The sequence below is a fragment of the Pyrus communis genome, chromosome 13 (genome assembly GCF_963583255.1).
Source record: "Pyrus communis chromosome 13, drPyrComm1.1, whole genome shotgun sequence".
Classification (NCBI taxonomy): Eukaryota; Viridiplantae; Streptophyta; class Magnoliopsida; order Rosales; family Rosaceae; genus Pyrus; species Pyrus communis.
In genome coordinates, this window is record NC_084815.1 from 4848772 (window position 1) to 4920188 (window position 71417).

The window sequence follows — 71417 nt, forward strand, 5'->3', positions numbered from 1 at the left end:
GTGTTCAGTTGTGAGTACGTCTCCTTATTTGCCTGCAAAGGAAAAAAGAACTAAACATTGTAGATTTAATTTCCTTTCAGGATTGGGGGTAATATTTTTCATGTTGGGGATAACTCTCCACCTTGGGATTTTCCGCTGGAAACACAGGCCAGTTCTGTCATACAAAACATTCCTGCGCCCCCCACAACCCCAGCCACCCCAGCCACTCTGTCAAGTGCCATTGAGAAGAATCCTCCCATGAAATTAGGAGGACACAAGAAGAAAAGGATGAGTCCTGGAGGAATAGCTTTTTTGGTTGGTGGAGGCACTCTAGTGGCATCATGTGTGGCACTTTACATTGCAGTTCGCATTAATCAATCCCGTACACAGAGGCTTATAATCTTGGGGGGAAGTAACAGCTCAAGGAATTCGCTCCCGATAAGAACCACTGCCAGAGGTGAGTTCTCACTCACTTGCACAGTGATAATGGATATAATGTTAAGTAAACAATCGAAGTAGACACACACACATGCACACCCAAACATCATAATTATGAAAAAATTGAACTGGCTGATCGGTGTAAAGTTACTGAAATTAGGGATTGATGTTAACAAATTCTCCTCAATAGAATGAAACAAAGTCATCAAACAGCCCTGAAATGTGGTACTTGTTTCCTCCTTTGGTTACAGATGGTTCTTCTATTGCAGAAGAAAGCCCACCAATGTTTCCCTTCAGGTCACCAATGCTACTTCCAAGGCGACTGGCTCCGGTTTACCATAGCAAACTGCAGAAAAATACTAGAAGAAAAAGCTCCTCTGATAAATACAAATACCCAGTGAGAGCAAAACTTCACACTGTGGCAGAGCTTCAATTAGCTACAAACAGCTTTAGTGAAGAAAACTTTCTGGGCGAAGGATCTCTTGGTTCAGTTTACAAAGCTGTGTTTCCTGATGGCCAGGTATAAACCTGAAATAACCTTGGAATAGTTATTTCCACCTTATAGAAATAATAAACTCCTATGAAACTCGATAGAATTATTTGACTGTTATACCCTGATTACAGACGTTGGCTGTGAAGAACATCAACATTGTAGGATTGTCTTTCAATGAAGAGGAACAATTCTTGGATGTCATAGGGACTGCTTCACGTTTAAGGCACCCAAACATAGTACCACTTGTTGGCTATTGCATAGAGCATGGACAGCATCTTGTTGTCTACGAGTATGTTAAAAATTTATCCCTTGATGATGCTCTTCACAGTGATGCTTACAAGCCTCTGTCTTGGGGACTCCGTCTCCAGATTGCTCTTGGTGTTGCTCAAGCTTTGGAGTAAGTATTCTGTATTTTTCTCCCTAAAAGTTCATAATTCGTAATGAAGCGTGGATTAATATACCAGAAATTTCAATGATATTGACTTCCAAGTTCCTAGGTAAACAATTGATGCCTTCTGTGTGGGAGAATATAGTTATCCTCGTTACTAATTTGATTGGTTTTTTTTTCAGCTATCTGCACTCTACGTTCTCACCTCCAGTTGCTCATAGCAACTTGAAGAGTGCCAATATCTTACTTGATGAAGAACTTGCTCCTCGAATCTGTGACTGCGGACTTGCAATTTTGAGGCCACTTACAAGCAATAGACTCAAGCTAAAGGTATATCTATGCTTTCATAAACCAGTACTATATTCCACTAGAGAGCATCATTGAAAGTTTTATACTTCCTATAGAACAATTAGCAATAACTGGAACCAATAAACAGCTTGAGCTTAAACTGCTTAAACTAAATTCTCATTGATATTGGATGTAAACAGGCTTCGGAAAATGCTATCGGTGACACTGGCTACATTGCACCTGAGCATGGCCAACCGGGAATTGATAACACAAAGTGTGACATCTATGCCTTTGGAGTGTTGCTTTTGGAGCTATTAACAGGAAGGAAAGCTTTTGACGGGTACGTATGGTTCATGCCCTTTTTTCTCATTTCTCAAAGTTATTAATGTCATTTTTCGTGATCATGAACATATTCAGCTCGTTTATCATGTGTAGTTCAAGACCAAGGGAGGAGCAATCGCTGGTGAAATGGGCTTCATTCCGGCTTCATGATGTTGAGAGTCTGGCTGAGATGATCGATCCAGGCATTAAAAGGACATTTTCCTCCAAGAATCTCTCCCAGTTTGCTGACATTGTCTCCCTCTGTATCCAGGTACAAAGCACATACCTCAAATTATGCATTGAGATAATGTCTGTCATCTTAGGGAAGTCAGAAAAGAACGAAGGATTCAGATTTTAAGAAGTGATTTTGTTTAACTTGTATGTGACAACGTTAATTGGTGGGTTTTGTGGTCACTGAAACATGAACAGCCTGTGAAAGAATTCCGACCGCCGATGTCTGAAGTTGTGGGATCACTAATAAGACTAATAGAGAAACTCAATGCCATGGGGAAAGGCAATGGAGCAGATGACCCGTTCGAGAGATCATTCCGTTCGATCAACAGCCAGTTCTTGGGCTCACCTACAGTGAGCTATTTGTCCATTTGACAAAGCCACCGGTACTCACAAACCAAATCTACAGCGTCAATCGGATCGGATGTTTGCTAAGACGTTCCACTCTACAATCAGCTTCTTTTAGTTCTGTATATTCTTTTGAACTGCCCTTCCTTTCATGCATTGACATATTTGGCAGTCTTTCTTTGCCTTAAGAAAGCAAAGGCCGTAATTCTACGAGCGCATATAAAACAGGAATCAAGGATTCAAGTTACCGAAAAAAAGATAATAAGGAATGCTTTGATATCATAAGAACCAAACATCTCATTGTGTAAACGGGTCTTCGATTAAACATGGATGAGAGGGTACAAGTATCTTCCTATGCATCGTATGCCACACTGCGGTCTAGTCGAACGGGCATTGATGATGTCTCCAACTACATTAACACGTTCTAACGTCAATTTTCATCCCCTTATGCAGTAAGGCCACTAGTCAAAAGAGTATTGATCTCCCCAATTATGTTAACAGGTCTTCCATCAAACATCGATGAAAGGGTGCTTTCACACAGTTTCTTCAGTTCACGGGTTTTTGTAAGAGCAGCTTCCTGCAATTGAACCACGAGTTAGTGCTTTGTGCCAAAAATTCAAACCGAAAATAACAAAAAAAGCGAGGAAGTAAATGGAGAAGAGGTGGCAGTTTTCCACACAACATGAGCTCAACTTGATAGAGGTGTTGGTTATTAGTTAACGCAAAACTTACAAGAATACAACCGGCTAACACAACAAGCAGATTAAACACGATAACTAAGCCTGTTTAATCGGTATTGTAACTCGACAACACAACAAGACATGAGTCTATTGCCACACTTTAATAAAGAGACCTCAATCTGAACAGTACATTGCTAGCTTAGGAGTTACCGAATACAACCCACCACAAGTTCTCACTGTTTCATTTCATTTTGTTTTGCAAAGAACAATTAATGCAATGGTACAACTCTTACGGGCTTAGAACACAAGTCACACTCTACAGCCAGTATTAATAGTGATACTTGATACAAATTGCGTTTCAAAGAGTCAAAACCTCAAAACAAAAAACAAAAAAACCAAAACTTCAAAATACTTCTAGCTTATGCCAAACATTTATCTACCTAAAGCTTTAAGCCTTCTGTTTTATTTAACTTCTCGAGTATGCACATTTTTCTGAACTTAGAAGAAAATACTCAACTTAAGAGCTAAAACACTCTTCACATGCATGGGGCATGTGCGCGATCGCACATACAGGGAGAAGCATGGCTTTTAATAGGGCCACAGGCGCAAAAGTTAGACAACATAAAATGACGGATTGTAGTGTAATCTGAAAACTCAAGAACGTCACCTGCTTAGGCCAGGAAGAAGATAATGAATTCTGCAGTTCCATGCGTTTGCCAGCTATGCCATTCAGACTCTCCTTCAACTTAACTTCATGGTGCTTCTTTTCTTCCAATGAGCTCGCCAATCTGTCTAGAAACCTGAAATTAAGGTTGACATGAATTAGTATTCTAATTCAGTTCACAGAACAGAAACAAAATAAAAAATCCAGGGTTCCAGAATAAAGGTATGGCTACTTAAGTATAAATTAACATGCTAAATGATACAGCTATAACAGATGAGAAATTTGACCTGTACCTATTCATTAAGACCAAACAAAAATAAAATTATCAGAAATAAGATTAGCCCAATCTAGAGTTGCAACAAGAAGAAGACTTAAGCCTTAAGATGAAAATTATACTCAAAATATTTGGTATTACCTTTTGGAGTTGAGAATCATAATCAAGTCCCGTGTCTTCCTGTTTGTCAGCAATGAAATAGCCAAGGACACATCAGACAGCATTGTTTCGATAGCATCATGAGCATATTGCTGCAGCACAAAGGGAGCAGCAGCCTGAACTTGATGTTGCAAGGACAAAGTATCCTCATTCTTTAACTCAACTAACCGCTGATTTAAAAAAGCTTTGACCTGATAGTAGAATATCAATATAAAACATCAATTCATGAAAGGGAAGCTCCATGATGAGACCACAGATATCAAACGGGAACTAACAGGATCTTTCTCACTATGTTTCCTAAAAGTCCCGACAGAGGAGGGGGAAAAAACAAAATGGAGCAAATAAATCCAAATGCAAGAATATGAAGAAGTGTCCTATACCTCATTCAGATCATCAAGAATCTTGTTCCTGTACTCTGTCTCCAAAAGTTGGCTCCTACCTTCCTTGATTTCAGTTGTTTGAGTTGAATTATCAAGAGCAGATGTTTGATTGTCCATGATTACATTTGACAAATTGATACCATCAATCACGTCAACCTGAGGAGTTTCAACACTAATATCCCAAGATATCTCTGATACAGAGACCTCTGGGGTTGGATCAGACTTCACACCTTCATTTGCAGAACTCTGCACCTCACTCGCATTAACCATTTCGTATGGACCCAAACCATTACCAGTATCATCTGTTTCCTCCACCGTACCAATATCCCAATCAATCTGAGAACTTTCCACAGAAAAATCCCAATCTATACTATCTTCATTTATTTCGACTGCTGCATTGTTTATCTCATTGTTGCTTGATTGAACATTCCCGGAATCAACCACCTCTGAGCCCACAGGGACATTCAATGATGGGGGATGTTCACGTACATCTTTCAAGTTTGTCAACACATCCAAATATTTCTGTGATCGCATTCACAAATAACAGAATTGATTTATCATATTAGTCATAATGATCTCAACTTTCCATCACCGTCTAAAATCAATAAAGTAAGTTAGTATTCGTATAAGGAAACAGATTATTTCCTTACATCCTTTTCTGTGTGAGCATCTCTGACAAAGTTAGAATAATACTCCAGAGCCCTTGACATAGAATCACCATTTAACACTCCCAAAATCTTGCTAAATGTGCTTGGAAGTGATTTTGCAGTTTCTAAAAGCTCCAACCTCACGTTTTTTCCCTAAAGAAAGAACCAATAGGCAGATACTATTATGCATCAGATTTAACAAGGAAAACCTATCAAACCAAGTTAGAAAACCATGCGCAGGGAGGTCCAGAATATGACCTGCAGTCCAAGCTCTTGGCAAGCCTCTACATACTTAGCAGCCGATAGAGCTGCACTTCTCTTAATATCAGCTTCCTTGTGGTCTAGTTCTGCTAATTGTTGCTGAATCTTTTGCACCTGCTTTTTCTGATACGGACTTCACAACAACGACCAACAAAAAAGAAATCAATACAGATCACATTCGCGCAATGAAATACCCTTAGTATTTACCCGATAAATAAATAAATATCCTAATACTATTCTTATCTTGAACCAAGCAACCAATGGCAATACCACAAACTTACATCTCATAGTTCACATTTTGCACCATTATCTGAGCAGCCTCGCCGAGATATACATAATCCTTCTCAAATGAACGTACAATCGATTCCCAAGCGCCCTGCCCAAACAAAACATAAAAACAAAAAGATTTAACATTGCAAGTAAAGTTGGTAAATTTACAGAGGATAAAAATTTAAAGAGAGTGTCAAGTTCTCACAGCAGCACCCGATAGCCGGCCGAAAATATTCCGACTTTCTGGAGCTGACTTCACAAGAATATCATATATTTGTTTGGCCTCTAAGTAACCAATTCCTGGAAATTGCATTCCCAGTTAACAAATTGAACCGAAATTACAATTTTTTACAGAACCCAATTCAAATTTCAATCATTTAATCACAATTCACACAGATTAAATTTGAAAAACCAACCATCAGATTCCAAGCTATGGAAATAGGGATTGATATCTTTGGGAAGAGAAGCGAATTCCTTTGAAATTCGAGCTCTCACTGCCGCCAATCGTTTCCTCCAATCTCCAGGTATTCTCTTCCGATCAACCAGCCATTCTTCAATTCAATCCCAACGTAATTAATTACCAAACCCAAATTAAAGTTTGAAAAAATTCTCTAAAAATAAATGGAACATTTTTTTAATTGTGATGGTTTTGTGTACCTCCGAGACGAGAAAAGGTGATGTCGATTGGGAGCTTTCCAATGTCGTCGGGCGTCGGCATTTTCCGGGAAAAGCAGTTTGTCTTTTCAGAATCTCAGGTTTGTTTGTGATTTGAGAAACGAAGGGAGTGATGGACAGAGTCTGAAAACGGTGCACGAGGTTTTACGGATTAACGGGTCGGATCAAGGTGAACGAATCGGTATCTATTAACATGGTCGGGGCCCAAAAGCAATACATCAAGGATTGCAATATACAATTGAGGTCTCATATCCACATATTTCTTTCTACTTTTTTCACATATTTTTTGTTTTCGGCTGTCAGATCGGATAAATTGAAGAAAATCAAATGATAGAGATTAACAAAGGGTGTGTGAGACGTAAAAAGAGATTTGTGGATAGCACACCCCTATAAAATTTAGTCACCGGGTTTATATCATAAATGTCCCTGAAATTGACTCTCATCATCAAAATGATCCTTAAAATTGAAAAGCAATCAATGTAGTCCCTGAAAATAGGTGTCACAAATCAATGTAGTCATTCCGTCACAATTTTGTTAAAAATTACATTAAGTGCTGATGTGACACATAAATAGACCCCACAAGATTTACTGGTTTTTATCATAAATGGTCTTTAAAATTGACTTACACCATCAAGATAGTCCCTGAAATTGACCCATTTCATTAAGATGGTCCCTAAAATTGAAAATCGACTAATGTAGCCTTTGAAAATAAATGTCGCAAATCAATATGATAATTTCACCATAATTCTGTAAAAAAAAAAAAAAAAAAAAATTGTTAGTGAAACTTTGTCTCCAGTCCTTAGTTGGTATAATTTTTTGATTGAAACCTAATTGAATTTCAATTTCTGATCAAGGTCCCTGAGCTTTGTACACATCAACATTTTACTATTCGTATATTTCCATATCAGCTTTTTATTTTATTTATTAAAAATTTTAATTTATAAATTATACTTGATATAACTCATTATCACAACAAAATAATCGGAGAGCATTGTAACTGAAATTCCCAAATTTCAATCCCAATTCAAGCTATTCTGTTTCAGTTTATAGTTTGTACCCAAGACAGACTTTATGAACCTCAGGCAATAAGATTGTGCCCCCCACGCATATGGCCTTTTTAGCCCGTTGACAGCAAAAATCTTCTAGTATTTATGTTTACCTAATAAGCTAGTTTGTACCCAAGATTAAAAAATTGATTTTGCAGTCACCATATATGCTAACAAAAAATGTACTCAATGCAATAAGATTGTACCCCATGCCTGGCCTTTTGAGCCTTGTAAAGGGATAAAAGCAAAAAAACTCATTCAAACATTTTTACAAACACTTGTTGTGCATACCAGAAATTTGCATAAACAAAAGTACAAGCTAAAACGAAATGCTTGCATATTCAAATACAAGTCGGTAATTGAAGATACAAAAAACACTTGTCAAAAAAGAAAGTAAAAAAAAACAAAACCCTCTAACAGGTCGTAGGATCTCCAAGTTCCTCTGCAAATGCAATGCAGTTCTTCTCCGCTTGAAATACCTCCGACTGGGTAGAACTATGGTACAAAGATCACCCATTTAAAAATCTTAGCAAAGTCTCTCCGAAGTAAGAAAAAAGGGGCTCGGTACCTTCAAATCTTCTGCAAAAATTTGCGTTTGTTTGAATGCTATTGGAGAGCATACGAGTACTGCTCAAATTTTGGCGAAATTTGAATGCATACGTAAAAACAAAAAAGGGAATAGCTTGAAATACTCTCCGACTGGGAGTTTCAGTTACATTGATTATTTTGATAGTGATAATGAATGATATGAGGGGTAATATATAAATTAAAATTTTTAATAAACAAAATAAAAAGCTGACATGGAAATATATGAAAATGTTGATGTGTACAAACTTCAGGGACCTTGATCAGAAACTGAAATTCAACAAGATTTCAATCATAGAGTATTGGTAACCACGGATTGAATCCTAATTTCTCATTTTTGTTATGTGCTGATATAGGTTTAATAATTAATTTAAAAAGTTATCTAAATACATTTTGCACAATAGAATTTTTTTGTTCTTATAGTAGGACCTACTCCGAAGAGAGATCCCTTCTATAAATTCTCAAAGGCACAAAGCTTAACCAAGGCCCAAGAGAGGGTTTAGAAATAGTTTTCAATCAACAATAGATGCACGTTAGTTATAACCTCATTATATCAACGCAGACCTCGCCGTTCTTTGAGTCACTAGACCACTAAGAAAACACCGAACAAGCTCTTCAAGATTAAGATTGTGAGGACGTTGATCGCTTAAATGTTAACAATAATGTCCTAGACGTCGTTGTCAATCAGTCAAGCCATCATCAAAGGTGATCTCGATTCAGGTTCAATTCGGTGAAGAGTGTTAAAGTGTGTAAAGATGGATGTATTGAGATTTTTTTTTAGAGAATAAACAGCGAAGGAGATAGATGAATGTGGACTGAGATCAGAGATGATTGTAGGACTGGGTTTTTTGGCTAACAATTTTTTATTAACTATTAAATTATTAAACCTATTTGTATTTTTTTTTTAATTTAATTAGACTTGTGTGATACATTTATGTATCATATTAGCACATAACAGATTTTTTGACAGAATTGTGATGGAAGGACTATATTGATTTGGAAACTTACTTGCAAGACTACATTGATCAATTTTCAATTTCATGGACCATTTTGATGTCACATGTCAATTTCAAAGACAATTTTGATATCGCAAATCAATTTCAATGACCATTTGTGAGGAAAAGAATGACTTATGGGATCCATTTATGTGCCACATCAGCACTTAACGGAAATTTTAACAGAATTGTGACGAAAGAACCATATTGATTTCAACATCTATTTTTAGTGACTACATTGATTAATTTTCAATTTCAATGATCATATTGATGGTGAAGGTCAATTTCAGGAACCATTTGTGATAAAAAGCCTTTAGTCACCTGTTAACTAACCGGTGCATCTGAAGTTTTTAACACAAGATTTGAACTTAAGATTCTCGTTTATAAGTAAATAGAATATCACTAAATCATAATACTAAATGGTAACGGATTTGAAACAAATAGATTTGCATAGCGGATTGGTGTACCAATCTTGGGTTATAAATTCTCGTGCATGGGAAGGTGAAGAAAGTTAAAGTTCTATCATAAAATTAATTGACAATATAAAGAGCAGCCCAATTATTTTATACACATGCAAGATTTCATCTTTTCCTAATATGAGATTCATTCTCTCAACATCTCATTCGCATGTGGCAAATTTTCAAGCCTAATATATAAACAACACAAATCGTGGAACGTGGATCACGAGCTTTACACAAGGAACGACCTGACGTGATACCATAAAAAAAGTAACAATATAAAGAATAATCTAGTTACTATTGAAACCAAAATCACGTACATCCGTGGACAGAGGCGATACTCAAACGGAATTACCCATGAACTCTGACGATCAGAGAATGAGGTTGATTGGGGTGTGATTGAATTCAGATTGGACTGGTGTGATGCATATCTTCGAGGAGAAAATTGATTTGACATTGTTTTGGGGGTAAACAGTAAACTTGATCCAATCCAGCCCTGAACACCTCTTATTTCTTATTTTTTTTCAGTACTCCTTTAATTCTTCAGTCGACTAACATAATTCATAGTAACAAACGATTTAAAAATAATATATATATATATATATATAAAAAGAAGGTAAAAATGTTATTTTTACTTATTATTTGTATTACTTCCCTAATAAAGATAAACTCACATGTCATATGTCGGTGGACTATATCTCTATTTGAGAAATGATATAAATAAATGGTAAGTACAACACTATTTTTAAATTCCAAATTCCCAACAATAAATTTTTTTTGCCACTTTTCTTTTGTTAGGAGAGTACAATAATATCAATTGAACCCTAATTTATAACTGTTATTCTCTCCTTGTTTGAAAATTATTGATTTAGCTTGAGTTGTTTTATTAGCACAATACATATTATTTAACGATTTATATAATAACAGTTTAGGCCTAATAAGATTTAAAAATCAAACAAAAAATTTGAATACCCCAAATCACTTTTAAGGTGTATCCCAAAAATTATTTTTCTTCAAGCTCTCAAAGCCACTCCCACCCTCCATTATAAACAAAACTCTTAACCAATAAAAGTAAAACTCCATTGATAAACTTTATTTTATACATGCATTGAATGTCACTTTCTAATTTGAAATCAATAGAATTGCATGCATAATCATATAATATGTAAGGTGTGTTCAACAATATGTGAATTATATTTAATATGTGAGGTACGTTCAACCGCATATGTACTGTGAATAAAACAACCCTAAATGTCATTAGATTGAGAAAAAGATTTTTTTTTTTTTTTCCTAAAAGGAAGTAGTAAATTCTGAAATATAGAGTAAAGCAACTCAAAAACCGTATACATGAAGGTTAGAAATAAACGTACTTTCCCTCATTGAGAGTAGCTCCTTTCAGATTTGCTACTTCTATAAGAGATGTCCTCCATCTTTGCACCTTCTAGGTCATTCTCATATTTGCAGCTATGGTCAGCAAACGCAACATCATAGCTATTTCTTTGATGTCGGACATCCGATGGATCCACCTTGTAGAAAATTGGCCTTGTCATTTGTCCCTTTGACTTTCTACATTCAAGGATATGTACGAGCTCGTCTAAGCACCATCTTGAAGAAACATAGTTTTTAGAGAATACAATAACAGAAATTCACGACTTATCAATTACTTCGAGAAAAGTTAGTAATATTTCTTCTCTTGTTGGAAGTTCACGATGATCAATGAAAGTATTGATTTCGTGACGGTGCAAGACATGGTATAGATGATCTGTAAAATTGGTACGTGTATCCTCTCCTCTAAAGCTCAAAAAGACATCGTATGTCCATGAAGGAGTACTGCTGAAGGAAGAAGAAGGGACAATTTGATTGGCCATAGGAGAATTAAAGCCAGACCATAAACTAAAGAAAAGAGCCTCTCAAATAATTGGAAATGCAGTATGGTACAGTGTATGGACAATGGGCTCTCTCTTGTTATATATATCAGTCATCATGCTTTTCTCCCTACCAACGGAGCAGCTTCTTACTTACTACCTTTCAATGTGACTGTTATAAAGTGAAAGGATTAAAGTTGACACGAAACTTCTCATCTCTTTCATTGCAATATCATTTCATCAAACAATTTGTTTTTTTGTTACCAACGCGTTCTTTTTTTGTACGTCAGATATTCATGGATCTGGTGATCTTGATGGGTCAATTCATCGTCTCATCACACTATTATTAGTTGGGAACACTCAGCTACAATTATTTACCTTTTTCTTTTAGTTATATAATAAAGTGATTCTCTTGGACAAATTGATTTTCCCTCTTTCATACAATGCGTACGGATGAAATGCAATTCCTTTTACATAAAACATATTAATTAGCACCACAAATATGAAGGAAATCAAATTAACCACTGACATGCCATCAAATGTACGTGTTTGGATTTTTATTCTTACACTATAAATTGACACAAAAAAACTCATGAAAAATTATGAAAGAATATAAAACACATAATAAAAATAAAAATGCATAAAACACAAAACACATGAAATATATATATATATATATGAACACATCCAATCTAAGTGTGGTAGTGTTGTTAGTGTTTGTGTGTCAACGTATGGTTCTCCACTTGCAGAAGCAGGCCACTATAATAATAGATCAGTATGGGAGAGAGGGTTCTCGCCGCATTTTTTTTTTGTGAGTATTTCAATATCTTCAAATCATATTCATTTATTTTGCGATCAAAATTATTATACATTTTTTTATTTAAACGACAAAGGCAGATGAAGAGGGAGTCGAAAGAGGACCCGGTTTCATCCTGAGCTCGGTTGGGTTCTTTTATTGTGAGCCGTTCGGTTAAAATCTAACAACTTAAAATTCGTCCGCACAATTGGTCCACACCTTAGGAATGGTGGTTGCGCAATAAGAGGTGCGCCTCGCAGCTTTTAATGCCTACACCTTTGCGGGAAGCAAATGTAACTTGACGAATATCTGGCTCTATCTCGAGGTCCCATGTCGTCGAAAGACCAAATGGTCAAAGAGATATACATAAAAGAGAGATCATGAGGATCTTCAGACCAAGAACAAAAACCATTACAAAGAAGTGTCGAGTGGGCTAGACGGTGCACTGCTTCATTCGCTTGATGGCATATATGGGTGATGACAGCTCTAGTGATCTGGTCTAGCATGCCTTTGCATCCTCAACGATAGGGTCAACTGGCGAGAGGTTGAGGGATTGGCCTTACAAAGCTAAGACAATCCGGAGAGAATCACTCTCCTGAATAAGATTTTGATAACCCATGTTGATCACTGGAATGAGGCATTCTCTAACCCCTGGAGAAAGATAAACAACAAATTCACCATCCTGCTAAGTTCATAAACATATAAACATGATGGAGCTCCAGCATTAGCCCCACACTTTAAAATTTACAATACACACAATGGTCAGCAAATCTCTGAACACTAAAACAACACAAAATATATTTCATATAACTTCACTAGTTTTGAATCATTTCAAGGAGAGACAAAAGCCCAAACCTCAACAAACCTAGCCCAAAAACAAGCAAACCAAAATTTTAAAATTCCAGCCATGGCCTCAATAGACTTGTTAGTTAACCAAGCCAAAACTATAAGGGGGCGTTTGTTGCGCCGGACTATCTCGGACTGGATTAGCTTCAAGGACTAAGCTGGACTGGCTTAGACTAGACTAAACTGGACTAACTTAGTGAAGCGTTTGGTGCAGTATTGGACTAAGAAGCTGGATAATAACAAATTATAATATTATATTATTTAATATATAAATTATTAATATTTTATTATGATCTTATCTTTTTCTTCATTTTTTCCTACCATTTCCTCGTTAAATTGGATGAAGTTAGCATCGCCAAAAAATTCATCACCATCCTTGGACCGAGATCTTAGCTTTGAATGCTTGAATCTGTCATGGATTTGAAGAAGCCCAAAAAGGCTGAGACTTCCAGGCCATTTTCTAGCCACATTCAACCACATTTTGGCCTCGATTCAGGTAAAATCGTAATCTTGTCACTCCCAGCTTCAATTTGGTATATTTTGTATGAAAGTTGGTTGTGAAATGGATCTGAAAGAGAGTCGGAAAGTTAATGATTGATCTAAGTGACCGGAGATGACAAGGAGTCTGTCGAGAGTGGTCGTTGAGCATGACGAGGACGAGAAAGAGAGGATAGTCTTAGCTAGTCCCATGGTTATTGGGAGGTCTCGCTAAGACCTCTTAGTGAAGGGTTTTGTCCATGCTAGTCCCCTTTAGTCTCATTAATGTTAGTCCCAGCATGGAACAAACACAGTATTGGACTAATAGCTAGTCCAGTCCAGTCCAGTCCAACTTAGTGAGGGCAAACAAACGCCCCCTAAAGTGACAAACTAGGCCTAAACTTTAAAGTGACACTACCTATAAAAACTTCAAACTGATTTTAGATCTGTAAAAATTAATTTCTGCATTTCTGAACAATTAATTTCACAATTCATGCATTTTTGCAAGATTACTTTTAAATTTTCTTTGCACTTCCGTAAAGTCGGTTTCAAAATTTCTACAAAAGCAAATTAATTTCTGCATTTCTGAACAATTAATTTCACAATTCATGCATTTTTGCAAGATTACTTTTAAATTTTCTTTGCACTTCTGTAAAGTTGGTTTCAAAATTTCTACAAAAGCAAAAATTTCAGTATTAGAAGGATAATGATGTAGGAGGAGGAATATAGAGAAGAGAAAGAAAAATACAAAGAAGAAGGTGGAGAGAGAGAAAGAGAGACATGGGTAGAAAGGAGAAGGAAGAGAGATAAAAATGGAGCAAGAAGAAGAAAAAAAGGACATGAAACTATAAAACGTATGGATAAGAATATAGAGACTTAGAGTAAAATTGTAAACGGAAAAATAATTAAAAAATAATCATGATATCGCATGTGACGTGAATAAGTTTAATCTCTCTCACAAATAAATAAAAAAACTTAGTCTCTCTCAAAAATATATAATCTTATCTAAATTACATGTTAACAAAATATCTCCCCCTAAAGAAAGGATTTAAATGCATATGTGATGGAGTTTTCTCACTTTAGATCATTGTGAACCCCGACTCATGATTAAACAGTAGTCCTACAAGTCTACCGTCTCTGCATGGATACTTGATTAATAAAGACAATAACAGAGGAGGAGTAGTTGCTTTACATGTTCATCCAAATGATGTAGTTCTTTGATCACCTTGTAGAAATTTTGTACTTATAATCTCATTTCTCCTTGTAGGTTTATATATCTGAATAAAACCAAGTTTTTAGGTAATTAATGTTGAATTTCATATTACTTCTTTCATTCACATAGTTGAAAAATGCCTGGATTTAATTGAAAAGGTACACCTCATGCCTTTCTCACAGATACCCATGCGAGCAGTCTCCTCCTTCCCAGCAGGCGAATCAGTCTCAGCAGCAGAGGGAGTGGGCCTTAGCGCCACTTTAGCAGCAGAGTTCACCTTATCGCTCTTCATAATAACAAGCCTTTCCGAATGAGAACCACACTTAGCTCCCAACGGACGTCTTGGCACAAACTTCGGCACTGGGAGCATGATAAGACCTCTACACTGAGCAATACTATCAACAATTGAATTAGCCATTCTCGACATAGCAGGCGCCACATGCTCAGATCTAACAGCCTTATTTTTCTTCCCATTGGAAGAAGTCATGTCAATCACAAGCCTTTCGACAGCAGGTAGACCCTCACGACCAGCGGAGGAAGTCTTCAGTTTTTTCTTAACCAGCATCTCTTGAGCAGACTGGGAAGATCTCTTCTTTTTACCTTCATTCATAGTAGGCTCCACGATAGCGATCAGACGAGCCAAAGTATCCACCTTGATCCTCTTTACCTTTTCTCTCGAGAGCAACCCACATTTCTCCTGGTGAAGAGAACTAAGCAGCCAACTCTATTCACGATACTCAGCAGGGGAACTCAACCCATACTGGCTTTTTCCTCATTTTTTCTCTCAGACCAGCAGGCAAGAAGCCTGCATGCCCAGCATTCCAGCAGCCCATGAGGCCCTCGACCTCCTTATCTCTCCCAATTGCCGGCCTGGCCCCCATTAAGTCCAAGAAGCCAGAAGACATGAGCCATGCAACTCGCCTAGCATTGTGCCCTTATGCCTCAATCCGTGGCACCAGCCGCACAAGCTGCCTTTAGCTCTAGCCAAGCCAAGCAGCCCAAGCAGTGGTCTCTACTATAACAGCTCCTCGCCCTACGCCGAGCCAACTTCTGGCCTCTGCTAGCAGACGTGCTGCACCACCTTGACGGCTGCCTCGCGACAGCATTATCCAAGAAGAAGACAAGAAAAATTAAAATTTTCTTACCTCAGTGCAGCGCGGAGAAGACGAAGAAAGCATCGAAAGACGGTCATTTGCACGGGCAAGTGTAGAAGATTGCTAGGGGAGGGGGAACAAATATCCTCTAGCTTTCTCTCTTTTGCAGGGTAGAATAAATTGATCTCCAAAGTTGATTTAATAACCCACTTAAGGTAGACTTAAATAGGCTTTGAAAGAAATTTATTTCCCTTTCCTAGAAGGATCTAATTTCATATTAAAGAGGGAATCTACATCAAAACAGGAAGCAATCTTAAGTTTCCTAGAGCAAGAAGATCTCTACACCTGCTGCCCTTTCCTACGAGCAACCCAGCAGGTGTGGAGGCATTTGTAGAGCCAAAATAATCACAAGGCGACACATGAATTTTTGGTAAAAATGACAAAATCACCCTTGAGACACACCGGTTGTCTTACGCGCGAGCAGTTGACAATCAGCCAAGAGTGTCCAAAATAGGTAACAAATTCCAAATTATCTCATCCATCCTCATCTTAGGTAATTACTTCATAACCTACAAATTATTCCATATAAATGGAGATTAATTGGCTAATTAATGGATTAATTCCTAATTAATCCATTAATCACCAATTAAATCACCCATTTTCACACAAAAAACCTCTAAGGGCCAGCCACCTCCATTCTCTATATATATGATCCTATTTTCTCTAAAAAACTAGTTCTTCACTCTTGCTAAAATTCTCCAAAACTCTCAAACACTTCTCTCTCTAAATTCTAACTTTGGCATTGGAGGTTCTTCGGCCAAAGCCCCCCCCCCCCCCAAAAAAAAAATCGTCTTGGGCGCATGAGGCTCTTGCCCTTAACTTAAGGTGTTAATTGTTTTGTAGGTGCAATTTTGTCCAGAAAAAGAAGGCGGAAATTTGCATTCACACAAATATCATATCCAATTCACTGCAAACCCACATGAACATACAATTTGCCAGTTGATAGTCAAAAGAGATGCTATCTTTTTCAATCACATGTACTCAAAATTAAGAAATGTTTTGTGAGCTATCAAATTTGACCTCACTTCTTGCCATTTCACCAAAAAGGAATTTGGCCTCACTTCATTCGACCGGGAATTAATTAAAAACAGATATGCAATGAAATACCATTGTTTGTAACGAAAGAGGTGAGGGAGGAAAAGAATATAACTTTGGATAACAAGAACTGTGGAAATTGAAGATCTGTATTTGTAACAACTAAACAAGATCATTGACTGCAGATATTACACCGATTTATAGTTGCACATGACTAATCACAAATTTACAACAACCCACAATAAAAATGGAATTTGAAATTGGGTACAAGAAATACGATTGCAATCTACCTTAAACGACGTAGGCGGATGAAGAGGGAGTCGAAAGAGGACCCGGTTCCATCTTGAGCTCGGTTGGGCTCTTTTATTGTGAGCCGTTCAATTAAAATCTAACAGCTTAAAATTGGTCCGCACCTTAGGAGTGGTGGGTTGCGCAATAGGAGGTGCACGCCGCAGCTTTTAATGCCTATAAATTGGAAGCAATTGTAACCTGACGAATATCTGGCTCCATCTCGAGGTCGTTTACTAAATCCCATGTCGCAAGCCACACATGAGTTGCCTTCATGTCCTCGCTATTCCCCAAATGAGGGACATACTTTCATATTCCGTCGATGAAAATATACGTAGAACGACAATGATAAGTCGGTGGTTCAAAAACAAAGATAGAACCAATCCTGTTAACATCTCCTCACCTTGCAAATTTAGAGGAATTTCAAAACAAAATTCACTGCATCCAACAAATTCTTCTAAATGATTGTGGGATGGTTAGAGGTGTAGTTGAACCACTTTGGAACTTTATTCCCTGAAAGAACAACTTCAAAGTGATAGCACTGAAGAGATTCTTGCAATAGTAGAGATATATATTTGTGATCTAATCTCTCTCTCTCGAGTATATATCAACAAAATTAATTTTCATTTCAACATAAATTAAGAAGAAGATAGACGAACCTTATTCAACAAATTGTTTTCCAACTTTGCCACCTTGTATTCAATTGATAATTTGAGATACTTTAATGGACTTATAAATTCATGGATTTTTATAGAGTTTAATTGATTTGTAGAGATTTCGTCAATCCTGTTACTATTCACTTTACCTTTATTTTGTTCTTATCGTTAAAATTCAAAATTTTCAAACCATTTTCATTAGTTTTCCTTTTAAAATAAGATATTTCATTCTCCCAGGATTATGATTACGTTGGTTAATGGAGCCATGCCAGAATACTATGATTTGTGGTAGTACAATCCTGAGCACCCATGTAGTTTGAATCTCACTCTAAGGCCTTTTTGGTCATTCTAACCACCCTAAGCGTCACGTGTCATGATCTAGAAAATCATGGTTCCACTTACTTATAAGCACATGCAATACCTTTTTTTTCCTTCAATGTGAGATTCATACTCTAAAAAAATGTGATTAATCTACCATCAATGTGTGATGTGACTCTTTATATATTTATATAAAAATAAATCTCTTATTATACTGCGTTTGTCTCAACTTTTAGTGATCCGTTAGAGACTAGTCAACTAACGAATTGTGTAACACATTATCTTAATGGATAGAATTTGAGTTTTGATTTTCCAACCATTAGTTGAATATGTTTATACGATAGGATTCGTTTAGATAAAAAAAATTAACATGCGCATGGTAAATACAAGTCATTTGTCAAAGCTAGTTACAACTATGAGCCAAAACTTACTTGACAAGCCAAATGAAAATCAAGCTCAATACATACTCGAATTGTATCAATTCGACTTAGAACCCTAACATTCATCATTAATTTTGCTGAAACTGGACTTGTTATATAAGCCGGTCATTTATATGATTGTAACTTAAAGCTCGATACAACTTGAACTCAACTTTCTTTCAACATGTTCAAGCTTGACTCATTAAAAGCACAAATTAAATCAAGTCGAAGCTCGATAGTTTTTCTCATATATAAATGATATCGAAAAATGAGAATAAAACTTATGATCCTAAGAGCGAATACCCTTAATAAAGGACAATACAAGTGCTTTGCTTGCTAAATTTTAAACAAGCTCATTTTTTTTTTTTTGAACAAACGATAGTATCTACATTGAGGGGTTGAGGGAATGGACTAAGTCTCACAATGGGTTAGCAATAATGTGATTCAAATTTTTTTTTGGCAAGAATCGAACATAAGACATCTCACTTACTAGTGAAGAAAAATATCATCAGACCGTAATACTAAGTAACAACAAGCTCAATTTAATCATTATGATATTCGGCTTGGCCTGACTTGTTAAGACTGTTTACCAACTGATTTGGATCACATCCGAATTCAAATTATGGGGATCCTCACATCTTAGTCATTCATCGTGTAAGTGCGATAAAAAATCATTTGACTTTTTTTTATTTAAAACACAAATAGTACATAACGAAAACTAATCGTACAATATACAATAAACGGTTAAGATATGAGAATTCCTAAAATTCTCACAAAGTGGATTTGGACTCTTTTCCTTTACCAACTACTAAATACAAGAGCCAATTTTAAGGGAGGGGCAAAATTGTCAGTGCGGAAGTAATGATAATCTAGTGGAAGGAGGAGCACGCAATAGCTAAAAATTTCGTTTCCTCCCATGTTTTCTCAGATGGTCTTTGTTCCTGTGTTCGTAGTGAGAACTGAGTAGAAATTGCCGACTTCTGATTTTCCCCTCGAAGGTAATTTACATTTTCTGATGAGCTCCTGCTTTCTGGTTGGCTCTTTCATGGATTCAAATCCTCGATCATTTTTTTTTCCTTACAAATTTAGGGTTTCGGCTTGTTAGTTAATTTGTTATATTATTGATGATTGGATCTTCGGCTTCGATTTTTCTCGAATCAACGTGAATTTTGGTGATAATTATCACCAAATATTTGGTTTTTTGGGGGGAATTTGTGTTTAATTGCATCTATGTCGATGGTTTTTAAAAGAATTGAAATTTGGGATTTATTTACTTTCTTCCCCGAATGCTTAGTATGCTACTGTGGATAAATTTCTCCAAGAAATGAAATTTGGGTTTGCAGTAATGGTCACTTTGTAAGATTCAAACCCAGTGAAGCTTAAATTTTGATTACCCATAGCGGAAGAGGACAATGTAGTTTCTTTTTTGTCTTGCATTGTATAAGCAGAAAGATCGTTTAGCGAACGGGGCGTGAGTGCTGATATATGTGTTATTTGCCTGCAGTTTTTATTGTGCCAGGTTAGTAGACAGTCATGGACTCCTTGGACCCTGCAGAGCGTAGGTATTTGGAGGATGAGGATACTCCTCTAGTGAAGACACTTAAGGGTGCAACAAATGGATTTGTTACTGGAACAATCTTTGGAACCATAGTTGCTACTTGGTATGATGTGCCTCGTGTTGAGAGAAATGTTGCTCTTCCTGGGCTGATAAGGACCCTGAGGATGATGGGAAACTACGGGGTAACATTTGCTGCAATTGGGGGAGTGTACATTGGCGTTGAGCAGCTTGTACAGAATTATCGGATGAAAAGAGACTTTATCAATGGAGCTGTTGGTGGTTTTGTTGCTGGGTCTACTGTTCTAGGTTACAGAGGTGAGGATTTCTTGTGATCCTTCATTTCTTATTTGAACTTTGAATTCCTGCTATCATGATTGGTAATCTCTAGTAATGTGATCTTATAATATTTTGGTATTTCGACAAGACAAATTGGATTTTAGTTTCTGAAAAAGGGTTTAGTTTTTAGGGCGAAGATTTCTTGTCTATGTTCATTAAGAAAGCAAGTATTTGAGGTTTTCTTTCGTTGAATTATTTCATAAGTTTCATATTTAAACTTTTACAACTGTTTAGTTTGGACTTTTACCATTACGACTAAAAGATTGACGTGGTAAATAATATGGTATCTAGAATTTTTTATAAATTTGACACTTGTGCTGACTAGATAGGAGTGTGCTCGATTTTATGTTACTTATCCAAGATTTGTTGAATCCTGCTAAAACTTCCAGTTAGGAATATGATATTTGTTTCCAGGAAATCCATGTTGCTAGTGAACATTATCTGCTGCTGGCTATTAAGATGTGTCACCCTTTAAGATAGTTTTTTTATTTTTTTTAATAAATGAAATAGGGTAATTTTAGCAAGAGATAGAGTGACAGAGTTTTGGTGTATGATAGATGTATGGAATATTGATAGACCAGTACTAATTTGTAGATTCTTAAAGATGGTAGATGTATCATGTGAAATAATGTTCAGTAAGAGAGTAAGAGTTGTAACCATACAAAGATACGACAGAGTAATTTGTTATTTCATGTCATATGAAATAGAGGAACTCTCTATTTATTCTTTTGAGTTTGGCATGAAACAAGGTGTTTGTATTTCTTAGAAGAATAAATTTCTTGCAGAAACGCATCACATATTATCTTTGTGGATATATTGTGTGAATCCTGTAAACATTAAAAGCAGTATGGCAACATGTCACTGTATGTTTAATACTTGGACGCAGAATCTAAGAGAACTTAGAGAATATTGGTAATGAAATGTTTATGTAAGAGCTCATTTCCAACTAAGAGAAACTATCTTAGTAATTAGGTTGTCAAGGTTATATGGTCGTCTAAGGAAGGAAACATTTTTGAAATGACTTTTCACTTTCACATGAACCTACTTAGTTGGTATACAATTGTACATTTCTTCTCATCCTACAATATGTCATCCTTAAATCGATATCACTTTGTGAATTTTTTTTGTTCAACAAAATATCCATTTATGTGTAAAATCTGAGTTTAGGGTCATCAGCTTCTTTAATTTACACAAATGGTAATAGATTATAGCCCATTGAATGGCTAATGTTGTCTGTGCTTGTAAGCTTTGAACTTGGTGTTCCAATGATACTCTCTCGTATGCCAGAGCTAGTTTGAGACATTGTGTGTAAAGGTTTAAAATTTATGTTGATTATTATATGAATTTATGAGGCTGATCCTGTCCCTAAAGTCAATTTTGAATTTGAAGAGCATACATTAATTTTTCACTTTTTCGTTTCTAAACTTAAAAATAGAGTAATTACTTAGGAATTTGCAATCCATCAAGATGGATCCGAGATACAAAGCATCTTTGTGTCCGAAAACGGCACTATAAGCATTTCTTACTTACTTTCAGTTTCAGCTCATATAAATTGCATAATTGATATGTAGGTCTCCATACACATGATCAGATTTGTATCTGATTTTCTAATCCTTGTTTACTGCATCTGTGTGCGTGCTTCCCGAATATTTTCCACTCAATGCCTGCTGCTAGCATTATCGGATTGGTTTGTATTCATATTGATTATTTAGCATCTGCAGTTGACCTATTATTTCATGGGAGAAATACATTGGCCCTTTGGACTCTCCATTTCAAGTTGAAATCTTTGCTAGCAGGTACTTGTTCTCAATTACATGTATTATTTTGCTGTCCATTTTACAGGAAAGAGCATTTCAACTGCAATTTCTGCTGGAGCAGCCCTGGCGGTCACTTCTGCGCTCATTGATGCTGGGGGCCAGACCACGAGAATTGATAATGGCAAGGAGTACTATCCTTACACCACCAAGAAAAGATCTTCTGCTGATTCATAAACTTAACCGATGAAAAGGTGGAACACTTTTTTGTTGAATTGGCTGTATTTCTGGAGATGTAATCTTACTCTTAGTTCTCTTTCGCTGACGTCCAGGTTTATGTTTTGGACCTTGGATGGACGTCGTGAATAAATTTTCTATTTCGTGCTGTTGAAATATATTGTTTTGTACGAGAGTTTTTCAAAATTTAGACCGGTTTTGATTCCGGTTCTTGTGAGTTAGTAAACATGTCCTCTTTCTGAATTCATATTTCGTTGCTTTGATTGTGATTCGTCCTAACGCCTTCGGTTGATTATCTTATATTTGTCAAGGAAATAAACTCATCATTTACTAAATCCCTTTTAATTTGCTGAACAGGTGTGTCTATTTCTATGTTCAAAAGAAACACATTATGGAATGCGAGATGTGGGTTCTTATCCCTTACGAAAAAGTGTGCGAATGCAATGTCATTTGCATTCTCGAATGCTATTTAAACACACAAAATTGACCACATTGTGACATTCTAATACAGGTTTGCTCTATCATTGTATGTGGAGGTCACCTGTATTAGATAGTACTTCAACAATCTGATCTGTTTTATGCGACTGAACAACGTTACTTGTTTTATTTTCATTCATTCTTAAACTTCTAATCTATGAAGCAAATGATTTTTTGTTTGTTTTCTTAGTACAAGCGGTATTTTAATGTACTCTACAAGAAAAGAGGGGAATACTTTGAATTTAGAACGTAGTGGGTTGGAAAGGAAGACCTTAACTATCAGGACAGTCCACGCGACCAGTTTTCGTTTCTCATTTTTGCCTTCTTCCTGGGAATGAAAGTGAAATTATATATATAAACCAAATAATTAAAGGGAAAGAAGAATTTCCATTCACTTTCTGATCCTCACCGATCTTACGGTGTACATGTTTAGCCTCAGAAACTCAGCCACCACCATACACACAGGATTGAAAAAGCATGCAGGAAATACAAAAAGTTGAGCGATTAAATAAAATAATTTACAGACGACACAGATTAGGATTGACGGGGAAGTGTGGAACCAGAATTGGCACCGCCGGAGATTCAGAATTCAGTGGCTGCGTCAGGCTGCTCGCCGTGTCACCTGCTGCTGCTGCTGCTGATCCTTCGACGCAGACACGAGAACGACGATGAAGGCAGCAACAGATGAAAGACAAAAGCCCCATTAAATCCTCCTGATGGACCTGACCTCTCTCTCTCTCTCTCTCTACAAATTTTTTACATTCAATTTGAGAGTTGCAAATAGCAATAGGATCATCATTTTAACAAGGTGACTCTTGACTTTGTTGGCCTTTTCCATTTTCACTGGTCAATACTGGACTGTGAGTCACAAGTACATATTACCCTCCCTTTCTGTTTCCATTTACAAATTCACCACTTTGATCATATCCTTAGAAAATGAAAACACCCAAAATTGGGCCATCTTAATATTATGGACCACAATTTAGTCAATCAGCGGCCTGGATTAATTTGAAGGAATTTTTTTTTTTTTTAAAATACAATTTTTTTTTTATCACACGCTTAACAAACTTACAAAGTTTAATCATCTTCTTCGTTCCTCTTTTATTTTTAATTAATTATGCGTGTATGTGATGCTATGCTTTGATTTGTATTTAAAGTTAGATTATTGGAATTGAATACGGAGTTTTACTTTTAAAAAACAAACTTACTAATTACACGATTACAAGGCATAAAACATAAAAAATATATTTGTTAATAGCCTTTGCCCTTGCAGTTATCCTTCATTTTCTCAAACGAGTAGACTTACACAAAGACAATTATAATTTAGAGTGAATAGTAAGAATAATTTCACTGACCTTTCTTTTGCCTTGCTCTTGCTTAAAACTGGTGGAGATGCTTTGATGACGAAGCAAAAGAGATATCAGCACAAGGAGGAAAAGGAAACAGCAGCATTCCACAACAAAAAAAAGAAAAAAAACAGTGACAAATGTCATCCACTTTCAAAAATTTTGTGCAGTCGAGCAAATTTTTTTATATTTTTTTATCTAGTGTTAAACTCAAAGAACAGGTATAAAATTTATCCCAAAAAGTGCGAAAAGACGACGAGGAAAAGGTTGGGAATATATCTAAACATCCAATGCCAGTTGCAATGTTTTGTAATTCCGTACTTAGCAAGTTTGTTCTTTAAAAATAAAAATAAAAATAAAATACAATAAAATTCGGTACTTAGCATGGTTTAACTTTAAATATAAACCAAACCATAACATCACAAGCAAGCAGTTGTTATAAAAAAAAAAATAAAAAATAAAAAAAAAAAGACAAAAACGATTACCACGTGGCAGAATCCCATTGCCACACCCAAATTTCTTGGGCCATTATTGGCTGTTGATTGGGTAGACAAGTGATGGAGGACAGAAGAAACTCAAGGTTTGAGGATTCCAGAATCTCCGACGATGGCAGGGATTGGCTCTTGCTGTACAACTCTATCCTCCACAACTTTGGCTGTATTTCTGGGGATGTAATCTTACTCTTAGTTCTCTTTCGCTGATGTCCAGATTTATGTTTTAGTTCTCTTTGGATGGACGTCTTGAATATATTTTCTATTTCGTGCTGTTGGATTGTTGTTAGTAAGTTGCAAAAATATATTGTTTTATACGATAGTTTTTCAAAATTTAGACACGTTTTGATTCCGGTTATTGTGAGTTAGTAAAAATCGCAACAAGAATAAAACATGTTCTCTTTCTGATTCGAAGCATTTAGTAAATATCTCGACGCAATTCCTTGGGTTGATTCTCTTATATTTGTCAAGGAAATAAACTCATGATTTTTATTAAATCCCTTTTAATTTGCTAAGCAGGTGTGTCTATTTCTATGTGCAAAATAAACAGATTATAGAATGTGAGATATGGATTCGTATTCCTTGTCTATAGAAAAAATGTGTGAATGCAACATCGTTTATATTCTCGAATGCTATTTAGACATACAAAATTGACGACATTGATATGACATTCTAACACAGGCTAAACAACATTAGTCGTTTCATTTCCATTCTTAAACTTCTAATCTATGAACCAAATGAATTTTGTCTTTTTTTTTTAGTAGAAATGGTATTTTACAGTAATCTACAATAAAAGAAGGGGAAAGGTTTGAATCTAGAACACTATGAGTTGAAAATGAAGATCCTAACTATCATGAACCAGTTTTCGTTTCTCATTTTTGCCTTCTTCCTGGGAATTAGAGCGAAATTAAACATATAAACCAAATATTTAAAGAGAAAGAAAGAATCTTCCATTCATCTTCTGATCCTCACCTATCTTACGGTGTACATATATAGCATCAGAAACTCAGCCACCACCGTACACACAAGATCCAAAAAGCATGCAGGAAAAACAAAAAGTTGACCTATTGAATAAAATAATTTACAAACGAGAGAAATTAGGGTTGACGGGGAAGTGGGGAACCACAGTTGGCACTATCGGAGATTCAGTGTTCAGAGGCTGCCTCGGGCTGCTCACTGTGCCACCATCTCCTCCTCCTGCAGCTGCTTCTGGTCCTTCGCCGCAGACACGAGGACGATGATGAAGGCAGCAACAGATGAATGACAAAAACCCCATCATATCCCCCTGATGGACCTGATCTCTCTTGACTCTCTCTGTAGAAATTTTATACATGCAATCTTGCAAATAGCCATAGGATCATCATTTTAACGTAATATATAGATAATATGTTGCGTTAATAAGAAGTTAACTTTTCTGAATTACCACATGGTGCACCGTTGGCTAGAATAAATTTCAAGCTCGTATTTTACACGACACATTCTAAATTTGATTATTAGTATTGATGAATCGTACGATGGTGGTCAGAAAGAGGTTGAAATGCATCTGAGTCTTTTCTGCTCTCGAAAAAGTAGATTGTCATAACAAAATCACCAACTAATTTAAAAAAAATAAAAATAAATAACAAGGCAACTTTTGTCTTGTTGATCTTTTCCATTTTCACTAATCAAATGCTAGACTGAGTCAATGAAAAGCTAATGAAAACACCGAAAGCAGGCCATCTCAATATTAATGACCACAAAATTTTTTATGCCGAATTCTTCCTTGAGCATAAAGTTGAAATTTCTTTCCTGCAATAAAGCACGTGGTAAGGGCGTTTTTTTCCTTCAAAAAGTAATGGAGTTCGATGACTAAGCAAAAGAGTCAACAGCACGAGGAGGAAAAAGAGACAGTAGCAAGCGGAGGAAAAAGAAAAAAACAGTGCATCACGTTCAGAAACAGTATGAAGTGACATTCACGTTAAAAAATAATGCAATTAACTGTAATTTTTTGTTAAGTACAATCATATTTACGCAGATTTTTACATTTAAAATATGCAGCTCCCGTTCGAAATGATCTTAAGGAGGAATTCCGTCATAAACACAGTTACATGAAACGGCTACAAGATATTTTGGGAATTACGTAACAATTTTGTGTTAAGAAAAATTTTGTTAGATAATATTAGGGAGACCAAAATTTTAAATTAAATTTGCAAAATAAATAATGTATCATCAATAAAAAATAATTACATTAATTAACACTTAAGTGATAATTTAATTATCAACAAACACGTCATTTGATTTACAAAATTCTATTTAAAAATTTGATCTTCCTAACATTACATTTTTTTTTATTTTTATTTATCTGGTGTTGAACTCAAAGAACAGGTTGTATAAAATTTATCCAAGAAAGCGAGAAAAGACGAAGAGCAAAAGGTTGGATATATATCTAATATCCAATACCAGTTGCCACGTGGCAGAAACCCATTGCCACACATAAATTTCTCAGGCCATTATTGGCTGTTGATTGAGTGCACAAGTAACGGGGGAGAGAAGAAACTCAAAAGATTGAGGATTCCAGAAACTCCTTCGATGGCAGGGATTGGCTCTTGCTCTACAACTCTCTCCTCCACAAGGTAACTTATTCCCTGTCTTTCTTTGTTTTCGTGTTGGAAAGACTGCATTTTTACTAGGAAAAGTTCCTACTCTGAATACTCTCCTGGATTCTCGATGGTGGGTTTCTTGTTTGGTTGCTGAGAAAATGTAGAAAACTAAGATTATTGAACAACTGCAACAGAACCTTTTGCTCTTTTGAAGCATTATGAGATACAGAAATACATTCAACTACTCATCTAGCCAGATGTGTTTTTAGCTTGTTTAAGAGCGAGGTGTCAAAACGTTTTCAGATAACCAAAAACGTTTACGATGGCGCTTAGTAGGAAAAGCTAAAAGTAATTATGAATTCTGGAGAATCACCTAGTTCCAAGTGCTTTTCAGAAAAGCGCATGTTGGAGAATAGAATCCCACATCGGAAACTTCACATAGGAAAATTACAACTTACATTGTATGGTTCCATTTCTAGCTAGTTGCACAGAGGCCAACAGCTGCCCAACCGTGCAGTGGTTCAGTTGGAACACTATCGCGAGGTGATTAGTAATTTAGTAGTGGGCCGCTGGCTCGACTCTGAAATCTTGACAACACCTGTTTCCAAATGCTTTTTGAGCAGCACTTTGAAATTGTACCAGAAACCTAGCACTTGTTTAGGTTCAAATCGCATATGCATTACAATATTTACTCCTTATTTTATTACATTTTGTTTCTTTTGGATCACTTTGAACTCAATTGGTATCATGGTAATATATGTTAGTGAATCTAGTGAAATTGTTACGCACACAAAGGAATATGAAAGTAAGGGGTAAGAAATTTTTTTTGACAGCAATTTCTGCACATCTTGGTTGAAACTTGACACTCGTACTCATGGTGGAGGAACCATCTTAGGGCAACCAACCCGCCATCGACGAAAATTCTCAATCAGAGCAGAAGTGGATTTTGTAAGTGCAGAAGAAGCAAAAGAACTTGTTGCAGTTGAGGGATATACAGTCATTGATGTCCGGGACAAATCTCAGTATGAACGAGCTCATATCAAATCTTGCCATCATGTGCCCCTCTTCATTGAAAACCAAGACAATGATTTTGGTAAGCATTTCTTTCTTGGACAACTCATTTCTCACTAATGTGGCATCATTTTTATATAATAATAACTAGAACCGTTCGTTCTTTTTGTTATCATCTAAAGATCATCTTCAAATTTTTTATCTTTTGTATTAAATTTTAGCATTTTATGATTTTCGGAACCGAAATGGAATTTGATTTTGTTAATGATGAATTATGGGCAGGAACAATCATAAAGAGGACTCTCCACAACAATTTTTCTGGTCTCTTCTATGGGTTGCCTTTTACTAAACCTAACCCTGAATTTGTAGAGTCAGTAAAAACCAAGTTCTCACCCGAAAGTAAATTGTTACTGGTGTGTCAGGAAGGACTGAGGTAAGTTTTTCCATATGTTAGCTGCTATGTTTTTCACCTAGCAACGCACTTTCAGATAACCAAAAGCGTTGCAAGTAGCGTTGAATAAACCGTTTGACAAGATCCTTTTGTTTCCTTTTAATTTGAAGGTCTGCTGCTGCTGCCAGTAAGTTGGAGCAAGTAGGCTTTGAGAACATAGCGTGTATAACATCAGGTCTTCAAAGCGTAAAACCCGGTTAGGATTCGAGCTAGCTCCAATGTCTTTTCGTTCTCTGGATTATGATCTGTTAAAAAGATTATTTGGATCTAATGCGACCGTTTGCTACACCAGGAGAATTTGATTCCGTTGGTTCGATGGAGTTGCAAGATGCCGGCAAAGCCGGATTAGTCACTGTTCAGGGAAAGATCTCAGCTGTACTTGGAACAGTACTGATCTGTAAGTCCTTTTGAACAACCGTAAAAGCACTTTCGTTCTGTTGATCCATGAGGTGATATTTTTATCTCTGTTCTGATCAAATGGCAGGTGCATATTTGTTCATCACCTTCTTTCCCGATCAAGCAGAGAAGATACTCGCAATTTTCGCGGCCAGCTAGCCCGAATGCCGTGCATACATTTATGAGAAAGTTTTGCAGATCTCTCCAACCCCATCAAGAGATTTGAGTAGGGAGAGATTTTTGAGGCATCTGCTGCTCTGCAACAAGCTGTATAAGGTTCAGATCATGATAAAATGTCATACATATTCATCATTCAACTGGTTTTTGCTACCTAGTCAGGTTCCAAACCAGTAAGATCATGACGATAATCTACACCACCACACGATGACGTTCCAACTACAAAATAAAATTCATATGACGAACTATATCGCTATAGAATTATAAAGCTAACAACCAAAACCTCGCGAAAAGGAGAGAAACTCGAAGGTTAGAGTCGAGATCCAATATTCTAGACCCACGAAAGAGGAAAAAGGAAAAAGGAAAATTCACAAGGGTGTGAACCTAGGTTAACAAAATATTACAGTAAGATTTTATTTTCTTTACCCAAAAAATATTACAATGAGATTAGCAAATGTATTCTGATCCCATCCTGTGCACCGTGTCAATGCATAAATTATGCAGGGTACCACTCCAGAGTACTTAGGGTTGGGTTGATCCGCAGCTGCCAACGGCACGATGAGCATGATAGGATTTAAGGATAAAACAGCAAGCTTCTTTCTGCACCGCTCTTGTTCTACGGCATTATGATGCACAAAATCATTCTCCTTGTAGGCAATAGAGCTGACGGATGTTTCCAGAAGCTGTCAAATGGGTTAAATAGATCAGCTTTTAAACAACATCCTACTTATCTACAATAAAGGCTCATGAAATTACATATAATGGTATGCATTTGGCACAATCTCAACTCAATAATATGCAGTGATGGTTCAAATAAAGCCACATTAAAGAGGGTATTAAAAAATAATATACTATTCAGAACGTTAAAACAGCAGTATATGTCGCTTGAAAATGCAGTTTCAAAATACAGGATATGCCAACTAACTTTGTTGTGCAAAGTGCTGATGATGATGTTCCAATGAAATACAATGTTATAGCATGCGTGTGTCAACGTGAGGAAACTATTGTAATAATGAACATTACCATATAACCAGTCTTTAAAATATACGTGGAGAGCAGTTGATAATTCCCGCTTTCTATTTTCTTCAAGAGGTGCTTCCTTCAATAATTGCTTTACCTCCCCAAGATTGTTCTGCAGGAGAAACAGTTAACATAATTAAAACATATATAACATTGACCACCTCAATCAAACATCAAGGAATTCTTAGTAAAACAGTAAGAAAATATCTAATGACTAAACCCAAATATAAAAATAAAAATCTACACTAGTGTTAAGCCGGAGTAAACATACGTTTCTATGCTGGGAAACCATGTAAGCATCTGGTAATGGAAATGGGTTGTCTTTTGTGGAGCCCTGCGATTCACCTCCATACCAGTTTGGAATCTGAATATAAAAGAGAAATATAGGATGTAACTAGATAATTCAGAAAGAAAATGAGTAATAGTACAACCATTGCCATCTCAACCACCCTAAGCCAACCAAATGAAGAAACATACTCATAAATACAATTGTAATGCCCCTAATGTGCGTGACTTTGTCCGAATACTTTGTTGGTAGAGCTTTTCAGAGGCTTTTCTCTATTTAATTTCCAATGAAAAACTATTATTTCAGAAAACTAAGGAAACCCCTTTAATACACTATCCAAATCTAAATTAAAAGCTTGTAAAAATTATAATACCAAGAAATTTGTGAACTGGTCAGCGTCTAAGTGTGCAGCGGACTCGGCCTGAGCCTCAGAGACACCTGCTGGGTGAGATAATGAATCATGTGGATCAACCACTCCAAGTGGCAGGGGCTCATCCCATCTGTTGATAGTAGCATCAACCCCAACTTCCTTCATGTGTTCCTCCAACTGACTGTAAAATGTATTGTATGGTGCCACCTGATAAAAGTCAAAAGGTGAAAACAAAGATCAGAGCTTGTTAAATCTTCATTAGAACTTGAAAAATAAAACACACAAAACTATGATCATAACAATATATAATACTTATTATGATCGAAGAAATTAATGCTACATTTCAGTAAAAAATTTCAATTTTGTTTACTCTTCAAGACGTATTGTATTCGATTTGACACCAAAGGTTCAACATAACAAAACCATGCATGCAAACCACTATTCAAAAATAAAAAAAATAGCAACCATATGCGTCAAGGCTGTTAGCAAAGATCAATTTAAAAGTATGTGCGCCTGTGTGTAGCAAGGGCATCTTGACGATAACTTGGTAAGTTTCACATGACATTTGTTTCTTTTTTTTTTTAACTCAACAAATTAAAGAGTAAAGGAAACCCTAGATGCTCGAATGTTAGATAGATCAAGAGCTATGATATCTGGGGGCATGCTATCAAATGTAGAACGGAAAGAAAGTTCCCTTCGCTTGATATGAATCACAATAGAACTAGAGAGTGGCCAATAACATGTCAATGAAACATATTGTTTAAGCTGGATGCATATACGAGATTACCAAAAAAAGTCATGGAGATTCACAAAAAAAACAAACAGGTTTAACCAATATACTAGCAAACCCACATTAAGATTGGTTGTAAATTGTAACAAAACGAATCCACATTAATATAAGTCGCTGAAGATAAAGCGTAGCAGAAATTGGGGGAACTCAATCAAATGTAGATTAAAGTGTGAAAATTAAACTGCACGAGAACTGGCTAGAAACACAATTGCGCAATCAACTATTAAGGGCAAGATTCACCTGCAGCTTATGGTTATCACCAACAATAAGTGGTCGCTGGTTGACTCCAAGGAAAAACATGCATTCGCGGCAGTTAGCAATGCAGATTCGATTTGCTGCTGTAATCACATGAACTCGCTCACAGTGTTCGATTCTAACAGCCTGTAAGAGACATTAGACATCTAAGCTATAAGATTCAAGTTAACCAGGTGACATAACTACCCGTTCATTGCATGCAAAACAGTAATTACTTGGCCACTTCACATGACAGTAATAAGTCACTAGACAGATAGGTATGGGGTCAAAACATGATTTTCCAGCTTCATAAAAGCTCAAGAAATGCTAAAATTAAGACTGGCCATTTAAATAGAAGTGCATAGTTGTTGGCCAGATGTATTTGCAGGGAGTCTTTTGTTTTCAGATAATATTATAATCACCAGACTGTCCAAGCAAATAGGGATATTTAGTATTTAGAATAAGGCTGTCCAGTCTAAAGCAAATTAATCATACATTGAACTAGAGAATGCCCCTGAATTTTCTAAAGACAGGTTTAGTGTAACATACAGACATTGGACTAATTCCAATGTTCACTAAAGGGAAAAACATCAGGCCTAACAATTAGACATAACAAAAGTTATAACATTTGATTAACTAAACCATTATGCAAGATCTGTAACTTAAAAAACAAGTTGTGCAAAAGCTTTCAACCAAAATTGAATGAACTTACTACAAGATAAAACTTTGCATAACCACCACTAAAGAAGCATACTAGGTAATTCACAGGAACACCAGTCAACTTATGATTTCACAAACAGAGATCAAGAGTAATTATCTGTAGTTGTTCGAGAGTATTCAACCCATTATACAAGCTACCAGACAAACAAAATTCAAAAGCCTTCTTTTTCATTGTGTTCTAAACTTGCATGATCATTTCATTGACTTTCAGAAGTCAACTGCAAACTTTGTACTCGTGATAGGAAAGGGTAAAAAAGAGTGCCAACAGAAAGTGGCTAGGCATGCATAAGCTTAGTGGGAATGAAATGCAATATGACTAATTGCAAAGTCGAACTGAAGATATCAGTTATTAGCATTACTGCAATACATCAAGTAACCAAACTCTACCATTTTATCTGACACCAAATTTTCAGAGACGAAGGATAAACAAATCCACAGACCTTTACAGACCACAAGTCAATCATTCGGATATGTTTAAATTTACTAGAGATAGAAAACTATTTCCAATTCTACTATCAACATCAGCACCACAGGTGTAACCTTTTCAGTATCCAACAATATATAAGGGAATAAGTACAGATATCACTGCAACGGTCAATATCCAAAGCATAAATACAAATGCCTTTCCTATTACCTTTCCAACAGCTCCAAGAACAATTGTAGCATCTGAGCATCCATAAACTGTGGCATATCTCAGAGGTGCTAATATGTAGATAACTGAATCGTGGCAATTTAAAACCTGAAATTGCAAACAAGTAACCACCAAGCCAATATACATCTTAGAAGGAACACTCCAATTTTAGTTCACCGCTTTTAAGCACAAAGCATGTAAAGGAACATGTTGAGAAAAGATGACAATAAAGCTGACATTCTCGACAAATTTCGTTAACCAAGTGCATTATTAAGTTCAATGATCATTATAAATAAGATTAGGATCAAACTGAATAAGCAGCTACCTCCCTTCCTTAAATGCATAATAGCAGGACTCAGCAGACTCCAAACTTAAAACAAATACATAAATAAATAAAAGTGAAAAAATGCATCTATGGAACAGTTAGCCAATTTGGAACCCAAATATAGCATAGCAAAACCTTCAACCCATCACTCACATAACACAAACAGCTGCATACTCACAGCACCAAGAGCGAATCCCCAATGTGGCATGCAATCACTAAACAACTCACATCTTGATAATCACGTCATGTCTATAACATGTACCTAATAAGTTATTAGAAGCTCAATAGAAATAATGACTTGATTCTTGTGTCTTATTATGAATTGAGTTCTCTTCATTTCATTCTTTCTGGTTCCAGCTCCTGAACTTCTAGAAGTGTTAAAATATGAAACATCCCGTAAATGTAGGACAGACATCAGAGGAAAAGAGAATGGATTTTACATTTTTATAAACTAGTTACAAGAAAACATAAAAATATGACTTATGATTCATGAACCAACCTTTACAGAAGAACCCTTAAGATCAGATGTTCGCTTTACAAGTGAAGACTTGGAGATCCCCTCAATAAAACTTGGGCCTCTGACACATGATGAGCCCTTGTTTGAACTTGTGCAGGCATCAGCCATGGGAACATCTTGGTCTGAGGAACTGGGTGGCCCGTTTTCTTTTGGAGAAATCCTTTCCGAAATATGTTCCAAAGATGAGACCATATTCTCTAGAACCCAATCGTGAACTTGTGCTGCAGGAACAGGAACAGCAGGCATATCAGGATCTGAATTTGCAAAAAAAGGAGCGTGTTGGCTGAATTGATTTCCTTCAGATCCTTTGTCACCAAAGTGAAGCAGAAACCCAAGGTGCTCAAATTTCTCCATGGTCAAAACCTATTAAGGGTTAAATCAGATCATTAAGTGGGCTTGGGAGATACCAACAAAAAAGATACAACTATAAATTCCATAACATAAAATAAAAATAAGAAATCAGCACCGGTTGTCTATGAAAAAAAATACAAGGAGACATTAGTTATCGTGGCCCAACTTATTGTCATCCATATCAACTGTTCCACCAGTACCTACTTTATCAACTGCAATGGCCACCAAAAGAAGAAAAGAAGAGGAATGTATATCCTTCCTTTTGCAACTTTAAGAAGCAGCAACATGCTAACCATGTGTTGGATTTATTGAACTGCATTTCCATTCCATTAAATCTGTCCCAATTTACGTTTTTTTTAGATTAATAATAATCAAACTTCAGTACATTTCATGCAATTGGAATGTAGAATGTATGGTTCATGGTTCAAACTTCAAACATCCCATGAAGAAATCAGTTCCCACAAATACAAATGTTCATAAGTGATGATAATTGGTGTTGCACTTATGACCCAACCAAAGCATGAATTAAGGATTTGGGTGGTGCTCACAATACGAACAGTGTTTTTGTATTGAATTGGAGAAAAGTACCAGCAACCATTATCTTTAATACAATTTACTTTTTTGGTAACCAAAAAGGTGACTAATTGACTCAACCAAAGAAGATTAAGTAGTAATTTCACATACCAGAGATTCTTCTCCTTCCCCCTCCACAGATTCTGCTAATAAAGAGACAAGGTTGGCCAAATGCTTTTTCAAATATGATAACTGATGTGCCTCTTCATCAGCCTGTGATGGCATAAACCGACGGCTATTGCTACGCACAAGCTGTCATGTGTTGGAATTCCAAGGTTGATATAAGTTTAATCCAATAAAATAAATGTCTCAAATCAAAGTTCAGAGCAATTAAATAAAAAATAAGAAAAGTTTCTGGACACAAATATTGCAAGTTGAATAGTATTGCCCAAATTCTGATACTGAAAATGTTGTACTATGTACTTAAAAATTCATCCAAGTATAACCAACCAAACAAAACCCTTGCTCTAAAAGTTTATAATCAACCTCATGATTACCATTTCGCAACACAATGAGTACATAAAGCTAATTAAACCGGGGTAGACTGCCATGCCAAATGAATCTAACCATACACATCCTGGAAGATAAAACTAGGTGGTCCGCTCACTACAAGCCAAGATTAGGTACTTGAGCATTTTACGTTTAGTGCAATTCAACCCAACAATGTAGTAGACAATGCGACGAATAGTTACAACCCCCACCCCAAGCACACAATTGATCAAAACTCCAACCAGAACACAATGAAAAGTAAGATTAGTCAAATACTAACCACAATAAGTTCAATAATGGATAGATCAAATGGAAATATATTCCATTTCAATCCACATTGTATTCCAATACCAACAATTTTTTCGTACCAATGAACGAACACACACAAAGTCACAATTTACCTGAATAATCCCATTTTCTACATGGCAGCAATCTCATGTCAAGAAAACCAGCTTCTTGAATAAAAATGCCAACCTTTTCAACTTAATTAACCGAAATCTAACCAAAACCAACCGACAACGGAAGTAATTAATCCCGGCAAACTCCATTTCTAATCCCCACGCATTGCACAATGCACCACCAATTAACTAAAGAAAGAAAACAAAGATCAATTAAGGGACAGCTCCTCACCTGCAATGGCGACAAGGCGGACAGATACCCATCGAAAGCCGACGTCGAAGGCCAGACATCGGCGACGGCAGCCGAGTCCTTGTGAGTCCGCGGCAGCAACTTCTTGTACGACTGAATGTAGAGGAACAGAACCAGATCATTCACATCCGCTCCGGCCTCGTCAATCCCATCCGGCTTGGCTTTCACGAGCGGGTCGGACTCCGAGTGCAGAACCGACGCTAGGGTATCGAGGACGAGTTTCGCTTGATCAATGGAGATCTGGAGAGCCTCGGAGATCGCGGCGGAGTCGACCCGGTGACTGGGCGACTTCTCGATCAGCTTCTGCTTCAGCGGAATCAGGGTTTGGGTCGGGTCGGTGAAGATTAGCTTGGGGATGGGCAGCAGCCCGTGCTCGAACGGCTCGCGGCGCGGGTGAATCAGGAGGGCCGGGTCCTTGGCCGAAGATGACGTCGTTGCGGGCTCACTTGGGTCGCTCATGGCTTCTTTTCTCAGGAGGCAGCAAAACGCAGAGTTTTTGCGTAGACGGAGATTTGTGAGTTGCAGATCTTCCAGAAATGAATAATGAGAGAGAGGTTGAGGAGAGAGTGAGGGAATGATCCGGTGCGGTTCGGTGCACGGAAGGTGAACTGCGTGGACGTGTGTTAATTGGGCGTTGGGTTGCAATCATCAGTACGTATTTTTCAAAAACAAAAAAAATCAGCTGCTAGCTTTGTCGTGGAAGTTCATTGTATCGGGGATTAAGAAAACTCATATAGTTATTTTAGCCTTCTTCTAATCAATGTTGTATAATTTATCAGTACTAAGAATCAAACTCAAAATATAGCATGTAAATATATCATAAAATTCATACTCAACTGCTGAGTGACCCCATAACTATCATCATTACGTTGAATTGTGGCTAATTCCAAGAGGTTAGTGGAGAAGAAGTGGATTAAAGAGGGGGTCGTGGCCCGTGAATATGTATCGGACATGTGTATGACCATTTTAAATGATATCAATTATATTATCGACTGCTAATGATTTGCTTTAATCTTTTGACCATAAAGTTGCAAGAATTTCAAACGTCATAATGTATTAAAAATGTCCCTCTCTAATTTCATTAAATATAAAATTGCCCTCTTAATGAAACCGGAAAAAACATTAAAATTACAAGGGTGAAGTGCTGATTTAGTCTTTGAATTATCATCTCAATAAAAATTAAGTTTCTGAATTATGTTTTCGGTAAAATAAGTCCTTAAATTCATTAAAAATTACTAATTTCATCCCTACTAATATATTCAAAGTTATCTTATCTAGTTTTTCTTCAACTTAAGTCATTTAACACACTTTAGAGCGTAATACCGTCATTTTCTCTCATATAAGCTCTTAACATTACATATAGGTTGTGAATCTAACGTCTAATTTACCCTCCAAAGTTAACTCGATACACTATTTCTTTATGAAAAATTACCAATCTACCTTCCAATGTGTATCACATGCAAGTAACATGACTTAAATTGACAGAAAATTGAATATAGTAGCTTCGAATCTAATATTAGGGATGTAATTGGCAGATAATTGATTTTTCTGGAAAAAAAAATAGCACTAAGGTAATAATTCAGAGATTAAATTGGCAGTTCACCCAAATTACAATTGTTACAGAAATAAGAGCAAAAAGTAAAAACAACGTTATAATGCCCTCTACGTTTTCAACATTCACAACACAAAGTTTGCAATTACACATAGAGGAAAATAAACGCGGACTCGAACATGAAGGAAGTAGTTTTGCGAGAGAGAAATATAGAAGAATTCATATGACAATCTCATTGAGGGTGGATAGTTATTCAAGGATCATGTTTTTTGGGATAAGACGAAGTAGTATGCTGCTTGAATTTTTTTATGTGGGAGAATTCGGCTCCATAACCGCCATATGGTGTCGGAGTTGTTCTGATTCATGTGTGGAACGTTAGGAGTCATCCCAATGTATTCTCTAAAATTTACTTACTTTATACGGCATGCCCTATGTCATGTTACGAGCTAATAGTGGAGGATGACAAATGTGGGCTGCCAAAGTTTTGGTAGTGACTTTGTTTTTAGCTTGTTAGAGTGATCTTGGTGTTGGCTAGAAACCTTAGGATAACAGTTAATGAAGCCATTATTGTGTGTATCCTGAAATAATATGTTGTTGTACCATGTTGTGCGCCGTTTTATGTCAGTTTGGAGAAAGAAATTGAAGAATTTTGCAGAGAATTTCAGCATGCGCAACAAGTTGTAAAATTTCGATAAAGTTTTCCACGTAGCTTGGAATCATGTTCCGCAAAATTCTATAGAAATCTAACATTTGTATATTCGTGATAGCATATGGCATAAAGCTCAATTCATTATGAGAAGGTACAGTTTAATCTGTCAATTTGGTAGTGCTGTTGTGACATGCTGGTTAAGCTGGTTTGTTGTTTAGCTTTTTTGCATGCTAGATTTGAGACTAATATGTTGTGGAAATTTATGGAAAAATAATAACATCATTGTAAATGTACTTCTTAGCTTGCTAGGAGTATACGGAACGCCATTTGGAAAAGTCGAGGAGGCTTCAAAATCTTCGTTTTCCCATATATGTGCAGTTTTAAAGGGAATGCATTTTTTACTATCTCCATTTGAAAAAATTGAAGGATAACTATGACGAAAAGTCTGAAAACTTGACACAACAATCTTTAATGCCTTATGATTCTTTCCCAACTGGTCGTGCATTAATATTCATTCGGAAAGTCAACTTTATGATAGAAATCATTTGAGTGCACAAAATGGGTTTTAAGGCATGACCACCTTGCTCCTATAGCTTTGTGAGAACTTGCCCCAATCAGAGTGTTGATCAACTTGGATCGAGTTGCATAAATAACTAATTGTAGACTTTAGACAATAGGTTTACGAGTTGAATTTGTGATGTGGTGTTTGTCCGCACAGAGCCGAACCTGCATTTTTGTCCTGACTTGGAAGTATGGTTGTCACTCCATCTTGGAGTTCATACTTGTAAGCTTTTTTTAACATGGCCGTTCGTGCAAGCTTCTTTTGGAATAAGCCAAGTCCAGTTTTGTTACTTTATGTCTTGTGTGCTAGGGAGTCTTTCCAAACTAAGCATTTTAGTCCAAGATTGTGTCGCAAAGTGGAGCTTCATGTGTGGGATCTTATGGCAATGGTGTTGCTTATGGCAGAAGTCGTTGGCCAAAGGAATATGATTCTTCTTTTACGGAAATCACTAGTTGTTGGAACCAAATCCGTGCACATCTGCGGACAGAGACAGTATCGAAATCACTCATTAACTCCACCAAGGGGTGAATGGGGTTCATTAAGAGGTGTTATTGAATCTGGTTTGGGAATCCTACATATCTCCGGGGTTGGAGAATCAAATCATGAGTGTAGTTCTAAGAAAGAAGTGGTGTGATGTGTGCTACATCATGAACCATCCTTGACGAAGATCCCTGACTTAGGTGTGTTGGAGATGTTTCTCCATGTCTACCGTCTACACATAGATGAATGAAGTGTAGAGAATATGTTAGCCTATGTTACTCGTAGAGAGAATGTGTGTTGTGACTATTAGATGATCAGAGAGAAGTCTAGAAATTAATACTATATTTGGATGAGGGAAATAAACTTGGAATTTCGATAAAAGTTAGAATTTTATAAATTAACATGCACCAATTCCTTTGTTTGGCTTCATAAACATAGAAATTTAGAATTTCCACGTGTTAAAAAAAAACTTGAAATTTGGGACCTCTAATTCCCAATTTTAAATTCCATATAAATAGGTGTCATTTCCCAATTTTTATGATTAAGAGTTTAAATATAACAAATTCCGTATTCAATTCCATTATTCCTTTAGGTTAACCAAATAAGAAAATTCACAAATTCTAGAAAATAAATACCGTCATTTCAATTTTTGTCATTTTAAAATTCCTTAGAGATCTTAAATTTCTTCATCCAAATAGAGTGTAAAGAGATTCCCCTGGATAAATACCTAGCCTAGACATTTATAAAGGTCTTGAGAGAATAATTCATACTAAAAGCGATCCTTCACTTTCACTCGGAAAACTATTTATGATGAAATTTAGGATAAGCAAAGAGAGCAACGGGATCTTTATTTTATAAAAGGGATCCTTCACTTTCACTTGGAGGAGAAGCAAAGAGAGCAAATGAGGGCAAAAAGAAGAGCAAAGAGAGCAAACCCTAGTGAAACCATATTGTAACCTTCATTGATATAGTGAAACCATATTGACACCAGTGTGGATGTAGCCTCAACTTGGGGTGAACCACGTTATATCTTTGTGTTCTTGTGCGTTTGTGTGATTCACGATCGGATTTATGTTGGTCCAAGTTCAACCCGATTTTGTGCATCAACAATGTCCAATCCTTCTAGAATTATGATTATGTTGCCTAATCCCCAATGTATCTAAATTCGACATGAATTTGGATTTTCTTACTTGGAGACAACTAATACTTATAATGAGCTTAAGCCTAGCCTATCAAACTGAGGTTGTCTAACTACATGTTTCGACTAGTTAACCCGTTGGAATATCTTACTCCAATTTGACTAGGAAACTTGACTAGTTTGATCGTTTGAGCTCCATGGGCTATAGGCATTATGGTCATTCTCGCCACTCGGGTGCTAAGTGTTAGAGGTGCAAATTCATGGTTACACATAGCCGATTTCAACCAAACCACAACCTCACACCACCGCCAATAGAACCAGTGAGACTTGTGGAGTGTAATTGTTGTCTTGCATGTGGGTTTGGATGTCAGAAAGGTGATAGACTTAAGAACTTGAGTTCACCAATCTTTCTGACGAATTTTGGTTGAAACACGATGAAACGGCTAACTACTTCCAAGTGTAAAAAACATGGGTTGCATGTTGTTTATGAATTGAAATCGAGAGTTTTAACTTATGCGTACCTATGTGTTCATTTCCCTAGTTTTTGACAAGAGAAAACGATCAAATTTCAACGAGTTTGTTGAAGATCTTGAAGTCAAATGATTATATATAGGTTCCACTAAGTATTTCAGACCTTTTATGAAGTTTTGGGTAGAAAATCCGTCAAAATGAGCTAATTTGGACTTCTGAAATAATTTCTGGAAATTCTACATAATTCGCTTGAAGATTCCTATGGCGGAGCATGGCGGTGGACTTAAAGACATTAACATCAACAACGGCGGAATCTATTAGTTCTAATGAAATCATTGATAACAAAGATAAATCCTGTCAACTTCTCATGTTTGCATGCACGGCCCGTTTACTCACCTCACTCGTGAGTGAGCGTACACTAGGTGACACGTGGCATTGTCTACGATGGCGTACTCACCGACAACAGCTACAATGACAGTGGCACCAACGATTAGATGGCATGTGGTGGCTCGTGACCGTTTATACGGTGGAGCATGACGACTCGTGTGGTGGTGCGTAAAGACCTAAGACTTAACCTAAGGTTTTTCGACATCCTAAATCACATCGTGCACTCCGTTTTCACTAATTCGGAGGCATTGTTTCTAGAAATAGCATCACCGTTTCTAGAAAATTGTATCATTGATTTTAGAAATAGTGTGACCATTTCCAGAAGTACTGGCACTATTTCTAGAAATAGCATCACTATTTCTAGAAAAACTGTCACCGTTTCTAAAAAAACAAAATAAAAAGAAGCTACTAATATAATAAGAAAAGGGCTTGAGTTTTCATTAGTTTGTTTAGAAATTATTGTTTTTAAGAAACAATATTTCATATTAATAAATTTTTATTAAGTATTTTAATAAAAATTTGTTGATAATAAAAAATAAAATAAAAAGGAGAGAGGAAGGAGTGACATGAGAGAGGAAAGAGAGACGATAGTGATGGGTGAAAGGGGAGAGAGATAATGGAGATGAGTGAAGAGAGAGAGGGAATTCGGGTGAGGGAGGGTGGGAGAGGGGGGAATTTTATTTTATTTTATTATGAAAAAAGACTTATATTAAAGCGAGAAACCACAGGAACAACTGGCACCAACCAAATTGAAATTTATGACTGGGCCAACAAAGTTTGGTATAACACCATCCCAGATATGATTGGAATGAAGATTGAGCCCATGTTTAGCAAAAGCATCCACAACAAAGTTAGTTTCCCTAAAAATACGCTTCCAAGAGATGGATTGGAATTTTGTCGCCAGCCTTCGAATTTCTACTATCGCAACCATTAAGTTCCAGGGGACAGACCAACTATCAAGCACATAGTGGATTACTAATCTTGAGTGGCCTTCCAATTGGATCTTAAAAACATCTTTTCTTTTAGGGCAAATGAGAGTCCCTCCTTCAGCGCCATAGTTTCTGCCTCATATATCGTAGCTCCATCAACATTGAAGGAACCACCACCCAAAATATTCTCTTGATCATTTCTTAACACGAACCCTGCAGTTGCATTATGAAGACTGACTGGCCCATCAAAATTAAGCTTTATAAAAGTAGGGTTAGGAGGGTGCCATTTAATGTTTATAAGTTACCCTCTAGACTTCTAATCTAAGGGTTTTTTTTTTATTTGCTTGAAAGAAGGAGTTCCCAGAGAGAAAGCAAGAGCCCTGGTTCTCACATGGTAAAGAATAGTACCTATGAAATGTTTATTGTTTTTGTCATTCCATATTTGCCAACAAAGAATCAAAACCTAACTTAACTTGCAAAGTCGTAACAACATAACCAAGATTAGAAAGCCAATCAATAACCCTATTGAAATCAGCATTTAAATCACTTGGCACAATAAAATTACAAGTATGCCAAACTAACTTTGCAAAATCACAATTAAAGAAAAGATGTGTCTGAGTTTCATCTTCCTTGTTGCATAAAGAGCATTTAAGATCAATGTTTTAGATAAACTTACCGAGCCTTCCTTTAGTTTGAAGTCGATTATGTAGGAACATCCACGCAAACATTTTAACTTTAGGGGGAGGTTTTAACTTCCACATTTGTAAAATCAACTCACCCTTGACATCAGGATTCCAACAATTGTTTTGATTCCACATAGCTGATTTAACTGAAAACAACCCATTTTTAGAGCTTCCTCAAATAAGCTTATCCATGCTATCATCTTGAGGAATGACAATATTATAAATTATCTTACCAATCTCTGGGCTAAAAAGATGTTCAATCTTATTTATATCCCAACACTTGTTTATAATGCAATCACTAACTGGAAGATTCCAATTCATATTAGCTTGTTGATCTTTCAGGGATGAGAAGGAAAAAAGGGTAAGGAAAAACCTAATTGTGGGACCAAAACAAGATGTCTTGACCATTACCCACCATTCATCTCGAACCCTTGGCCAGAATATCACGACAATTGAGAATGCCTTTCCAAGCTAGATAGTAGTATTGTCTTATCTTATTATTCATTAATTCTTCTTGAGTTAGGTATTTCCTTTTAACTAGCTGCATCCACAAGTTGTAGTCTTACATTAGAACTTTCTAGCCCAACTTTGCAAGGCACACATATAGAATGATCAAGCTTTCTAATGCCTAGACCACCATCCCGTTTACTCATACAAACCCTGTCCCAAAAGAAATGAAAGATTTGTCTTCCTCTACCCCAAAGGAAATCCCTGCATTTGTTAGTTAATTTATGTATTACTCTTGACGGGCATTTGAAACAAGACATAACATGATTAGGCATTCCAGAAAGGTTAGATTTAATAAGAGTTACTCTCCCCGTCTTTGAAGTATTAGCTTTCCATCCAGAAAGCTTTTGTTTAACCATTTTTATAAGTACATTTTCATTTAAAGGGTCATTCCAAAAAACAATATTACGAATTCCAAGATATTTTCCAATAGTTGTTTTATGTTGTATATGGAGAACTTGAACCATATCATTTCGGAGTTGGGACAACGTATTATGGGAGAAATATAAAGAAGATTTATAAAAGTTTACCAGTTGTCATGCAACCCTAGTAAGCATATTAAGGATACTAAGAATAGTTTTGGCACCTTTGACAGTGGCTTTGGCAAACAATAAGCAGTCGTCAGAAAAGACTAGTTTAGAAATTTTAAAACCCCTTGGTGAAGAAAGGATACCCACATGAGATTTTGGGTTGGACGCAATTAAACTTAGATGCCTAATTAGGGGCTCTATGCATAATATAAAAATGTAAGGAGATAGAGGGTCACCTTGCCTAACACCCATTTTAGGATAAAAGTGTCTATGTGGAACACCATTGATAAGGATCGAAAAAGATGTTGAGGTAATACATTTCATAATTAGAGTAACCCATTTGTCATTTAAACCAAATTTTTGTAGCAGATTCCTAATATAGTCCCAATTGAGGAAGTCATAAGCTTTTTCTAAATCAAGCTTGATTCCCATCACCCCAATCAAGGCTGGAAAAAGATACCAAAAATCCCAAACCATACCGAAACCATTCCGAAACTGAACCGAAAAAATAGTGTCAGTGTGTGTGTTGGAATATGTAATGACTATTATTATATTATTAAAATAACTAAAGTGTGGTGTGGTGCTGACAAAAGTTGTATCAAGCACATGGAATGGGTCATGGGTGCTTGTTTTCTAAAGATAGAACTATGTCTCTCTTTCTTTCTCTTATTTTCTGTCTCATCAGTCATCTCTCTCGTATTATTTCTCTCTCTACAACCAGAAACCACCTAACCCTTCCTTCCACTCAATCCAAAACTGAGCCAACACATCCCTACTCACTCTCTCTCATTTCATTTTCCCTTTCTTATCTGCCTTCACTTAGTCTCAGACTCTCTCTATCTTTCTCAGATTCGAAGCTTAGCAGCCACCCATCATCTAACAATCTCACTTCGATAAACTATCTCCACTCCGGCCACCACCACACCTTATAGCTTCTTCCCTACCTCCGGTTATCTCTAGTGATTCTCTGTGTGTGTGGGATTTTGAATTGGGGCTTAGGGTTTCAAATTAGGGGATCGGGTTAGGAGAAGGACGTGAATCTCTCTTTTCACTATCTCTCTCTACCATAAATCTTCACTGATTCATTGTCACTATGTCTCTGATTTCAATTTGGATTTTTAATGCAGGTTCAGATGATTTCAATTTCAATCTAAATGATTTGGATTCTGATGTAGGTTTGGTTTAGGGAAATTCCGAAATTTTGGTTTGGGATTGGTTATGAGATTTTCGTCCCAAAATTTTTCGATTCAGGATTTGATATGCCATTTTCGGTTTTGTATCCTATACCAAACTAGCCATAACCCTAATCCTACCCTTTTTCCTTTTAAAACCTACAAACATTTCTTGGGCAATAAGTATATTATCTTGAAATGAACGTCCCTAAGCAAAAGCACCTTAATTTTTGGATATACATTTATCCAATAAGGGCTTAAGCCGTTGGAGTAGGGTTTTTCTCACAAATAGTCCCTAAAATTGACACTCACCATTAAGATGGTCCCTAAAATTAAAAATAAATCAATGTAGTCCTTGAAATAAGTGTCGCAAATCAATGTGGTCATTCCGTCACAATTCTATTAAAAATTATGTGAAGTGCAGATGTGGCACATAAATGGACCCATAAGATTTACGGGTTTTTATTACAAATGGTCACTAAAATTGACCCATACGATCAATATGGTCCCTGAAACTGAAAATCAATCAATGTAGTCCTTGAAAATAGGTGTTGTAAATCAATATGATAATTCCGCCACAATTTTGTAAAAAAAAAAATTGTTATGTGCTGATATAGGTTTAATAATTAATTTAAAAAGTTATCTAAATACCTTTTTGCACAATGAGATTTTTTTTCTTATAGTAGGACCTACTCTAAAGAATGCTCACTTCCATAAATTTTCAAAGGCATAAAGCTTAACCAAGGCCTAAGAAGGGGTGTGGAAATAGTTTTGAACCAATAATGGACACACCTCGGTTACAACCTAATTATTTCACGGTAGACCTCGTCGTTCTTTGCATCACTAGACCACCAGGGAAGCAGCGAACAAGTTCTCCATCATTAAGGTAGTGAGGATGTTGATCGCCTAAATGTTAACGGTGATGTCCCAGAAGTTGTTGCCAATGGCCAAGCCGTCACCAAAGGAGATTTTAATCTAGGTTCAATTTGGTGAAGAGTGTAGAAGTGTGTAAAGATGGATGTATTTAGCTTTTTTTTTAGAGAATAGAGAGTGAAGGAGGTATAGAAATGTGGACTGGCATCGGAGGTGATTGCATAACTGGGTTTTTGTTTGACAATTTTTTTATTAACTATTAAATTATTAAGCATATTTGTAATTTTTTTTTAATTTAATTAGACTTGTGTGATCCATTTATGTGTCACATCAGTACATAACAGAATTTTGATAAAATTGTGACAGAATGACTACATTGATTTAAGACATACTTAAGGGACTACATTGATCAATTTTCAATTTCATGGACCATTTTGACGTCGCGGATCAATTTCAAGGACCATTTTGATGTCATGTGTTAATTTCAAGGAGCGTTTGTGAGGAAAAAAAAGACTTATGAGACCCATTTACGTGCTATATCAGCATTTAACAGATTTTTTTAATAGAATTGTGGCCACATTGATTTGTGACACCTATTTTCAGGGACTACATTGATTTATTTTCATTTTCAGGGACCATCTTGATGGTGATGGTCAATTTCAGGGATCATTTGTGATAAAAACCCTTACCAGATCTTGATGGTGTGGTCTTTCCGTCACAATTCTATTAAAAATTTCGTTAAATGTTGATGTGGCACATAAATGGTCCCATAACATTTACGGATTTTTATCAAGTGATCCCTGAAATTGATTTAAAAATGCTTGCACATGAACGAACATTATCATTGTCTAGAATGTCTTGATCACACTTCCAGCTAATTTTGACTCATTTACCAAAATTTGGGTGTTGAAGCCACATTTCTTCAAACTTGAATTGAAATGGTTTTTTTTTTTTTTTTTTCCATTTCAACTCATCATTGGTGATTAAAAGAATAGGGCTATGATTAAATCCAAAGATTGGGTAATTATGCAATTTTGCATCATGAAATTCCTTAATCCAAGTTGGGTTAGCAAGAGCTCGATTTAATCTTTCAAAGATAATCGAATCATCCCTATGACCATTAGTCTAGGTAAAAGGAACTCCAGTTACAGGTAATGACATGCCTCGATCCCGATATTCCTCGAATACTAGAATAAGCACGTCTTGGCCGACACTTGAGGGTGACGAAAGCCATTTATTAAGTGCAAATGCTGAAAATAAAGGATAGATAAGACTTATAAATATAAAAGAATAATGAATATGCAATTAATGAACGTGTTCAGAGCATATAACTAACTAGAACACTAAAAGAAATAATATAAAATTGAATGAATAAAAGAATAGGTTCTACACCGAGAGGATTCGAAAATACCGATGCGGAAGTGCCTTGACACTAGGATTGTATGCCTCGATTCTAAGTTAGTACTTAGTTGCTGAAAAACCACGCAACTAGCGAAGACGGAAACGCCACAATTAATTGACCCTTGCACACCGGCCAACTCGCCGTGGTTTGGTCGGAAATTGCCTCAAAAGGGGCGGTGCTCGCCGGAAAATTTGGAAAAGCTACTCTAAGCTCTTTTCAACGTCGGAAAAACACAAAACACGTTGGAGAAGATGATTGACTGTGACACCTCCATGAAGGTTTGCTTAAGTTTTCCTGAGGTTCCTACGTCCAGTGGTGTTGGTTTGGGGTTGTTGCTTATGTGAGTGACAAACTTAAGAAAGAGGGATAGATCACAAAGAGAGAGAGAGAGGTCCGGGAGTCACACGAGAGAAAGAAAAAGAGAATAAGAAGAAGGAGAGAAAGATGAGGTTACGGGAAGAGAAGAGAGGAAAAAGAGAGTTATAAAAATCAGAAAAAGAATGAAAAGGGGAAAGGAACCAAGGGACAAATTAGGGGTGGGCCCTCCTTGGGCACACCATTTAAGACCCAAAGACCATTTTTAAAAGGAAAATATCCCCAAACTTTGTGAAAATACAAAAATACCCTTTTTGTTCCGTAAGTTCCGGGACGGGTTGTTACAATCTACCCCCTTAAAAGAATTTCGTCCCGAAATTTAAAATAATTTGCTACACTGAAAAACTCGAAAATAGGGAGAAGAAAAAAAAATATATATATAGCGAAGTAATCAAGTCAAAGTGGTTGCACAAAAGGTAAAATGCTACCCCGTCGCGAGATTTCATCTTTCATGCCTCCAGGCTCATGCTTTCTTTACCCATCAGTGTAAAAGTAGAAAAACTTTATAAAGATATAAAGTTGAAAACATAAATTGACGTAAGGTCAAAAATATGTACGTAAAATACTATAACACCATAATAGATAAGTAATAACATATAGGTCGAAAACTCGTGCTGAACTTAAAACTGAAAACGGAAATACTTCCCCCAAAACATTTGTAACGACAAAAACAAATAACTACAATGAAGGAAGTTAAAATACTTATACTGAAAACCAAAACTGAAAAATGAGAGTGGGTCTCGCTCAAGCATACGAACGTCACGTACTCCAAGAACATATGTGTTTTTGGGTCAAGTCCCAACAATAGCGAATGGGTAACTACCGTAGACGGGTCTTCTTGCCTACTTGCTTAATGAACCCAATGAATAAGTTATCGATACCACAGTCGGTTGCTCGCAATATCGATCACATATTTGTTGTCTCGATAAACAAGCAGTAATTTCCTGAGGGTGCACAATTTCACACGTCGTAAATTCGATCCTCCGAATACAAGCTTGCACAACTCATCTGTCAACCAGTGTTGCCTGTAGAAACTCTCGTACCACGTCACATAAAGTGCCATACTCAAACCGAACAAAACAGAAACTGTCATCGTAAAACTCTATCCAGCACCAAGTATCCTATCCTCCTCAGTTCTTCCAAATGTGACCAACTACTCCAGTGTTTTGCCAACAAAGAACCCATTTGAAAAATGTACCTTGGGATTCAAGAGAAATGGCTACCATGTTAATAGTAGAACCAAAAGCTTGAACTAAGTAAACAGAAAACGAGAAGTCACTTTCCTCAACCAGCAGTATCTCTTGGGAGATATTTCTAGTCAAACCACCCCTCCATTTTTGCTTAGTTGCAGATTTCTAGTCAAACAAGATCAAGGTTGGTGGAAAGAAGGACTCTCAAGTGATCAACCTAAAAACAAAAGAGAGTACATACCTTTCGAGAGAAGTGTAAAGATTATCCAATTTTTGCCTCAATCGTGCTATGTTGCCATCCCAGAGTGCACCAAATAGATCTGCTAAAAGCGTTTCGACATCCATATACTCACAACAATAAGGTTTAGAAGTGAAGCAGTGGAAAGATGCATTGAGACGAACACATAACGTTGGAAAAGAACTGATGTGATGCTTATGAATTATAGTAAGATAGTGATACAATCCGCTGACCTTCTGTACTAAAACCTTCATCCAACTCTTACTAAAAGACTGCACAAACCTCACGCTCACATGCTTGCAAGCTGAAGGATCCTGGTGCGAGGTAGTGGAAAGCTGCGTTGAGGCGAACATTTCACATCATCTAAAAGGTCTACCAGAGTACGATATGATAATTATGAATTGTAGCAAGATAATGAGTGGTGACCATTCAATTCAGCGTGAAGATAGTGATGCAATATGTTGTTCACGTGCATTATAATCTTCACCAGTTTCTTACCAAAATACAACTTAAACCTCATACCCACGTGGAACTATTTCTGGTAAGTCTGGTAAGCTTGTGAAAAGGTTATGCTCCTAACATTCTTGTCCAAATTGATAAGAATTGGGCGCACACTTCCGCCGAATCGATTGATCACGAATTCCTCACCGATTGAGCGAGAACCCATGTCGAGATGGCTAAAAGAACACTCAAGAATTTAAGGATCAAAACAGTCCATTAAATCTAGAGTACAAGAGATCTGGATGAGTGAGAAATCATGCGAAGAACAAACCTTTTTTTTTTTTTTTTTTTTTTTTTTTACCCTCAGTAAAATGTTTCGGCATGATCCAGTTCACATTAAGAAACAACCAACGAAGGAAGGTGAATATGCAGAAATAATAGTCACTGTTTATGATTATTTGGTCAATCATCATCGTAAGGTTGACTAGTTTCTTAGCCAAAAAGGAAATAAGTCTAAGCTCAAGAATAGTTAAAAACTGTTAACAAGCTTTGACGAGGCTAAAGACATTTCGAAATTCACAATACTTTGTGACAGCTGAATCAAAGTTCAAAAATTAAACATAGAACCTCTGAACCAATATAATGACAAAGAAGAAAGATACAAAGCAGTCTGCATATGCATGCAGTAACACAATTGGCTACCTTAGAGTGATGTTCTTGAGCAAACCAACGCTCGATAAGTCCAAAAAAGTTCAGAGTAAAGCTCGATCTTCATACAATGGTGCATATGGTGGAATCTCAAGCCATTACATTGAAATATTACAAGGCTGAACAGTTAGTGGACAAGAGCACTGGTCAGTTGGGCTACAAGCAAGAGGCTTAAGTTCACCTTTACCGAAAAGTACGTGGACACTAAGCTAGGGTTTACCGCCTAGTACTAGACCTAGGTGAAGTTGAAGGAATCTGTTTATCCAAACAAGTCTGAATCTTCATCATCCGAGTCCAACTACAATAACAAGAAGAATCGCAACTCCTTTTGGGAAATTGGTGAGAATAACGTCTGCTACTGAAGAGTCACTTAAGAAATTATCTAATTTAAACGAAATCAACGTGCAAAGAATTTGGTGCAAAGCTGACGGTCAAAGGTTACGAAACTTGACTTCAGGGTTGGAGTAAGTAAGAAGGTTATCAATAGAATAATCACCGAGAATTCATTCTACAGATTCACACGAGTATCCTTAGTGGGAACGAGTCCGAAAACACTGGTTCAATCCCACCAAATCATCACTTACTAAGCTTCGTAACAACTAGTGCTTACTAGCTTTCTCCAACACGCACTTCGAATGGTTGGAGCAATTTCCAAGAGATGACTCTGCCCGTCATTCCTAAGGAACGAATGTCGCAGAGTGATATCACCATTTTAGATTTCTAGTTGATCTTAACTAACTTGTACCGCTAAGATTTTTCCGTATCCCAAGATTTTAATGTAAAGCTGACTTTGCCCACAATTCTTAGGGAACGCACGTCGTAGAGTACAACACTGCTTCAGATTTTCTAATTTTAACTCACTTAGGTTTTTTACGTTTCCCAACGCTCTTAGGTAAATCCAATTATGTTCGAAATTCCCAAGGAATGCATGTTGCAGAGTATCAATTCGATGTTGAAAGTCATCTAACAATCCACTTCATTACTACTGAAGCACAATCCCGACATGAATTCTTGTATTTCAACAAGAAGGTGACAATTTAAACAGAACTGCGCCGAATGGCACCAAATCCGGAAGTCGTGACATCCAAATGACGTCATGACAAACGCACTACTACAATAACAGAAGATCCTAAGTATGCTCTAAATAAACCACGCTCTGATACCAATCTGACACACCCCGATCCTGATATTCCCCGAATAGAATAGACACGTGCTGGCCAACACCAGAGGGTGACGAAAACCATTTATTGAGTGCAAATGCTGAAAACAAGGGATATATAAGACTTATAAATATAAAAGAATAATGAATATGCAATTAAGGAACGTGTTCAGAGCATACAACTAACTAGAACACTAAAAGAAATAAAATAAAATTGAATGAATAAAAGAATAAGTCATACACCGAGAAGACTCGAAAATGCCAATGCAGAAGTGCCTTGACACCGGGATTGTATGCCTCGATTCTAAGTCAGTACTTAGCTACCGAAGAGCCACGCAACTAGCGAAGACGAAAACGCATAATCAATTGCCCCTTGCACGCCGGCCAACTTGCCGTGGTTTGGTCGAAAATTGCCTCGAAAGGGGCGGTGCTCGTCGGAAAATTTGGAAAAGCTACTCCAAGCTATTTTCAACGTCGAAAAAACACGAAACACGTGGGAGAAAATGATGAACAATGACGCCTCCATGAAGGTTTGCTTGAGTTTTCTCGAGGTTCCTACGTCCAGTGGTGTTGGTTTAGGGTTGTTGCTTATGTGAGTGACAAACTTGAGAAAGAGGGAGAGATCACAAAGGGAGAGAGAGGTTTGGGAGTCACACAAGAGAAAGAAAGAGAGGAGAAGAAGAAGGAGAGAAAGATGAGGTTACAGGAAGAGAAGAGATGAAAGAGAGAGAAAGTTATAAAAATAAGAAAAAGAAAGAAAATGGGAAATGAATCGGGGGACAAATCAAGGGTGGGCCCTCCTTGGACACACCATTTAAGACCCAAAAACCATTTTTAAAAGGAAAATATCCCCAAACTTAGTGAAAATACAAAAATACCCTTTTTGTTCCGTAATTACCGAGACGGATTGTTACAGGTAAAGAAAGAATGTTCCTCTTATTTAAAAAGTTGATGAAAGCATTAATATCAGTGGTGGTTACTCTATTATCTCATAGCTTTTCATCAAAAGAAATAATGTTATTAAAGTCTCCCATCAAGCACTAAGGGTTTAACCCTGGATTGAAACTCAGAATTTCCTCCCAAAGAATATTTTGTAAATGTTTTTTAGGGTAGCCATAAACAAAACTTATAAAGTGGACTAAGTCATTGCTAGTTTCTTTGACCTCACAATGAATCAACCAAGAATAAGAACTAATAACATTAATCAAAATTGTAGAGGAATTCCAACATAAACAAAGGCCCCCAGATCTTCCAACTCGATAACAACAAAAAACCTTATCAAAATATCTAGAATAGAAATTAAATGGGGCCTTATCCATCTTCACTTTTGGTTCTATTAAACAGAAAATGTACAGCATAACTAGATTACAAAGGAAATTAAAATTACTACTAAAATCTTGACGACCCTACCCTTTGCAATTCCACTCTAAGCACTTTATCAGTCTATCTCATGTAGGTAGCTAGTTCCTTCTTGAATTATTATCTCCTCGCGGACACGCTTCCTTGGACTCCACCCTCTAATTCTAGGCATAGTAGGTAGTGGCATATTCCCCTTTGCAGCCATGGTAGCCGCCACAATATCCCTAGAAGATTGTCCCCTATCCACAACCCCCTGAGTTCCCATCACAGGTCCATAATCTGAGTAATCATAGTAACACACATCAAGCATTCACAAGAGAAACACACATGGTCATACATCACTAAATACATATAAAACACATCACAATCCATAATAGAGTTAGAATAATGACCTGTAGAGTTATGAAGTTCAGGGTTCCTCCCGTCTATCCCTAAGTATAGAATAAAATCACAGTAACTAAACTCACTAATCGATTCCAAACACACCGTACCTCAACCATGTCATCTCCACCTCTTGGAGTTCTCCTCTAGTCTTGGACTAAATCTGCTCTAGGCACCCATTTGTATTTGGCTAAGTTGCTAACCTCTTTTCCCAAATCCTTTGGCGTTTTCACTTCACTACCATCCTCACTGGCATTCTTCTTCTCCAATTTCTTCTTCCATTTAGGAACCACTGTGGTCCAACCCTCCTCATCTTGAAGATCACCAGACATCCTCACACATTGTTCCTCACTTTCTCCTGCTTCATCTTCATGATTAACTACCATAAGAAAGCATATCATCATATCATTATGCAGACCATCTTTCACATCTTTATTAACTTTTTTATCCTCAGGGAAAATAAGTCATTCATCATAAAAACATGCTCAATAAGGAAACATCCGTCTTCCATATCATTCTCTATACAAGTGTGCCTATCTAGCCTTCTCCTGCCACAATGATTACACATTTCAAACAACTTCTTATAGCTAACCAACATATGATGATCATCATCGTCATTGACAATCAGGGTTCACTTCAAAGGGAATATGAGATTCACCTCTACTAGAACCTTGACAAACACACCATTAAGCCCAAGAGTGATTTCATCAACCTTAACAACATCTCCTAGTGGCTGAGCAATAGTTTGGATAATATGTTCCTCCTTGTACTTGATAAGCAATCTGGGAAGTCTAGCCCATACCACCAGCTTATTAATCGAATCCAAATCGCTAAATTCAGGAGTCTAATTCTCTAACTGGAATATTTGCCCCCTAATGTAGCAGGGTCGATGGTTCAGCACATATTCGAGGTCAGCATCATCCGAAAACTCAACAGCAAATCATTTCCTTCCATAGTGATCGAGAAAGAAATTGCTTTTCACTTCATTCCTCCAGAGTTTCCACTTGATCAAACTGGCCTCTACAGGCTACCCAGACATCTTTCCATTAAAAACTCTAGCCTTCATATGCTCCACATTCAAATCATAACAAAGGGTGGTGTTGACCTTAGTGACACCATGCTCTATAGTGAAGTTGCAAAAGCTTTTTCCACTACAAAATGATCTTCACTAGGTGGAATGTGTTGGTTAGTGCAAATTCGAGGTATCGTAGTGAGGTTGGAGTTAAAAGCGGCAAATTGAAAGTTGGCCATGGTAACAGAAACTATCCAAGGAAGGTTTAAGTTAAAAAAAATAAAGCTTAAGTGTGAGGTACCAGAGAAGATAGTCTCAGTATAAATAACAGAAGATGAAAGGAACCTAACCGTCAAAAAAAGGAGAAAACTCCCACATAAGGTTTTCCTTACACCAGTTGGCTTCCCCATCAGTGGTCATAATGAAGCTAGTGAGGCAGTAATTGGTCATAAAAAAAATCTCAAAAAAGATAATGATGTGTTTTAAGTAATCAAGACAAGGCAACCATCTAAGTAACACAAACTTAGTGAATCTAGGCCAAGCAATTAACACATACACTTTGAAAATTTGAGAGATGAGCCATATGTAATCAAGCAATCCTAATAAAAAATAATTAAAAGCGCAACCACAAGAGGTTAACCAATGAGAACCATAACAACTATGAAGCAAACAATTATTAGTAAAAGGATCTAACAAGTATGCATGCAAATAAAATCTGACAAACTTAAAACCATCAAAGTAACTTGGAATATCAAGCGACTTTTCACAGCAAAACCAAAACTAGGACTAGACTTAGCGAACCTTAATGATTTAACCCAACGAAACACCTTCTTGCCCAAGCAAATCCAATCCTTAACAACCCTTCAATTCCTATGAACAAACCCCGCACAGGACTCCGAGACTGAAATCACGCATCTAAAAAACTTTAAGAAAACCCTAATCTAGTGGACCACCCTTTAGTTTCAAGCAAATTAGCTAAATTGTTACACACTAGCCACCACTAATTAGCTAACCTAATAATCATCCAAAAACCGAATAATCTAAACGCAACTTTACCCCCGTAAGCAGTGCTGTCGCTGCCCACCAAAAGGGCCATATTCAAGAACCCTAACCCTAGCTCTCCCATTTCACGAAAGTTTTTTATTTTGAATTTCTTTGAGAGGGAGGGGGATTCGGAATATGGGTAAGCTATTTTAGTTTTTCTTATCATTTTTTTATTATATTAAACTTTTGATTTTTTCATTAAAATTCAAGTCTTTTTTCATTAAATAAAGTTATTAGATAGTTTTTAGTTAAAAAATGGGTTTGGGAATGCCCTTTTTATTAAAGCTCTCTTATATTTTCTAGTAGATGCTACATATGCTAGTACTCACCAGTATGATAGATAGCTAGTAGATGCTAGCATCATACAGGTTGATGCCCGTGTATACATAAGTGCATGTACTCACTCTAGTAGATACTAGTAATGTATTGTAGTTCCTCATGTATGAATTCTGATTTGTGACTGACATGTAATTTTCAACTATATATGTAGTAGATAGTAGATACTAGTATGTAGTTTAAAATTATACAAGCTTTCTAAAATGGGCGTTATATTGATTGACTATGATTCTCGCACACTTTATTTTTCACCCTCAAGATATAGTGGGACGGAAGCTGCAACAAGTGACGACAAGTGGGCTTGACAATATTACATCTCTTATACGGAGTAGGGTGATCATAATTTTTGTCTTTATCATAGTTGTAATAATAAAACCAAAGTTACACTTGCACATCACGTGACTACTGCATGACTACTTGCGTTTACTGTTACTTTACTTTTGTGCTCTAAACTTATGTGACATGTAATAAAAAGGATAATCCCACTGGTATGCATTTGGTGAAGTTGTGTTTTAACTAAGTTTTCATGCAGGATTGCTTTTGGTATTATTGTACATATTGGGAGATTTTGTAGGATTTTTATTGAACTTGAAAATAATTAATAGTAACATAGTAATTACCTTACTTATGGCTTTGTCACCACATGGTGTCAGCTAAGGCTGTCTGATTCATAGTCTACCTAGTTATCTAGGTCGAGGTATGTCATAAATAATGAGTTTTCGGATGAAGTTCACCATGATTTTATCTTGAATGATTTCATTTTTTAGTGATTTAGTGATATAAAACATTTTAAAAGTGTAAATTTAAATTAAAATACATGTTAAAGTTGTTTATAAATGTAAGAACTGATTGAGCATTGAAAAGAGGAGTTTTCAAAAGGCAAAAAAAAAAAAAAAAAAAAAAAAAACAAAAGGTTTGCACTACTCCCACGTGAGTGGGTTTATTTCCCACTCGATGACCACTCTTCGAGTCTCTATATACAATTCTTTAGGTATCCAGTGAATCCCTATATGGCTATATATTGAAATACTTTGAGAACTTATATTCCGACCCATCGAAAGCCTTTTGTCTTTATATTTAAGGACTTCATTTAGTGTCACCGTTAAAGATGCCATTACATGCCCAAAAGGCAACTTGTTTAATAAAGGCAACTTTCACTATTCACAGTGATATATTTATATTAGAAGACAACAATTTGAGCTAAACCATAAACATATAAATGAAGAAGAGGAAGAATGTCATTAAATATCGAAGTGTGAAGATTTTCTCATAACTTACAAGTTACAATCATCAAACTTTTTGATCTATTCAAACAACAACATTATTTTATGTTCCAGTTTAAACGGTAAAAGCCCAAAGAAAGTTCCAAACTAGGTCCTGTCATCGGGCCCAAACAAACGCCACCTGAACTTAACCCACCAATTGCCAAGCAATCAGAAGTCGGAACCATCACCACCACTCTTATATATATAACTAGGTCCTGTCATATTATTCTGGTAAGACATCCCATCCAACTCTTTGCACTCTTTTGATACAATAATATATATATATATATATATATATATATTATATAATGTTAATGATTTCTAAAGTGGCATCTTTAATTATTATAAATACGTGAAATTCAAGTTAGATCTAAGATTGTGAACAAATAAAACACAGCCACACAAATCAAGATTTGAAATTTTGGATTTTGTCTTAGTTGTTGTATTTTACGATGTTGAAAAGAATATTATGCAAAGATATTAACATGTGGATTAAAAATAATAATTACAAACATCAGTTAGGTCAATTGGTAAAATTAATGTTTTCATTCCTGTGCGTAAGTACTCGTTTGAGTGGTTCCGGGTTATCTTAAGCTAACAAAAAAAGGTCTTGCCTTACTAATTTAAATAATATTTCGGCTAATTCCTTTCTTTGCTAACATTCTATTATATAGTATGAGAACATGCTACCAAGGTCATAAGCCCAATAAATAAGAGATTCTAGCGTACGGGTGGTCAAACTAACAAGGTCATAAGCCGCGGTCACAAAATCGTTGGCGTGCTACTCACACTAGGTATATTATCATATATATCTTGTCGTGATGTGGATTACTAGGCAGTAACGTTTAACATATCGTTAACTACGTGTTATAATTAAATAGCCTCATTTATTATGCAAGTGCATCATGCTCACATTCTTTCTAATAAAAATAAGACCCGACAACTCATGCGGATCTCATTTAAAAAAAAAAAAAGAACCAAATGAATTACAAAAATTTATATTTTTTATATTATTGAAAAATTGAAAAGACAGTAATACGTTGTAATCCCGTAATATGTGTGGAGCTTGTCCCCTGTTATTCCTAATAATCCTCTCACAAACCCAAATGGGGACACACGTGCGAGGTCCCACAACAGTCCTCCACATGCTTGACCCGTCCATTTTCCAACCTCACCCCACCACTCTGAAACGCCAACAGAGAGAGAAAGAGGAGAGGGAAAGAATAGAGAGAGCGTAAAAAGCAAAAAGAAAGAAAAAAAATGGAGAATGACTAGTCTCTGTCTCTGTATCTCTCTCACATATTCAACAGATCCCACCCAAAAAGCAAAAGAGCGCTCTCTCTGCTTCTCTCACTACCCCTTCAGCAGTTTCTCTCTCTAGAATGGACGAGACCGCTTCTTCTTCATGCTTATCACTTTGATCTCTCCTTCTCACCAAACCCAATGAATCCCTCGTCCACTGCTTCCATCTGAGAGGCATTTTATATTTATTTTCCAATTTATTTGTTTTTTTTTCCTTACAAAATATGAGCACTTTTGGGGTTGTGAGTCATCTTCTTCCTTCTCAAGAGGTAAACTTTCTCTCTCACCCTCTTACCATCCCACCTCCGCCGACATTGTTAAGGGTTTTCTGATGCTTTTTGTTTATGCTCTCACTTCTGTATATTTTTCTGGTTTCTCCATCTTTTTGCTCTGTTTTATTTTCTGGGAAATCTGATGAAAATAAAAGAGAAAAAAAAATTGGAAACTGCAAAATTTAAGTTTCTTAAGTTCCTGATAGGAAAGTAATGTTCTGGATTTAGTCACAAATATTTTTGCTTTTCTGGGTTCACAGAAAAGCAAAATCATTTGGGTGTCCATGTTTTGTTTTTCACTTTTCCACATTTTCTCGGCATCCAAACACATTATATGAAAAGTACCTTCGATTCTCTCACTGTTCTGTTTGTGTTTTATGACTTTGGGTTGTTGTGGTTTCAGATCTGAAGCCTGGATTTTTCTCCGCTGCTGCGAAAGGTTACTGTTTAAACCCCAATTTAAAGATCTAAGATTCTCTAATCTATTGTTAGTTAATTAAATAAATAATTAATCAATGATTTCAGATGTGTATGCGTTTTGTTTGCCTAGGTTTTTGGTTCTGAGATCTTAACATGGTAATTTGTAGTATTTTATTTGTTTGGTTTAGATAATGTGGTTGCTGTTTTGGATATTCCTAGAATTTAGGTCGCTTTTGCTTGACTAGGCTTTTGGTTTTCCTTGTACCTAACGACTACTTAATTTTGTTTTTCCGATGTTTTAGGTTTCTGGGAACATTTGAATTAATTCAAAACTAGTTCCTTAACCTTATTTAATCCAACCGTTCAACTTCAACTTCTTCATTTTTGCCATCTGGGCATCTCTGGTTTTCAACCAGAAAGATGCAGAGACCTCCATCGGAAGACTTTGCTTTGAAGGAGACCAAACCCCACCTCGGTGGGGGGAGGATCTCCGGTGACAAGCTTACGAGCACTTATGACCTCGTTGAGCAGATGCAGTACCTATATGTCCGGGTTGTTAAGGCGAAGGACTTGCCCGCGAAAGATGTTACTGGTAGCTGTGACCCTTATGTGGAAGTTAGGCTTGGGAATTACAGAGGCGCTACTCGACATTTTGAGAAGAAGACAAATCCGGAGTGGAACCAGGTTTTTGCATTTTCGAAAGATCGTATTCAGGCTACGGTTCTTGAGGTCATTGTGAAGGACAAGGATGTTGTGAAGGACGATTTGATAGGCCGAGTTTCTTTTGACCTGAATGAGGTTCCAAAACGCGTTCCTCCTGACAGTCCTCTGGCACCGCAGTGGTATAGATTGGAAGATCATAGGGCGAACAAGGCTAGGGGAGAGCTGATGTTGGCTGTATGGATGGGCACCCAAGCCGATGAAGCTTTTCCCGAAGCATGGCATTCCGATGCTGCCACAATTAGCGGTGCTGACAGTCTTTCAAATATGCGATCAAAGGTGTATCTCTCTCCTAAGCTTTGGTATTTGAGGGTTAATGTGATTGAAGCTCAGGATTTGATACCAAGTGATAAGGGTAGGTATCCTGAAGTTTATGTGAAGGCCATCCTGGGAAATCAAGCTTTGAGGACTAGGGTTTCTCCAAGCAGAAGCATAAATCCCATGTGGAACGAAGATCTAATGTTTGTAGCATCAGAACCTTTTGAGGAGCCCTTGATTTTGAGTGTGGAGGACAGAATTGCACCTAACAAGGATGAAGTTCTGGGGAGATGTGCTATTCCTCTGCAGTATGTGCACCGACGGTATGATCATAAACCTGTAAACACTAGCTGGCACAATCTTGAGAAACATGTTATTGTAGAAGGGGAAAAGAAGAAGGAAATCAAGTTTGCAAGCAGGATTCATATGAGGATCTGTCTGGAAGGTGGTTACCATGTCCTCGATGAATCAACACACTATAGTAGCGATCTTCGACCGACAGCAAAACCGTTGTGGAAGTCCAGCATTGGGGTCCTTGAAGTGGGGATTCTGAATGCTCAGGGGTTGATGCCAATGAAGACCAAGGACGGGAGAGGTACAACAGATGCTTATTGTGTGGCGAAATACGGGCAGAAATGGGTTCGAACAAGAACCATTATTGATAGCTTTACGCCCAAGTGGAATGAGCAGTACACATGGGAAGTCTATGATCCTTGTACTGTCATAACAATTGGGGTATTTGATAACTGTCATCTGCATGGGGGAGAAAAGGCCAGGGATGCAAGAATTGGGAAGGTAAGGATTCGTCTCTCCACCCTTGAGACTGATCGGGTTTATACACACTCGTACCCTCTTTTGGTTCTGCACCCAAATGGTGTAAAGAAGATGGGTGAAATTCATATGGCCGTGAGGTTCACTTGCTCTTCTCTGCTTAACATGATGCACATGTACTCACAACCACTGCTGCCAAAAATGCACTATATTCATCCATTAACTGTAAGTCAGCTCGATAGTTTGAGGCACCAGGCTACTCAGATTGTATCAATGAGGCTGAGTCGTGCTGAACCTCCGTTGAGGAATGAAGTGGTTGAGTACATGCTGGATGTGGGCTCCCACATGTGGAGTATGAGAAGAAGCAAAGCTAACTTCTTCAGGATTATGAATGTTTTGGGTGGGATAATTGCTGTTGGAAAATGGTTTGACCAAATCTGCAATTGGAAAAACCCCATTACTACCGTGCTCATTCACATCTTGTTTATTATACTGGTCATGTACCCGGAGCTGATATTGCCTACAATTTTCCTCTACCTCTTCTTGATTGGAGTTTGGTATTACAGATGGAGGCCTAGGCACCCTCCTCACATGGACACTCGTCTGTCTCATGCAGATTCTGCACATCCTGATGAACTTGATGAAGAGTTTGATACATTCCCTACTTCACGGCCTTCCGACATAGTGAGGATGCGATATGATAGGTTGAGGAGTATTGCAGGGAGAATTCAGACAGTGGTTGGTGACTTGGCTACTCAAGGGGAGAGGCTGCAATCTTTACTGAGCTGGAGAGATCCAAGAGCGACCGCTTTGTTCGTGCTTTTCTGTCTGATTGCAGCGATTATCTTGTATGTTACACCGTTCCAGGTTGTGGCTCTTCTTACTGGATTTTATGTGCTGAGACACCCCAGATTCCGTCACAAGCTTCCCTCAGTGCCACTGAATTTCTTCAGGAGGTTGCCGGCTAGAACTGACTGCATGCTGTGAGGAAGACCGTTTTATTTATTTTGAGTTGCCTTTGAGTGGCAGGGCATTCTACTTTGCGCTATATTGTGTTTAGTTACTGAAGAAGATGCAGTACCTCATTGAGCTGTTTCGTGTTGAATGCTTAGCTGCAACGAGGAGCATCGAGAGCGCGACGCTTCTGGTATGATGTATTTAGACCTCGTCTTGAAGGTGACTAGTTTTCCGCTAAAAACTTCTATCTAAGGTGACTAGTTTATGTCCATTTGTAATTTTGTAGGCTGTGATTGGAATGTTGAACCATTTTATGCTTAATTACTTCTTCAGTATTTTTGAACTCACGTTTTGTTAAGCCCATCAGGTTGAACATCTGTTTCGGTGTCTTTTCGGGGTTTTGGTGTGGCGATTTGGTTATGTCTTTTTCGTACACATGACCTGTGGGAAAGAATAATAGTGTTGAGATTTGATGCGTAATGTTTAAGAGTAGGTTATGAAAGAACATTGCTTGGCTCCTTATCACGAACGAAATTGTTCGATTCAAAGCGCAAAAAGAAATGTTTATGCACGCGTCGAAATGTGATTTGTCAGTAAGGAGGAATGATCGGAGTAAATGAGCCGAATATTTTCTATTATTTTTGGACGACATAGCTCTCACAAGATGTAGGCTACCTACCCCTTGAATTTATTATTATTAAGGGAAGAGGGATTGAAATTATTAATAAAAGGGAATTTTAAACATGGGCCGATGAGTAAAAATTTAACACATTATCCATTAGAATTTTGTACCTGTGTGACAGCGATATAATATTATGTATAATGCATGTGTATATTATATAGCATAACCAATTTATTAAATGCATGTGACGATGATGTGTTTGGATAGCGACTCAAATGATTAAGCAAAAACAGGGACACTTGGTATATGACCTATTTAATTCGAGTTAGTCTATTTTAGTTGGGTATAAAATTCAAGTTCTGGGGACAGACAAAGATTGCTCATGCAGTTTAATCTTATTTTTCATCTCCTTAATACTTGCTTCAAGAATCATGTCGGTTGGTTGGGTGGTGTGTCAGTTTTCTACTTTTACAAATGAACAGATTCACCGTTATATGCCGTCTCGGTCAAATAATACATACATGATAATGTATTACTAGATGAAAACGTATTGGTGACGATGAATTCATTCTACTTAAGTTATTAACATGCTTTCGATTATGAGTTCCTCTTCTCGTAAATTAGAGTGCTTCGTAATATAAGGGCATAAAAGAACAAAGACTGAATTAAATTCTGCAATGATCATGAAATCCAGCATGCACTTCCACTCCCCCGTGCGAGCATAAAATTATAGAGGGTCTAAAGTTGAGTAATTGTAGAGTAAAAGTTACCTTAAAATGAATGGGCATTGATTCTTGGAACTCTATGGCTGTTTGTTTCTGAGTTCTAGGTAGGTTGGCCGTTGGCGTACCTGTCTTATTTATTTAATTTTTTTTAATTAATTAATTAATTTTTTTTAATTCTTACAACTTTTCTAAGTCTTGTTTTATTTGTTTTATAATTTTTAGAAGATGTTATCAAACTTAAAGGACAATGATTTTCAATTATTTTAGCAAATTATACATTATTTTTTATTTTTAGCTATTATATTGAATGAAAAACGATATGCGGCGAGGGTTAAACATGAGTATGTGTTAATCATTTTCCAACTTAGAACCTAATTTAGTTTCTTATCATTTTTTTTGGTCGATCTTATTAGTTTTCTTATCAAGGAATAGATGTCACCCGCTCATGGACGAGACGAAGCAGACACCCCTCCCAGATCTTCAATGACAAAAGTATCCCCACACTTTTTATCCCTGTCCGTCGGATCTGGAATCTTAACAGGCAAAAAAGTCATTTAGGCGTCTGTATGGGCCGTTTGAGTGTAGGCCTGATCCAAGCCGGAGGCCACATTGGACCCAAAAGCAGCAACCCAAACAAGAATGGCAAAAGGTAAATAAATCCAAATCAACACATTTTTTATTTTAAGAATGGCAAAATGGTAAATATATCAAAATCAAGACAACTTCGATTGGACTTCCGAAATCATTTTTACATAACAATATTTTACATTACGGTGTGAGGGTATTTGGCACAAATTACATAGTGGACTTAACACAATAATGTGATATCAAATTCATCATTTACAGGACTCAATGACTCAAATCTAATATTAGACCGTATCATTAGTGACATTCTTTTTCTTTGATAAAAGCGGTACTCTAATCTAACCTAATATCAATTGCTAGAGAAAAATTCAAATTTGGATGCATGAAAAAAACATATATGCTCTAGTTAATGTCACTATGTTCAAATCAGTGACCTCTTTCTCATTCTCTCTTTAATTTCCTTCTTGGACACTCTACATTGCCTATGCACTCATGTACAACACCAAACACATTCATTCTTACCCTAAAAAAACACTTATTCTTTTTTCTAGTGGGAGACATTTGAGTTAGGTAGTTAGTTAGCTACTTGAGGTGAGTAGGTGGTTAACTATTTGCGCATGTAAGTAGGTAAAGTATATGAGCACATAAAGGTTGTGGCCATGAATATTAAGGTTTTAATAATGTTAAGAAAATTAAATTTGTAAATTAAATTATGTGTCATTAATAAAAAAACAAGCACGTTAATCAATATTTAAGTATAATTCAATCATCAACATTCACATAGTTTAGTTTACAAAATTTAATTTCCTTTGCATTATCCGGTTTGGAAACCCTTAAGGTTTTGGCACCTTAGTTTGAGATAAGTTATTGAGTCTTTTTAAAATAACAATAAGAAAAACAAGGATGTCATATATCACTAGATAACTTATTATAAAAGAAGATCTTTGTATATTCACTTCCACCAAAAATTGGACAGTATTGGTTGTTTTTTTTTTTCCAGATGAAATAATATTACGAAGAAGATATTGCTCTTACCATATATCCGACTAGAAATCTTGCTACCTATTCAAAATGTTACCTAGGAAATATTTAAATATTGATGTGCTCTCGTGGCTTTGGGAGTGTTTTGTTATTCACACACCATTTTTTACTTTTTATACGCTCCTCTTAATTTATGATCGTCGGATTAAATTAGTTGAAAATGATCAAAAGACAAAAATTCACAAAAAGTGTATAAAAGGTAAAAATGAATGTGTAGATCACAATACATTTTTTTTCCAAAGTGAAAACAACTAATATCACAACGCATATCCACGCATAGGATGAGCGGTATCATCCGTCCCATTGATAATGTGATCAATAGAATTATGATTTAACTATATTTGTTCTAAAAATAAAAATAAAAGACAATTTTTTTTTTTATTTAAAAAAAAAAAGTATCAGTGCAATGCATTCACTAATGCAACGATGTTTTTATTACAAAGATTTTATTTAAGGGGTGTGATATCCACACACCTCATATTACTTCTCACATACCCTTCTAATTTTCGGCCGTCGGATTAGATGAATTAAAGAAGATCAACAGACAAAAATTAACAAGAGGTGTGTGAAAAGTAATTTGAGATATATGGATAGCACATCCTTTTATTTAATTGTGCGGTTAACGCGCAAAAACAAAACAAGGACAAAAACCCCCGTAGTGGATTAGGGTTCAGTTATTTATTCTCTTTCAAACAAACAAAACAAGACAAAAGGTCATTTGTTCCCATGCACGCATGATAGTTTTTGTATGACTTAACATTTTTTAGTGCATACACATCTCATCCGGAAGCCAGTACATTTGCCTCCCATAAATCCCTCTTTTTTGCATGTAGTTGCACAATTGCTTGATCTGAAGCAAATGCCGCGGTATTTATGGCTTGGAGACTCACATGTCTTCGACGACTTCTCATTCTTCGATGACTTCTCATTTGTCTTCCCCTCAGCAACCATTGGTCCTGTTCCTGCCAAACATGCATCGATATGTCAACCCATAAAATCCTGGTTTTCTTTTTCATCACCGGGAGAATGAGTATTCGAACTCAAAACTTCTTTCAATATATATAAATTTTATTTCATTGTTAGGCATAAAGATGAAGTTAAGATGAGGAAAGAGATAGATACCAATAGTCACCAGAAGGAGGAGGAGGATGAAGACAGTTGAAAACAAACGCCCGGAACGCTCCATCTTGATTTTTGGGGTGCGTGAGTGATCTTTGCACGCGTGTGAAATAAGTAAGATAAAGAAAGAGCTGTTGATTCAAAGAATTAACTTTGAAGGTCTTTATATAGAGTTTGTAGGAAAAAATTTAAGTGTATTTCCGTAAAGGGCGTTCTATGGTAAAAATAGAAAGGCTGAAAAAAATTTCATCTCCGAGAGGCAAGAACAAAACCCTATTTTAGCTCATCATTTTTTGGCATCCTACATTTGAGGAGAGATAGTGGTTCTATGTCTCCTCAAATGGAAATATTGCTTCAGGGTACAAAAGAGGAGTTCGAACTTTGAATTTTTAGCCTATTTCTGCACATCACCCCTCTCACCCTCACCACTAGACTACCAGTTGAAATTGTTCCTACATTTTCCCTATCACAATTGTCTCTTTCAGTGTGTTTTTTGTTTTTTTGTTTTCAAGCACATATATTTGATTTTTGTTCTACTTAGTTTGATACATAACCTTTTTTTTGGGTAAAGTTTTTATGGCCCAATCGAAAGGTGGATCAATACTTCAAGCGTTTGCTCATTTCCTTGAGAATCAAGCCCTCCTCTTGGAATGCTTTATTTCATTGTTAGAATTTGCATGGTCATAATTGATTTGGTTGTTATCTAAACTACATATCAATAGAATTCTGATTGTCAACTAAAATTCTGTAAAGTCAGCATTCCACCCCTCTAACCAAAACATATAACAAAAATAAAAATCTGGGGTAATATAGTAATTACATAAACACGAAATTTACTGCTTTTTACATGAACCTCACAACTATGTAATACTAACATGCTTATTTAAAACTTAAAAATTAAATTAAAAATGGCATATATATACACATCGCCATCTCTCATATCCAAGTATCACACTATTCTTTCTTAGAACTACATCCGTGGTTTGATTCTCCTTCCGGAAGATATGCAAGCAATCCATTCTAGATACAACCACACCCCTCATCAACCCAGAAAAAAACTTATCTACCATAGTCAATGTTTGTGATAGATTGCAATCTACTGCGGACACTGTGCCATTAGTAATCTAGATGTGATAAAGAGTCTCATTTTCTACCAAGGGTCTTGTCCATTGTCAAATGCAATATAACCACGGATTGTGCCTATATTAGATCAGGATCTAACACCACGTGCTATGACCATTGTGGATTACAAATTGGTTACGGCCAATGCTCGTTATAAAAATTTTGTCAAAAAAAAAAAAAAATTATAAATTAGTCAATAAATAAACAAGTACATATATATAAAGATGTTTATATAGAAAATTGCACATTTACTTCAAAAAAAATTCACATATTCAAGTATTACACTAAAGTTAACAACAATATGAGTAGTTATAGTAAGAAATACCAAACCACTGAGTTATGCTAGAATGTACCAAAACATGTACAGACCTTGTCCCACACTCACAAAACTTAAATCCTAGTTCCAAACTTAGTCCTCCAATGATATTTGTCTCCTTTGCATTTGTTTCTTCAAGAGGACAAACATCTCCAGCAAGCCAATGCACATTTCATAAATGTAATAGTTGATATTTGAATTGTAAACCCTCGTGAATTTGAACCACCAACCACCTATGAGATAAACAAGGGAAAATATAAAGCTTAGAAATAAAAAACTCATGTCTCCAGAACATCATATACAGAAAAATTCAAATCCACAAAGTCATTTACACAAAAGGCAAGCAATAATGATCCAAGTGAGTACATGGTGCCTGTCGAAAATAATTGATCGCTAGAATTCAAGGTTCCTTTTTTATTTCAAACCACCCGCCATAGACTGACTTTCTCACTAAAAGAATTTTGTGACATGAAAAATAGCAGTGAAAATGTAGAAGAGTTTTGTAACATGAAAAATAACCGTGAACCTTCAGCGTGTATTGCAGAGCGAACCCCACTCTTCAACTGATTTAGCATAGTTGTAAATGCTAACCAATCTCTGGCAGCACCTGAATTATAAGGACCAATAAATCAAGGAATGTAACCACTGAAACTTCATTTAGCATCAGATACTCTACATACGAACTCTTGTTCAACATCCAGTAAAGTGATTATCTTTAATTCTCCGACAACAGTAAACATAAATATAACAAAATTCAATACCAGGACCGAGACTTATCACACCAAAGAAACACGTCAACCAAACCCATTATCCCAACTTTAGAAATTCCAACTGTAACATCGAATTTTTGCCTCCACCCTCACAAAACCCTCAAAAGGTACCAATAAAAAAATCTAAAATTCAGGGAGATTCACTTCAGATTGCAGAAGCCTTGTCTGACCCTTCCATCAACCTGTCATCAGTTGGACAACTTGTAGAGAATACAAAATGTGCTCTTGCTGCAATCACTGAAGTCCGGTGCACCCACGTTCGACGTCAAGCCAATGCTGTTGCTCACAGCCTAGCCAAGTTTAGTTTGAATGTTGGTAGTCAATGTGAATGGCTTACTACCCCTACTTTTATTCTCGACCTCCTTGGTCAAGTACAATAATCAAACAATCTTACCTCAAAATGCTTTTCAAGTCCTCCTTGGTCAAGATTGATCTCTAGAAGCTTCAGGCCTTACATCTAAACTAAACACGGGACTATCTCAAACAAAATCAGAATGCAAAGTACAATCAAAACCCTTAAAATCAGCTTACCAACCCTAAATCTAATAATTTTAGGAAATACTATAGCACCAATTGAGAGAGGAATTGAGCTAATACCTAAAGATCGGAGAGAGAGATGAAAGTAAGAGCGTTTCCTCGGCTCGGGGTTCCGAAAGAGAATTATAGGGAAAACTGATGGATTTATACATCAGAAACATGAATTAAAGATGACAAATAAAAAGGGTGGAAAATAAAACCTTTTTGTGGGCTTTGATTTTGACGACTGTTTCGATTTCCACCAGAAAGAGGCTGTCGGTCTGTCTATTTGCAGCAAGGGAGAGTAACTCCTCGCGCCTGTTTTTTAGTAGTGTGAAATTTGAGAAATTTTCGAAAATTTTCTAGTCCCGCCTTCTAATTTTTATTTATTTATTTTAAACAGTGTGTGTAATTGCACCACATTTAATATCCAAGGTAAATAAAAAATTGCGGTGTGATTACTAACAATATTGACCACGATTAATAGCTGCAGTGGTTTAATATTTTGACAACATGTTGATTAAGACCGTGGTAGTAAATTATTTTATTATAACGGGCCATTACTTGCTTGTTGTAAAACATTGTTATCCACAACATGTTGACTAAGTCTGTGGTAAATGATCATTTTTATAACGGGCACATAATGTTCATGGTAAATGAGCTATTTTTTTGTAGTGATTCTTCTCTCGCATGAGATCATGGGCAATTCTGATTGGATTTCGCCTCCGTCCGTGGATATGTGCGAATTTGGTTCCAACACACCTCATCACCCACCTCTCCCTCTCCCTCTCCCTCTCCTAAGACCTACTCCAACCATGGTCTATTTGTCAAATTTCCCCCCAAAATTTTCCCCCCAAACACCACCCAACCCAAGCTAAAACATTGAGTTAAAAGCCAAATGCTAAAGCTGGGCTAAATTCCCCCACCATCCGCGTGGACTCGCTTGAAACTGGGCCACTCTCGGCCCACCCACTCATGGACGCGCCCCACGGGCTTGCTTCAAATCTGCTCTTGACAGAGTGGGGGCCCACTGGCAGGGCCTTGTCGGCCACTTCCCCCGAGCCTAATGGCTCTTTTCCCCATCCAACGACCATCATTTAAGGACTGTTGGTTGATCCAACAGTCCAGATTCAAATTTCATTTTTAAAAAATATGTTATTTTAAAATACATTGAATCCAACGGCTGAGATCGAATATAATCAAATCCAATGGTGAAAAAAAAAGATCTAACAGCCCAAATTTGAATCCAACAGCTAAAATAATTAAAAAAAATTATTTAACTCAAAATTCACCCAAAAACTCTATAAATACCTATGTATTTGTTCAAATACCCACACAAAACTCAATTTTCTTCTACAATTCTTCCAATTTATCTTTCTACCATTTCTTTCCATTTCCAAATTGTTCAACAGGGCAAGAGAGCATATTAGAGGTCATAACTGGACGTGTGAGGAAGATGTTGCTTTCTGCTTGGCATTGGTTTCTGTTAGCGAAGATGGTGGGTGCAGTTGGCACAAATCAAAATAAAAAAGTTTTGTGGGATAAAATCATTGCAAAGTTTCAAGAAAACTGCAACGGCGTCGGGCGGGATGGTGGTGGTGTTTATGATCGGTGGAAGACTATCAACAAAGCATGCACTTTATGGAATGGAAGCTTGGAGAGAGCCGTGGTTGGCATGCCTAGTGGAAGGAGCGCCATAGAAATTGTGAGTTTTGTTCTTGATATTTTATTTGTCATGTACATAGTATTAGTTTGCAACTAATTATTTTTATGTATTTTTTGCATAGGGTGACAAAGCAATGGAAATTTACAAGACAAGAGTAACACCAAAAAATCAAGTTTTTAAGTTGCAACATGCTTGGGACGTCCTCAAGGATTGTTCGAGGTGGGGAACCGATGCGGACCAACAATGGGGAAAATTATTTCAACGTGAAACTGCACAGACAAATGCCAGGGATGAAGGTGTCGATGAAATGACCCCATCTCCTTCTTTTGCAAGGCCCCCGGGAAAAGATAAGAAAAGGGAAGCAAAGAGAAAAAGGAAGTCCCAAGATCCGATGAGTGGACACTTTGCTACAAGAATTGCAAAATTGAAAGAAACCCATAGCACTTGCCAAGAAGAAACAGCTTGAATGCGTTTGCAAATGGAGGAAATCTCAAATAGGGAGCAAGATATGTTTGAAATTAATTTGATGATGGAAGACCTTAGCAAATACACTCTAAAGAGGAAGAAGTTCTTACGTGGTAAGCAAAAGAAAATTTTGCGAAAGTCTACCTCAAGGAGTATGTTTCAAGATGATAAATCCTCTAAACCCTATATCCCAATTCAATCACGAAGTCCATCACCAAGTGATGATGGTGGATATGATTATCAAGTTTATGTAGTGTATGAATTATGTGCTTTATTAATAGTCATTTGTATTGAGTTTATGTAGTTTATTAATTATGTGGTTTATGAATTATCGGTTGTATTAAGTTTATGATTTTTCAATATTTATTGGAATTTAAATTTTGTTAGATTAAAATGTTCATAAAATTAATTTACGATAGTCAACATATATATATTTTTAAATTTAATTTAAGAAAAAAATTAGCCTAAGTTCATTCTTTAATAATCCCGGGCTAAAATTTTAGGTCAGAATGG

The 71417-nt window shown here is 36.6% G+C and overlaps 6 protein-coding genes across 9 annotated transcripts in view; 4 read left to right on the plus strand and 2 right to left on the minus strand.

The window, feature by feature from the left end:
• The window catches only part of LOC137713166 (protein STRUBBELIG-RECEPTOR FAMILY 2-like), a 4876-nt gene extending 2275 nt beyond the window's left edge, over window positions 1-2601 (plus strand). Inside the window, exons 10-16 of the mRNA XM_068452432.1 lie at window positions 81-436; window positions 669-937; window positions 1042-1307; window positions 1481-1628; window positions 1787-1926; window positions 2022-2178; window positions 2337-2601. Of these exons, the coding sequence (XP_068308533.1) occupies window positions 81-436; window positions 669-937; window positions 1042-1307; window positions 1481-1628; window positions 1787-1926; window positions 2022-2178; window positions 2337-2513 (1513 nt within the window). The 3' untranslated portion in view covers window positions 2514-2601. The remainder of the gene's footprint in view (window positions 1-80; window positions 437-668; window positions 938-1041; window positions 1308-1480; window positions 1629-1786; window positions 1927-2021; window positions 2179-2336) is intronic.
• Window positions 2602-2753: 152 nt separating this feature from the next.
• LOC137713167 (CDK5RAP3 protein homolog) lies at window positions 2754-6637 on the minus strand. The gene is made up of 10 exons (XM_068452433.1): window positions 6479-6637; window positions 6238-6372; window positions 6027-6121; window positions 5833-5927; window positions 5549-5684; window positions 5294-5443; window positions 4644-5165; window positions 4246-4454; window positions 3834-3966; window positions 2754-3063 (listed from the first exon to the last, which is right to left on the minus strand). Exons 1-10 carry the CDS (start codon window positions 6537-6539, stop codon window positions 2932-2934), a joined length of 1668 nt encoding a protein of 555 aa, XP_068308534.1. The 5' UTR covers window positions 6540-6637; the 3' UTR covers window positions 2754-2931.
• Window positions 6638-19506: 12869 nt separating this feature from the next.
• LOC137712957 (outer envelope pore protein 16-3, chloroplastic/mitochondrial-like) lies at window positions 19507-22803 on the plus strand. Of its 2 annotated transcripts, XM_068452168.1 has the most exons (4): window positions 19507-19645; window positions 20152-20520; window positions 22384-22549; window positions 22628-22803. In XM_068452168.1, the coding sequence occupies exons 2-3, from the start codon at window positions 20181-20183 to the stop codon at window positions 22530-22532; spliced, it is 489 nt and encodes a 162-aa protein (XP_068308269.1). In that variant the 5' UTR covers window positions 19507-19645; window positions 20152-20180; the 3' UTR covers window positions 22533-22549; window positions 22628-22803. The 2 variants fall into 2 exon arrangements, with proteins under 2 accessions (XP_068308269.1, XP_068308268.1); XM_068452167.1 differs by having other exon boundaries at window positions 22384-22803.
• A 4550-nt stretch (window positions 22804-27353) lies between these two features.
• LOC137712473 (rhodanese-like domain-containing protein 9, chloroplastic) lies at window positions 27354-29603 on the plus strand. Its single transcript, XM_068451543.1, has 6 exons — window positions 27354-27458; window positions 28259-28518; window positions 28719-28869; window positions 28998-29083; window positions 29180-29284; window positions 29372-29603. The coding sequence occupies exons 1-6, from the start codon at window positions 27415-27417 to the stop codon at window positions 29440-29442; spliced, it is 717 nt and encodes a 238-aa protein (XP_068307644.1). The 5' UTR covers window positions 27354-27414; the 3' UTR covers window positions 29443-29603.
• A 65-nt stretch (window positions 29604-29668) lies between these two features.
• On the minus strand, window positions 29669-37023 carry LOC137712471 (uncharacterized). 2 transcript variants are annotated; one of them, XM_068451540.1, is made up of 9 exons: window positions 36397-37011; window positions 35389-35529; window positions 34336-34716; window positions 33515-33619; window positions 32167-32307; window positions 31140-31343; window positions 30752-30844; window positions 30484-30592; window positions 29669-30143 (listed from the first exon to the last, which is right to left on the minus strand). In XM_068451540.1, exons 1-9 carry the CDS (start codon window positions 36871-36873, stop codon window positions 30100-30102), a joined length of 1695 nt encoding a protein of 564 aa, XP_068307641.1. In that variant the 5' UTR covers window positions 36874-37011; the 3' UTR covers window positions 29669-30099. The 2 variants fall into 2 exon arrangements, with proteins under 2 accessions (XP_068307641.1, XP_068307642.1); XM_068451541.1 differs by lacking the exons at window positions 29669-30143; window positions 30484-30592; window positions 30752-30844 and adding an exon at window positions 30891-31038 and having other exon boundaries at window positions 36397-37023.
• A 21511-nt stretch (window positions 37024-58534) lies between these two features.
• Window positions 58535-62431, plus strand: LOC137712098 (FT-interacting protein 3-like). 2 transcript variants are annotated; one of them, XM_068451242.1, is made up of 3 exons: window positions 58535-58828; window positions 59235-59270; window positions 59554-62431. In XM_068451242.1, the coding sequence occupies exon 3, from the start codon at window positions 59672-59674 to the stop codon at window positions 61985-61987; it is 2316 nt and encodes a 771-aa protein (XP_068307343.1). In that variant the 5' UTR covers window positions 58535-58828; window positions 59235-59270; window positions 59554-59671; the 3' UTR covers window positions 61988-62431. The 2 variants fall into 2 exon arrangements, with proteins under 2 accessions (XP_068307343.1, XP_068307344.1); XM_068451243.1 differs by lacking the exon at window positions 59235-59270.
• The last annotated feature ends 8986 nt before the right edge of the window (window positions 62432-71417 follow it).

What these genes read in the sequence shown, in the direction of transcription:
- LOC137713167 (XM_068452433.1), bottom strand. Translation starts at nt 6,539, where the DNA reads ATGCCGACGCCCGACGACATTGGAAAGCTCCCAATCGACATCACCTTT. An exon ending in CAAAATGTGAACTATGAGAT is followed by an intron (nt 5,685 to 5,832) that starts GTAAGTTTGTGG and finishes GTTGTTGTGAAG; the next exon opens with TCCGTATCAGAAAAAGCAGG. An exon ending in TTCTTGATGATCTGAATGAG is followed by an intron (nt 4,455 to 4,643) that starts GTATAGGACACT and finishes TTCTACTATCAG; the next exon opens with GTCAAAGCTTTTTTAAATCA.
- LOC137712957 (XM_068452167.1), top strand. Translation starts at nt 20,181, where the DNA reads ATGGACTCCTTGGACCCTGCAGAGCGTAGGTATTTGGAGGATGAGGAT. An exon ending in TACTGTTCTAGGTTACAGAG is followed by an intron (nt 20,521 to 22,383) that starts GTGAGGATTTCT and finishes TCCATTTTACAG; the next exon opens with GAAAGAGCATTTCAACTGCA.
- LOC137712473 (XM_068451543.1), top strand. Translation starts at nt 27,415, where the DNA reads ATGGCAGGGATTGGCTCTTGCTCTACAACTCTCTCCTCCACAAG. An exon ending in ACAACTCTCTCCTCCACAAG is followed by an intron (nt 27,459 to 28,258) that starts GTAACTTATTCC and finishes TTTTTTTGACAG; the next exon opens with CAATTTCTGCACATCTTGGT. An exon ending in GTGTGTCAGGAAGGACTGAG is followed by an intron (nt 28,870 to 28,997) that starts GTAAGTTTTTCC and finishes TTTAATTTGAAG; the next exon opens with GTCTGCTGCTGCTGCCAGTA.
- LOC137712471 (XM_068451540.1), bottom strand. Translation starts at nt 36,873, where the DNA reads ATGAGCGACCCAAGTGAGCCCGCAACGACGTCATCTTCGGCCAAGGAC. An exon ending in CCGCCTTGTCGCCATTGCAG is followed by an intron (nt 35,530 to 36,396) that starts GTGAGGAGCTGT and finishes AACACATGACAG; the next exon opens with CTTGTGCGTAGCAATAGCCG. An exon ending in TTTTAAAGACTGGTTATATG is followed by an intron (nt 30,144 to 30,483) that starts GTAATGTTCATT and finishes CCCATTTGACAG; the next exon opens with CTTCTGGAAACATCCGTCAG.
- LOC137712098 (XM_068451242.1), top strand. Translation starts at nt 59,672, where the DNA reads ATGCAGAGACCTCCATCGGAAGACTTTGCTTTGAAGGAGACCAAACCC.